A 72,089-nucleotide genomic window follows, 5' to 3' on the forward strand; every position below is an offset into this window, starting at 1 on the left:
AAAGTACTATTTAAATGTGTTCCTTCAAAATTTCTTTCAGAAATCCTTTGTTCCTTATTGAAAAAATTTTCAAATGTTGATAAAGTGCGCCTTGTTAACTTCTCTCGAAAAACTCTCGAAAAATCTTTATGTTTATTTATTAGCTTTTCGCTGATTCTTACAAGCTATACCTTTCTATTCGAATCAACATTTTTCATTTTTTTCATTTTTAAGTTTAAAAGTGTAAAAAAATTTTTTTCTACATTCCAAAAAAAATTTTACTAAATGATAAATAACTCTAAAATAATAAAACTTACTTCAATCAAATAATACCTTCTTTCGTCAGTTTCAATTTTCAGGAATGCAACAACAATTTTGACTTAGATTAAATAATTGTACATTTAGACAAACAGAAATGAACTGATAAGATGCGGAAGCGTAATGAAAAGATGAAGCCGGAATAAGTTATTTGTAGTGAAATTTTACTATACACATATTAATTACATGATTTCTCATTTATTTTTTATAGAAATATTTCGAAAAAAAAAAAATGCAATGCAAATAGTTTATTGCAATGCAAATAGATAGGCTAACGATCTAAATAATACTTATTACTTAGCTGACTAATAATTTAAGCAATATCACCTGATATGATTAACCTATTAATCAGTTTTCTTATCTTAATATTTCTTTAGCAATGTTCGTTGTGATTATAAATTAAATCATCCATCAAAGTGCATTATTAAAAGAAAATCTTTTCTTAAAAAAATTTCTTAAGTGCTAATATCTGTATGCAAAGCCCTATTAAACTAAGGTTCGATATATTAAAGATTGTTTACATTATGTTCAATCATTTCAAATATATTTCCATCAAACTAACTTGATGATTTCTTTTATCCAACCTGATATCACCGATATGTCACGAATTTGTCCTATTACAATAAAATATATATTACAATAAAATATCTTAATAGTTTTTAATGATTTGTAACATTTCAATCACAGCGCAAGAAAGATGTTGTTTATGTGTATAAAATCAATTTGATTACAAAGTTTTAATTTTAAAATATAGAAATTCAAAAAAAAATGAAATTTGATAGTTTAATAAATAATATATGTTATTAAAACTTCTAAATCTCTTAGTTTGAAAAGTTTTTATATTTGAATGTGTGCCTAAATCAAAAAATAGAAGAAATAGAAGAAATTTCAACACGTAGAAATTGTATCTTTTTATATTTTGGTATTCAAATTTATCAGATAATCAGAAACTTTGATAGAAAAATTTAATTCTAGTCAAGCAGATATAAATGAGTAAAATAAAATAATACAAAAGGAATACAAAATGCAAATTAAAAAAAGGAAAAAATTTAATTAGAAATCGATAAAAAATTTTTGAACTAATTGCGTGCCAAAACATTGAAGCAATTTATTTCTTTATTAAAATTTACAAGTTTGTTATTAAATAATTTAGAAGTCAACATTGCTTCATATCCATTCACAGAAAATTTTGAAAAAGATTTACCTGTAGAATAGTCTATAGAATAGAATCTTTTGTGTAATTTTGAAAACAAAATTTCATATTTATTAAGTGAATCATTTTTAATTTAACCATTTATAAGACAAAACCTGATCAGGTTTCAATAATTTATTTTCAGCTTTGCATAACAAATTTAAAATTCCATCTTCTCCTAAATTCTTTTTTCCCTCCCTTGTCACTTCATTAATTTCAATAATAATATAACTATCCATCATTTTGTACATTAATTGATCAACTAGCATGTTTCATCGTCCAAAGTGATATTTTCAGAATTTAAATGAAACCTGAAATGTTCTCGATAACTAACTTATCAGTCATTTCTCTACTTATTACAATTCAACTTCTGCTCATCTTCCATCATATTTATGTCTGTGAGTTTTGCAAAATTTTATCACTGGTAATTTCGGTATCATTTGGTACCTTTCTGAAAGTAGAAATTATTCTCACAATTATTTTTTGATAATATTTTTCACCAGCAGCTTTTACATTTTTTAGTAGGAGATGGTGAAGTAACTACGGTAACAGCACATGATGGACTAACTACAGAAACTCAACCGGATGGGTTAACAGCAGGAACTCAACCGGATGGACTAACGGCGGTAACTGAACAGGGTGCAGGAACTGATGAATCTATGCGTTTACTGCCTCTCATTCAAGAACATTCACCATCGAAAAAGATTGTGATGCAGCAATAACTGATCCGGCAGTAGCAACCGAATTAACTTCAGTAAATGAATTTCTATTACTGTTTTGCATAATCTTCAAATTTTGCTTTTATTTTTTTTATAGCAATTTATAAATTTATCTAACATTTGATGAATTTTAGATTTTCTTTTTAATTGATATATCTGCAAGATATTTTTATAAATTGTTTTAAAAATTACATATGTATATAAATAAAGATAACATTTTGAAATTTTTTTTTTCTATTAATAAAAAATTTGTGCAAAAATTTTTGTGCTGAAGTAATCAGGAAAATTTTTCAGAAACCATACACTGTTGATTCTGATAAAGCAGATGCAAATATTAGCAATTCATGTGAGGATATCAAACAACGTGGATTATATCCGGAAAATCCTGCAAGTGATGACGAGAAAGATTTTCCAATTGTTTTCATCCGAGTTGTTTACAGAGTAAGTTCATATGAATAATTTTTTTTTTACCGTAGAAAATAAAAATTTTCCACTAAATTTTAAAATTGTCATTACTATTTTATTTATATGTTTCCAATTTTCTTTCTTCAAATCGTCGTTTTTATTCAAATTTTCCTAAAGAATAGAAAATATACACAAAAAAAAAACAAACAAAGATTATACCATTCTTACTTTCATTTGTATTTCGAATTTAACAATTTGCAATTTAATGCACACTTACAAATAAATTATCATTGTTATCATCAAAATTTACAATGATAATTTGTACATTCGCTTAATATTTAATCAATCAAACATTTTTTTTTTTTTCTAAAAGATCGAAATATCATTTAAATAAAAAAAAAAAAGAGTTATTTTCTATTTGCCCTTGTATATGCTAACATTATTGCGAATTTGTAATGAATTTTAATTTAAATTAAAATTGATTGATAAATTAAAATAAAATTAAAAAATTTTTTAGGCCTATCACATCCAGGAATTGCTATTTAATTTGATGTATGCTCCACAGAATTTATATTGCTATGCGTTGGATAGTAAATCAAGTCCACTATTTCATGAACAAATGAGAAATTTGTCAAAATGTTTCCCAAATGTAATTTTAACTGAAAATGAATATGAAGTGGACAGTGCAGACATAATATGACTAAAAGTTATATGAAATGTTTGGAAACTGTATCAGAGAAACCTGCATGGAAATATGCTATCTTACTTCAGGTAAACAATAATTTATGACACATTTAGTAATTGCTTGAAAATTATAAAATTTAGCAAAAAAGTATTACAATTAATCTAACACACACACAAACACATATGCATGCACATGCACACACATGCAATACATGCACATACATGCATTCCATGCGCTGCTGCATAATTTATTAAAACAATTGTGCACAGTTTGAGAGAGCAATTTTTCAGCTAAAAATTCTTTTATATATATATATATATATATATATGTTTATTAAGTAAAGAAAAGAAGTCACTTCATTCAACTTAATTAATAACTTTTATTTTAATTAATAATTTTATTTTAATTAGTAATTTTATTCTAATTAAAGACATAACGAAAGATTCGCATAAAATGGAATGTATTTTTATAGAATGATGATTTCCCAATAAAAAGTAATTATGAATTGGTCAAAATATTGGATATACTTAATGGTAGTAATGCAATTAATGTTGGAAGACCATATCGTCATCGTGTACCGCAACATATCGATTGGAGTTATGCTGGTTTAAACCTTTTTAAAGGTTTGGTATAAATTTAATTTTGCAAAAATTTAAATTGAAATCTGATATTCTTCCCAAATTTTTACATTAATATTTTAAATTTTCTGCAAAAAGAAAAAAAAATAAAATACTATGGTAGTTGAATGAAATGATAATTTGATAATATTTTATCATTCCCATTGTCGTATTATGCATATAAATATAATTACAGATTCAAGCAAAAATGTTCCCGATTCACGTCTAAAACTTGCTAAAGGAAGTCCATCTGTTGCATTGTCGAGAGGTTTTGTAGAGTATGTAACGAATGAATTGAATTTAACAACACTTATTAACATTTTTGACTCGAAACCATTTGGAACTGATGAAATGATCTTCCAAAGTTTACATTCCGATGATGCTTTAGGTTAATTTTAATTTTAAACATAAAAGATTTCACAGAAAGACAGAAATTAGGGAAAAAAAGAACCATATAAGATGAAAATTATTCTTGAATTTAACAAAATATATTCAACAATGAAATGTTGCTTAGAATAAATGATCCAATTTCTAATATTAGACAAAATTTGAAATAAATAATTACTGCATTTACAGATGCTCCTGTGCTTTACAAGAAAATGCCTTGATGAACAAAGCGATTTTACCACTAGGTTAGTTCAAAAGTAATTTTAATCTAATATTTTCTACTATATCATCACAGAAATGATATCATTCAATAAAAGGAAGAATGTAATAATTTACAGATAGCATTGTTTGTAATCTCAAAATTTAATACTTTTATAATTTCTTATCCTTTTTTTTTCTCTTGTTTTATACAAAAAAAAAGTAAGTAAGTAAAGAAAAAGAATTATGAACTGATCATTAATTAGAATTAATTAATTGTAATATATAATAGATATGTATCGTGGTCCTGGTCAAATCGAACATGTAAAAGTGGCAATTATCGACATAGTGCATGCGTATTTGGTGTTGCTGATTTGAATCATTTGGAAAATATTCAGCATTTATTCGCTAATAAAATGTTATCAGAAAATGATTATGGAGCGATTGCTTGTTGGGCAATGCGTTTCTCTAAACGAATTGCAAGCAAATCAACTGTTGATTTCGAGAGTTACAAGCAAAGTCAAATTGTACGATTTAATCATGATAAAGAAATGTGGAGAAAAAATATATCAATGTTTGAGTGCTAAAAGATGAAATTAAAATGCTTATGTATTATTTTGAGGAAAAACTGAAGCAGTGATAAAATGTAAAGATAATGAATTATAAATTGCAAATGCATACTATTTAACAATTAGCACATCAATTAAACAAAACAAATGGGATATTATTGTAAGTCTTAACATCTTACTAACTAATCAATTTTGATAATGGCAAATTATAGCAAATATGAAAGAAGTTTTTAAATTGTCAGTATAAAAACTCGGTATCAACTATCAAATAAGACAAAATAGATTCAAGTATTCTTAATTAGTAATTTAAATAATCTTAACTCGATATCGACATTAAAATTTGATAGTAGCAGACACAAAGGAGTCAGAAGAAAAAAAAACATATTACAGCGATGAATAAAATATTTCTAAAAATATGAGAAGCGATGAAAATAAGGAAACCAAATGTAATGGTGACAGTATTTAATTAGAGTATTTGCAAAAGTCGATATTATAAAGAATACCTTGAATGAATGCGAAGAAAAAGAAATATATTTGTAAACATGTCCCAAACTGAAGAGTTATCGACCTTCATACAAGCAGTTCCTTTAAATAAAAAAACAAATCTTGATGCCCTAAATTCCATTGGGATTATTTGTAACTACAAAGACAAAACTTTCCTCATCTGTTAACAATTTGTTCTTGGGTGATATCACAAGAAATGATTGCTGACAACAAATTTGCGCCTCTTTTGTGCGCTAGGATTATCATGCTTTGTATCCGGTATGCATTTCATTCATCATTACTATGTTGTGTTTGAAATCGAATTTTTTATTTTGAAAATTAAAAATATAGCATAAAAAAAGGATACTATGAACAAAATAAAAGCAGCATATCATTTAGGTATATGATATAATCAAACAACATTTGGTTGAACATCAGTTCTTTACTGATTAGATCAATGACCAGAAACTCCACATGCAAATCTAAAACATTGTACATAGCTAAGTTCAGACTGCAGAAGTTTTTTGTCATCTACTCAACAAACCATTGTAGATGAGTGTTGTAGATGAGTGATATAAGGTCTCTCAAAAACAAAGCGATTAATATTTTATATAAAAAATCAGGCAAAAGTCAATAAAGTCTGATACGAGATCAGAGAATCAGAGATATGTGCAGAAGTAAACAAAATATGCATAGAAATTGAACAAGCGTCACTGGTGATATCTTTATACTCATAAAGTCTGAAATTTGAAATTCTCTCCCTTGGAAAAAGGAGTTCTGGAAAAAGTTTTCCCGTCAAACTTTAAAATGTCCACCTATTCAATGATAAAAAGATGAATAATTTACAGAGAAATATAAACAAGTCTACAAGTGTCTCTTGCCAGCAAAAATCAAAAGACACAACAAACAAACTATGAAAAATAATTCACAAGCAATGCCTGTCAATGACACTTCCTTTATACTTAATCATCATCATCCATAATAACATCTAACAACATTTTTTTTATTCCAGATTCATCTGAGGCAGTCGTGGAATTTGCAAGATCGGAAATTCCATCTCTCTGTGAAGCATTTCTTAGGATCTCTAGCATGGATGGATCATTATTTTGTCCACGTCCCGCTTTTCGTTTTTTCACTTCCTCATTCCTTTGCTGCTTGTTGGCTTTCCATATTTCCACTGCTTCCTTTACCTGCAGTTATTAAAATTAAAATAATATCCTGTGAACAGTATTAAGAAAGAAGACAAATGGATAAACGCCCGGTGATGAAAGATTGTGTTGGCTCACACATTCCTTTTTTATAGGCAAACTGGTCGGAGAGAAAACAAGAAAGGTCAAACGACAATCGTATTCCTTCTTTTATTCATTTCACCAGATCTATTTCTAGCAATCAGTAAATGCCAAAGACCTAATAAATATGAACTTTAATAAATGTGAACCGGTTTCTCCAACTCTTCACATTCCAAAACTCGCACCGCATTCAATACATCCAACGCAGTAACCGTCTTGCGTTTGTTAGATACTGCACATTCTTGAGCATACGTCGCAGCATGCAAAATGAAAACTGTTGCAGCACGAGCTATCGCTATTCGTGCATCCTACAATGTCAATAATTTTGATTCTATACTTCATAAGCTGTTTATTCATTGTTAAAATGGAAAAGGCTTCAAAAAGAAAAAAAAAAAAAGAACAAAACCAACAGCACAATGAATATTGATAAGAAAAAACAACAAAAAAGTCACAAAAACTCCATTCATCCTCTAAAATACTGCAAACCTTAGAAATGATAACACCAGGGGGTAATGCATCCTTCACTAAACGACCAATCACAGTTTGTGGCAGCCGCAAATCCTCAGCTACATCTCCGTCCGCCATTTCAGCAGTAACCTCTTTTTCTTAATAAAAAAAAAAAAAAAAGGAATCAAGACATTTTATTTAGTGTGGATAAATTGTAGCACAAATTTTAGTACATATTACTCCAAGAATGTATCACCACAAAAAGAAAGAAATATAAATCAGTTTTCAATCACTAATGAGAGACTAAAGAAATCGTATCTCATTGAAGTCAGTTTATGCAATATACAAACTGCGTATGTTACGTGATTACATCTCAACAGCAATCAAAAATGCATCATTTTAAAGACATCAGTCAAATTCTCTCTTCCAAATTAAAAATCCACATAATCCCATCCACTCACCTATTTCCATCTTCCCAAGTTGAATTCACTCAAAAAACTTTTCAAAAAAAACTTCCTATGCCGAATTTTAAGAATGTTAAAATTCGTAATATTAAAGTTCGCGCTTCCATTTGAAAAAATTATCCCACACTTTTTTTATCTTCTTTTTATGTGTGTGTGTGTTTTTCTGGCTTGTCTGTTATTGGATAATTTATCGTAATAATTTCAAAATGAAATTTCTATGATATATTTTTTTCTTCATATGGAATATTTTGAAAAAAATGAATAATTCGTTAGAAGATATTTTAATAGTTTATTTCCATTTTAATTGAACATTTAAATGATCACAAAGTAAAAATCAAAAGTTTTTACTATCATTTTGTGGACTATTCATTATACTAAACCATATGAATAAAAATTTAAAAAAAGAAAAAGGAAAACAGAAAAATTATTCTTCTTAAAAAAAAGTGGATTACTGAAGATTATTCGTAAAACCGGATTTCATCAATTTAAAAATTGTGCAGTGAAAGCGATAGTTCTTTCCTCTTTTTTCGTCCATTTTCTTTTCATTTAAAATTTTTTGGTGTAATAAAAGAATTCTTTCTGAAAAATGTGGAAACACGATACAGAGATCAAAGGTGAAATGAGATGCATAAGATATCACTCTCGAATGTTTTACAATATCAAACAAGTTTTCTTCGCAAATCTTACAGTGTAAAAATCATCTCAATCAATTTCTGATTAAAAATTTTTGAATTTAGTAAAGCAATTCTAAAAATACAGCTCAGAAAAAAAAATAAAACTAAAAAGATGAAGAATTCATTTGAAAATAATTGCAGATGTGTAACATCTGCAATTAATAATAAATTAATAATTTCTTAACTAAAGAAATTAATAATAATTTCTTTAATTTAAATTTGGGACGAAAATGAGCTAATAAATGTTATATGCATATAATAATGATAACTATTCAATTTTTTCATAAAACTAAAATTTAAACTCTCAAATTAGTCATCAAAGATCATTTAGTTAAGGTATAAGTAATAACAAAAATATTAGAGGTATGCTTGGAGATAATTCTGTCATACTGTGTTTTTTTTTTTCCTTTTTTTTTCATTTTGAAATTTATTCATAGCGTTAAATTTGAGTAGTTTAGTAAAAAGTTTCTTTTTGTGCTCTCCCATATCTATCATTTGTTACTTTTATAAATTCTTAAATTGTGACTCTTCTAAAGTTGCAAAGATTATTTTTAAGAATGGAAAATAGTTTATATTATTTTTTTTGTCTTTTTTGCTGCAAAAAAAAAAAAAAAAGAATGTTGGAAATCAGGATTGACCTTAGATAGATAAAAGTAAAATTAATTTAATAATTCCAACCCATTCATTTTAATTTGAAAGCTACCAATTTTCCGTTGCGTTTAATTTCAAACAAATAATTGAGGACGATCGAAGAAATTCTTGTTAACGATATTTGTATTTTATTCAATTTATTTATTTACAAGTGAAATATGATTGTAAAATTGTTTCCGACAATTCAGAATGATAAAACTTTGATAATGTTCATTTTTAATTATTTATTCAAATCAAATAAAAATTTTCATTGTCAAAAATTGCTTCACACTAATTTTTTTGTCTTTCTTACAATGGCTTTCTTTTTTTTTCTTTTTTTTTTCATCATGCAACATTGACTTAATTTTCAAGTCTTATAACCGGTTTAAAAAAAAGAGAAAAGGAAAAGAAGCAACAAAGGAAATTTTGAATTTATTCTCTGATAATAATATAAAGGTGTACCATTTGTCCATACATGAATCAGTTAAAAAAATTTTTTTTTCTTTTTTTAAATTTCTTCCTTTTTGATACATATAATGGAGTGATAATAGCATAGCAATTAGTGTTAATTAATAATAATATTAATTAATTTTTCTTATTAAAAATTAAAAACATCGTTCATAATGTTATGGAAATAAGACTTACAATACTAATTTCAAGTTTAAATCAAAAAAAAAAATCCTTTTTTTTTATTATCATTAACATTTCAATTATTCAAAAGTTACTTTATCCTTTACAGAATTCAATTGCTTTATTCGATTGAATTTTCAAATAAGAAAAAAGAAAAAAAAAAGGGAAAGACATTTTTCAAACAATGACAATTAATGATGATAATGAATGAAAAGACGGATATTATTGGTCAGTGTAAGGACAGAAATGAGGTGGAGTTGATGGTGAATCGAAATATATGATTAAACCGGTTACAATTGCTATTCAAAAGAGCCCATCGTTTCATTCTTTCTGGTTGTATTAAATTAACCAATCTGATCTCATCTAATCTAGTTCCTGGTTAACTTTTCATCTATTTCAATCTGGTTCTGTTAAACTTTTTAGCTATTTACTAATCTAATTCTCGAAAATATTTGTTCAAGACTTAAACCATTCATCTAAATATTTACTTCAAACTATCTATATTCAAGCTATCAATATTTCTAATCATATTCATTATGATATTACAAATTTCTATTCAAACAATCTATCATCAAGTATATTGTTGCAGTTATCTGAATTAAACTATTATATTATCTGAATTAAACTATTATTGAGAGAGAGAATTATCACTAAAATTTATTTATTTATTTACATCATTTCCATCATTCATATATTTGCTCAAAATAATGTGTGAATAGGAAAAGTGCTTCTTCTAACAAATGTATTCAGTGGTGACAATTATTGTACTTCTAACAGGACAAACAAATGGTCAATACGGTGAAATAGCATCACTAATTGGTGATTCTCTTACACCAGGACTTTTCGGCAGTGCAGCTAGCGGTTTAGCTGGAGCTGCTTCAGGTTTTCTCGGCAAAATTGGAACATGTTTGTTTTATTTCTCACAATAATGAAAATGTTTCATCTTGTTAGATAAATTTCACTTCAACAAAATATCTCAAAGATGAATTCGAGCATTATTTTTTTGACTAGTAATAGTTTATAAAATTATTTTTTACTTACCAATGAATGTAGTAAATTTGTCATAAAATTTTTGACATATTTAATTGATATTTAAAAGAGTACTCTTAAATTGTTATGCATAATTTAGGTTAAATATGATTTATTTTGTTTTGATACGAATGATTATCTTAGAGTAATAATCATGATAAACACATAAAACAGAAATAATCTGTTACAATGTTCGTTTCTTCCTTTTTTTTCAGTGTATCAAATTGCTCAAGGTGCATTACAATTAACAGGTACCGATGTTGGTATCCTGAATCAGGCTGCAGAAGGAAAATGGTTTAATAAAGTTGTTGAAGAAGCTAGAAATGTAAGTTCATTTCTAATTTTCTCATTTTGTAAAAAGGGTGCAAGAAATGAAAAAGTATTTCACAGTAACTGTAAATACTACTAATTAGCAAAAAAATATTTCTTTGATTTATTGAATTTTTAAAAAATTTGCATAAAAATGTCAGTGAGACTAAAAATGAAATTTTTAAATTAAAATTGAAATGTAAAAAGTCCAAAATTAGCAAAAAAGAAAAGCATTTAAACACAATTTTGCATAATAATAAAATATGAAAATAGGAAAAAGTCAAAGAAAAAAACAATTTTTTTTTGATTTTTTTTTTTAATTTTTGGTTGACCTTTTAAATTAAGATACTTTGAACATCCATTAATTAATTCTTAAAGAGAGCTCTTTCATATTCAGGTATATTTACTTAAAATAAAGAAGAAATAAATGTCATCCATTATATTTTGCATTCATGTATACCAAAAAGTTATGATAAAGTTAATTTATACCAGTGAGTATGCTAATGTATAACGATAAGTAAAGTCTAACCTTATCATGTCCTCTCTTTTAAAGTTTTATTGTTTTTTTCTCGTAATAATCAAAAATTTTATACAGTGTTTTCCTCTCTAACAGTAGCTGCTACAATTTCAATCAATAATTTTCCACTGAAATAATTTGAAAATTATTCAGAAAATTTTTTTAAAATACATTTTATTTCAATTTCCGACTTTAAAAAAGGTGCCATTAAATGTATGAAAGTGGCGGAAAACTATAATCCGTCTTTCATGTCGTAGAATTTGTTGTTAGTCTTTTCAAAAAAAAGAAAAAAAAAAACTCTTGCAAAAGTGGATCTTTTATGAGAAATTATATTCTAGGCTAATCGGGAAATTCAAGACACAACACTGATTGGTGCGTACATTACTTCAATTTTTATTTAGTTATTTCCATTTCCAATTTAAATACTTTTTAATTGTACCAAAGTAAAGTAATAATATTTGTTTGCTCTGAAACAAAAATTGGTGACCTTTTTCTTTAAGACTTATAATTAATTTATATTAACTCTAGTCACTTGAAATTTGTTGGCCGGAAATAGAAATCAGCCGGTTCGTTTGTTAGTAACACTTATCTTGGCCACTATCGATGTTTTGATGGCCTCTAAAATAACGAAAATAGCAAAAAGGCTAAATTACAGTTTTCCGTTTTTTTTCCATTTCGATTTTTTAAATTTTAACTGGAACAAAAAGCAAATATGTTAATGATGAATATATTAATATCCATAATGATAGTTAAATCACGAACACATGTTGGAGAAATATAACAGAATTTTCTGAAATTTCCATAAGTAGTAGGAAAATTAGTTCTCGGTGAAAATTAGGTGTCAAATTCATTATATCGTGTGAGAGGCGTAAAACTCATTCATCATTTAAAATGATAAAAAGATTTGAGAAATAAAGAATGAAAAAATAAAAAGGAGAGTAGATGGTAATACATTATTGCTCCATAACCTGTTCCGAAATTGTCAGTTTCGGGTTTTCACAAATTTTTAATCCTATTGTGACAATGTCAAAGTCCTAAACATCAAACTGTTCGAGCAAAAAATGATGAACGTGGAAAAAATTAAAATTGCAAATAAATTGAAGTTGAGGTTCCAATAATTCTACTTGATTCGAAAAAAAAAAATTAATTTTGGTAGCTAAATAAATGCACTTGCCTTTCAACATTTAGGTGATTTTGAAGACGAAAGAAATGTAAACCATTCCAGGAAATAGACTGCAACCCGATTACTCTCAGTTTGGCATTAATTTTCCGGCACCGGCACTAGTGACTATGACTAGTGATCATAATACATAATAAAATTCATGTCAAAATTTATTTTAATTATTATTTACTTAGAAAGAGACGAATAATTTAAACGGAAAAGAAAACCGAAATACTGTGAATGTAATTAGCGTCAATGAAAACGGAGAAGAGATTAATCATACTGAAAATAGAGAAAACACTGAAGCGGTTAGCATGAATAAAATTTTAACAGTAATAATCATGAACATGAAAGGACGATTTTAGTACTAAAAACAAATTTTAGTAAAATTTTCAAAAATCAAATTAACTCAATTTCTATGTGATCTCTCTAATCTTCTGCAAAGTTCTAAAAAAAAAAAAAAACAGGCAGTAAACAATCTTCGAAGACTTAAAAAAAATTATGAAAAAATATGTTTCATAAAATCATTTATTAAAATTACAAAATACAATGAATTGCAGATATTTTCAGGATAAAAAATTAGAGTTCACTGAAGAGAAATTAGCAAAATTACAACGATTTATTACATTGTTACATGAAAGTAACATAACAGGAAATGACTTAAGTGAGTTGACACAAATGCTCGAAGAAGAAAGAATGAAAATCAGTCAAATCAACAACAACCGAATCTCGAACTGTTTTCACTAATGCTACTTCAGCAGATATCACTACAACTTCAACACTTCAACAAATATACAACGAGACAAGGTGGTTAATTTATTTGCAATTCTCTCAATTTTCAAATTCTTTATCGCTTCTCCAATTCTTGAAGTATTTATTGACATTTAAAGAGTTTTCGAGGATTCATTTCAGTATTCCAAATGTTTCTTCATCAGTAAAAAAAAAAATGTCAGTGTTGTCTTTTTGACATTGTCTTCGATATTTAGAGAGTTTTGAAGACTTAGCAAGTATATCAATATTATGTTGCAATATCAAATTTTAATTTTAAAATTAAACTAGAATTGTTTACAGCAAAACTTTCATCACCGCTCCGCCAATAACCTTTCAACATACAGAAACAGGTGATGTTATTGATAACGAAGATAATGATCTACTTCCATTTTCTACTTCAAGATCAAGAGCAGTAATCACTGATTTATTTATATTTACAAAGTAGCAAATTTATTACTCAGTGGGAATTTAAAATTTTTGAATGACAAGAAATACTTCAGATAATTGTTTTATTTACTAAAGAGCAGCTATGATCAAATATCAAAGTAGACAACCTACAATCAATTCAGTATTGGCAACTATTTATCGTCCCAGGAAATATCCTCGTCGTATAGCATATCAAGCACTATTACCGTTTGTCACCAGTGCTACTCATACTGCAGCTAACATAGAGAAGCCAAAGCAGTTAGAAGTAAAGATGAATGAAAGAGCAATTCAACAACTTCACTTAACAAGTATTTCTTGACAAAAATTCATATTTAATTTATTTCTGTTATTTATTAATTGCAATTATTATGAAAGTGTATGATTCCTTGAAACTGAAACTGTTAGTTAATCTGTCTGAGAGAAAATAGCTTTTGATTTGAAACCAGTAAGTACAATTTTCTCTTTTGTTCAAGAATTCTTAAAAATTTCTTACAGTAATGAATTGAGTAATGTTCATACAAAAGCTGATAAAAATTATTCGCAACCTATAAATGTCATTAAATCCTACCCTCCACACATGTCCTCTTTAGAAGGTCATAATACTAATAATGGGTTATAGACCCATCAGAATCCTAAATATATTCTTGGAGAGCCGAATTCATATTTTAATTCAAACGCTGATCCATTCATCTTACCTTTTTAAATCGAAATCCATCATGAAATTTGCTAATTGGCTTTGATATTTTATTATTGGCTCATTATAAAATTATTTGTAAAAAGTTGTGCATTTGTTAGGTGTATACGTGTTACCAATCCGTTCATTGTTTTTCAAAATGAATTATAAATATAGAAATTTTAAATTTATCAATTTTAAAAATGAACATTGTGGCAGATTAATAATGAAAATTAGCACTATGAAAGTAATATTTAATGGTTTCAACAGTTTTAGCAACGAAACAAGATAACCGTCTAGACAAGAATAACAGAGAAAAAAACTAGAGTCTATTTGCCAATTTTTGATAAAATAACTGCTGGTAAAAGTATGGCTATAGCGAATTCTTTAAAGAAAATCGAGAGAGACTGAGATCGATAGTAGATGTATAAAAAATGCTGGATTTTAACTGAAAATGAAATGTACCTAAGCCATACCTGATTCTAAATCTGACCTTTAAATCTAAAAGAACAAAGACATTAAGCAATAGTGTATTATTATGAATTATTAGAGTAATAAATGAAGTAATTAAGGTTCTGATCACTTCATCTTTTCTTTGGTCTGTTCCCTTCATATTAGCACCGTTACACAATCTCATGTTTTTAAATCTTAGCTGTCATCGAATATACAAACAAAAGTTGCATTAATTATTCATTAAGTGAAATGAAAAGGGACTGAAACGAATTTCCTAATAGCAAGTATGGAAGAATGCTTGAAGCTAAGCATCAGCGTCACAAAAAGGCTTAGAAGATTGAGTCGATCACAGCTTCTCAACAATTATCTCTTTCATAATTATCTATTTTACTACTATCTTTAAGAGATGAGACAATCTTACCAGACATTAACAATTTCACCTTTCTTTTCTTATCTTTATCTTTCTATTCACTCCTACGAATGACATTCTTTCTTTCCAAGTCTACTTGTCAACCACTTATGACTCAACACTTTCCACATTTCAAAACGATTAATGTTTAAACTATTTTCAATAATCTTTTAAACTATCTTAAGTTATTTATAAATTGATATTACACAACTTTTTGTACCTTTATCCAATCAGTCATCCAGTTTCCCTTGTAAATAAGTATTAGTCAATATAACTGATAAGCAAAACTTTCTGTGGTATTTTAAAAACTTATTTACAGGAAAAGAAAAAATGAAACATTTGTACTAGAACTGCTGTTAGATATAATAAAAGTTAGGTAGAATTTATTGTTGTTAACCAAAATAAAAGCTCAAATACCTTGCGTATTTTCAATTGCATTTACAAAACATAATTATTGTTAATATCTTCCATATTCAAATTATATAAATGAATATGCAATATAAATGTTGCGTCTGTAATGTTCTGCAGTTATTACATGATGTATTGATTTGTATCTGATAAAAATCTAATAACAATGACAACTCTTCGAGTTGCAATGAAATTGATTTAATCATAAAATCATAATCTTTTAACTGATTACATATTCATGTATCCTATTTTAATAATCTTTTTTTAAATAGTTAACTTCAATTTGTAATGTAAATTGAAGTTTAAAAATTATTGCCTAAATTCTGGTTTTCGATTCAACCACTGATGAATCATTGAAAAATGAAAAAGGAATAAGTGTTGAGAAAAGATGTTTGTTGAGTAGCTCAAGAAATATCGGATTAGAATATGACACACTTATCATAAATGACCCGATTTCAACACATCCCTCACAATTATCAATAAAAATTGCTCTCAACATTTTTCACCTCCACAGCTAGTCATTTTCTTCTGTTTCTATTTTATTTGTTATTTGTATTTAAGATTCTCTTTCTCGCTATTCTTTCCTGTTTTGATCAGTTAAAAAAGAAACCGGACATAATGAATGGTTAGAGCTCAAAACCTACGGAAGATATAATGCATCGAAATATGTACTCATCTACTATTTACTACTTCTTAATAAATCTCAGGTATCTGTAAAGTATCTTTTGAATGATTGCTTCAAAATCAGAAAAAAATTAATACAAACTAAAGATGTCAATGCAGATTTCTGTTACTCTAAGCTTATTAATTTGCCTGAAAAAAATCATCAGTATAACAGCTTTAGATTTTGTCTTTTAATAGTTACACTTACAATATTCATTTTATTAGCACATTCAATTGATTTCGAACAGATAACTGACTAACACTATACATAAATTAATCATAAACAACAAATTGCAAAGTTGTAATATCTATTTTCGAAAGATTCTAGAGAAACGAAGAATTTTTTTTCTTTTAAAAGACATTATCGGACTTTTAGTAAAAGAAGCAAATCTAATCTCTCATATCCTTCTCCTTCTTCATTATTTGATAGAATTTCTATTAACATCACTTCATGCCACTATAATAAAGTCTCGAAAACTATTTCCATCTGCACATCTCAGAATTCACCTGAAATTATTCCTTAACTCAGACAAAACTGAATTAAGTGATCAGAACAGACCAAGAGATAGAATAAAAACAGAATAAATTAAGCGTTTAAATTTCAAAAAAAAAAAAGAAAGAAGGAAAAAGTAATTGGGTAGTTCTATAATTATTTATCTGGAATTATTTTATTTGATGTTACAACTCTATTAAATTGTATGACTTCAAATTTAAAATTTGATTTAAAAGTTTTTCACTTATAGCCAATTTTATTTTTCATCATTAAAAAAAGAAAAAAAAGACTGCTTGTTCTCCTTAGGCACTCTCCTTGTGCTCTTCATTCAGCCTACCAGAATTCCCGCGGTCAAAACGAGGTCAGATTTGAAATCACTACTTCCACTCAATAATTGCTGACTGTTGCAGCTCTAAGAGAGTTTTACAAGTAGCTTCAATGGTAATTGTATCATTAATGACTAACCTTTTTACCTGTCCAGAACTTACCTTTTACTGGTAGTTCCCTGCAAAATAATCTAATCATATCTTAAAAGAAATCTAAAAATCTAAAAAAATCTAATTTTAAAACCTAATCATTACTTTTACACATAACTATACATCACGATTACGTCTTCTCAATCACTTTTTTCTTTCTTCATACAGTTATTCTGAATTATTATTATTAGCTATCGTGTATATCTTTATGAGATAACGAATAACATCCTTTTTGTTTTTTAGAAAATTTATAACTTCAATTTTTTGTTTCATCAGTTATTACGACCATAATTTCGTGTTATCATCATTGCTATGTCCTACTCTTTGTTATCATTGCTATGTTATCCTTTTTTTCAGATTTACATCTCAACAAATTCAAGTATTAAATCGTTGAATTGGTTGTGAGATTAGTTTATATCAATTATTAATGGGAGACATCAATTTCGGATCTACAGATATCCACTGAAATATTTGGTTTTGGTCTAACAAAGTGTAAATACATTTTTTTTTCGATGTGTTGTGTTGAGAAGTGTAACCACATTATGATTAGAAGGATTACATCTAAAATACGAAATGAATATTTGATTCAGTGCAAAATTCGTAGCTTTTGAGTATTTACGTAATGTAGTAAATCTCATTATTTCCTAAAAAAATTAAAGCCACCACCCTTCTCATAACCATTTTTTTATAGTTACGGTTATTTGAAGGAGTTTCTATCTTCTGTTGCAGAAATGAGATGTGAACTCTCAACATCTACAGGTCAGAATTCACCTGCTTGTTCAGCGCAGAGTTCACCATATTCCTCTAACATTAGTGAATCGGAAATTGATATTTCATCATTATCAAGGCATTCGTCGTAAGTTTTTCGGACAGAACAAAAAAACGTTCACCGTTAAATTTTGGGCAAACATTTTGCGGAATTCGTTTTGCATATTTGAATATTTACATACTTGAATATTTTGTTCAAATTTATTAGTAGATTAGTGCTGATTTCAGGTGTTCATCATTAAATCAACAAAATGCATTGTCGCTGCCAACAGTAACAACAAATGCTATTTCTCCTAACCTACTTTTAAATGGAGGATGTCGAAGTGTCTCAAGAACCGATAATAATGGAAGGGTCGAACAAGATGGTGCAGCACGCATTCGCCTATCTTGTGCTCCCGATAGTGCAAGTGATGACGATGTAACTGCAGAAGATAGTAGTAGTAGGAGGTAAACATTAAATTGGGGCCTGGTTGAATTGCGGAAAATTTTTTTTTCAAAATTTTTCAAATTGAAGATTTTGTATTCAGAATTTCATGTTTTGTATTACATGAAAATATGTAATTCTTTTTCTTGGCTTAGTTTTGATGGACATTTTCGTTTTGAACGACAAAGCATTATTGAATTAAGCGGAATTAAATGGCGTTCACTCAATGGTATTACTGGAAGTGGGAATGAACCAGAACGAAAAACTTCTCTGCCACGTACTGTAAGCATTCAATTACTTACAAATTAAGAATTGAAAATGCATTATTGTGTTATGCTAATTGTCATAAAATTGTGAGTTATTGTCAGTATTAACTAAAATTATTGTATGAATGATATTTAACCTTCTTAAAAAAACTCTTAAATTACTTCACAAGTCGTTGCATTTCTTCTATTATAAATATAATACAAAATATATTACTATTACAAATATATGGCAATTGTATTATCAGTTTTTCCCAATTTATGTATTTTTTTTACAACTGATAAAATTATTTTTGGCTGCTTATAGTTCACACCATCGCCCAGCGTTTCGGGACGATCATCACCAGCATGTCATCCGGTACCTTCGCATTCACGTGTTGCAAATATACGTCGAGAAAGCAATTGCTCAATTGAAAGCGAACTTGCCCATGAAAGACTAATGCAATTCGCTCAGCAGGTAGAGATGTTAGATCATTGAACGAATATTGTTTTATTATATATGTATATGCTCATCCATATTTCTTCTAACCTTTGGTTTAGGTGTCTTTGGGATTCGATGATTTCAGTATCGGTGGTAGTGGAGAACGAAAGAGAACACATTCCCTGTCGGAACCAATTTCTGTTTTAACGAATGCTTTTATCCCGCACAGTTGCTCACCGTCACCGACACGATCAGTTGATATACAGAAGGTTTAGTTTGAAAATTTTAAGTATATCAAGACTATAAAATTTTGTTGCAAGGAAATAACTAGTGGAGGAGCAGAAGATATCTTTAAAGCTTGATTTAATTGAGTCGTCGCTATATCACATTTGAGACCATAGTTCTGAATTTGGATCATATACATGATTTATTTCTTATTAGGTTTCTTATGAGAACAGTTATCCTGTCATGTGATTGCGTGATTGTGGAGTCATTTTATTGTTCTCATAGGATGAATTTTGAAGTTACATTACGTTTTTATTTTGCACTGAAGAGCATGCAGAGTTAAAGTTCTTTCTTCAGCAGTGTTATTCGCCCTCCACGCAACAGGTTGTTCGCAACAACATCACTTATTCTCCTAGTCCAAGTCCAACACCGAGTCCTACACGACATACAATGCGGTATACATATTGGTTCTATTTAAAAAGTTAATGTAAAATTTTCATGTTTTGTTTTTATTTCTTTTAACAGCGAAGTACATATAACTTTGGACTGACTATATACTTTCATTATTTCTAGAAGTCTGAGTCCAATAGCCGTCCGTCAAGTAATAAAACGTCGATATACCAGTTCAGCTGATTGTGAATTGGATTCTGATCAACGGTAAGCGCGGTACCTTTCTTTCGCTTTTATTCATTTAAATTATAACAAAGAAAATTGTTTAAAAAAATATTATTTATCATGAAAAAAAATTATTTAAGAATGAAAAAGAACTGTTAAAAACATTATTTAATTTGCAGAGTAGCGAAACGACTTTGTCATCAGCCTCACATTATAAGTCGTGGTTGTGTTTCTCCACTTGCATTGGAAAATTCGGCAAATTCCTTGGAATCAGCAGTGTAAGAAGTCAATTATATTTTGAAATGTATTTTTAAAGTTGTATTAATCTTTTGCTAACCTTAGCAGAACTTCAGCATACTATATCTAGATTTTATTTTTTATCAAATTTAATTCGTTTTTTAATAAATTACACAAAGCGATTGGTTTTCTAACAGAAGATTAGTAGATGCATGATTTTTCTGTAGAGAAAGATATCCATCTTGCATTATAAGTGATTTGTGATGAATATAGCAAATCATTTGAAGTATATCTCCGGAATTGGCGAATCCATTTTCCTTTCGTTTTTCCTCTCGTCTTCTTGTTGATCCAGCAATTGAAGCCAAAATGCCTCCTCCTTCTATGGAACTGGACGAAGATGGCGATTCAGTCAGTGAACAGAGAACGGGTTCAGAGGTACTGTTGATTTTAAAAATGAATTATTTTTTCTGTGGACTATAAATTTAGATTAGAGATGTTTTTTTTTTTTTTGTTTTTTGTTTTTCATTTTTGTGGATTTAATCTTAATCTCAATTTTTGAGGAATTGAGTGAAGCGGGTAAAGCTGCACAGACGAAAAAAACGAGTAACTGAATTAATGAAATTGATTGGATACTAATGCACATGTTGCAGATTTCTTTCACCTTTTTTTTTTTTTGCTCTTTATTTGCTCATTTTTCTTAGCGGGCGTTCTTTTTCCAAATTGTTCTAATTTTAATTTTATAATCGATGTTTTCAAATTACTTTCCATATTATAATAGATTTCCTCTCTCTTTTTTTGGGTTACTGTCCTATTTCAGTTTTATTCTTATTTCACTTCATCTCTCTCTCTCTCTCTCTGCAAAGCTGAAACAATGTTTCACGTTTCACTTACATATCGCTTCTCTTTTTAGAATTCATTTCTGATTCATTCCAGAACTTCTTAGTTCTTGCCTGCAATTTTATTATCATATTAATTTAAAGAAAATTGTATATGTATTTTCCTTGACTTGCTCAAAAGTTTGTTTATTTCATATTGGTACTACATATTCTGTTGTATGGTTGTCTATTGTATTTTGATTCTTTTGTACACCACTGGAATTCCTGTAGCAAATCGCTGTTATTATTGGAATGCCTTTTCTTGTCTTTCTGATAAATTTCTAAAGCATTCATCAATTGCTAAAGTAAGGTATACTGTGCAATGCAGAAAAGTTGTATTTCAAATTAGAATACCATAGTATTGCTTCAAAACTAATGATAAAAATGTTCGTAGCGTTTAGGTACAAGACATCATACTGATTATTCAAAATACTCTGAAATCGGTTGGGAATACATCTTTTCTGAGTTTTCAGCTTTTCGGTAATTCCGACATAATTTGCAATATTTTATCATTGTTTCTTTGAACTGCTTAATAATATCTGTCTAATTCATTTAATAACTAATATTTTGTGCTCTTATTTATTCGAAAGCTTGTAACCTTAGAACCATAAAATTGATTCTGACTTGTTCGTTTCCCAAGTTACTACAGTTCTATTACAAAGTTGTACTGTATTTTCAATGAATAGATCGGAACATTTCAGAAAAATGAAAAAAAAAAATGGTATTAGCCATTCTTCAGTTTTCCGTGAACTTTTCAAAATTTAATGGTATTGTTTGGGGCAATTCATTCCTTGCTTCTATTCATCGTCAGAAAAGGTTCCATTGGTTAAGAAATCTATAAATATAATGCCAGATGTTTGTTGGGACAAGTTTTATTGCTTGAATCACAATTTAAGCATACTTAGATAAAGTTGTTTGATCCAATTACATACATTTTATCCGCTTAGTTTTTATTGAAAAGTTAGAGAAGGTCGTTTTGTTATTCGTAAAAGCGTTTGAGATGGAGTACAATGCCCTTTTTGATAGATTATTTATTAATCACTGAATTACGTTGAAGGAAGTTTCCTTTTAAAGGTTTCCTTCCATTTGATCGATTTTCATGTAAAGTCCAGAGTTGATGAAAAGAATTTTTTAATGAAAGTTATTGGTACGATGAAATTGACGATTGAGATCTATGAAGAGTTCCCTTACAGCAACGACTCTGGCAAGAGGAGGGCATGAACGTTGTTGAATTAAACTGTTCTTAATTTAGAACGACAGTATTACTGAATCGATTATTAAACTTAAGTGATGAATTATCTCTTCACTTCTATATCTGATAAAAGAAAGGCGTTGGAAAGAAAGGAACTGTTAATTAATTTCGAATGTGTGAATTTAAGTTGTTTTCAGCATATTTCACATTATCACCAAATTGTTTGTATTACAAATGCGATTTTTGTCGTATTTATTGCTGGTGATGATGGCAGAGGTTGTTTTGACTAAGGTAAGATTTGTTGGTTTAGTCGTTAGAGGTGTTTGGAAGTTATCTTTCTCACTGAGGATGGTTTAAATCATGTATCAACAGTAATATTGTATCTTTGATCCCTATATTGCTTTCGACGTGCAGTCACTAAGCAAATAGCCAGACGGTTCGAATGATCTTTCTTAATTGAAAGAAATTCATTTCAAAAGTGCTATTGCATTATTACCTTTGAAAATTAGGAAGGAGTAATTGCTGGTGGTGACAACACATTGAACAACTCTGGCACTACAGCAAACATTCGACAATTGCAGTTACCCGAGTTCACAGATCCTGTTATTATCGTTGGTGTGGTTTGGCTGGTCTCTCTGCTACACTTGAGGCAATACACGACGGCGCAAATGTTGTTCTTGTTGAAGGTGAAAAGGATTTGGGTGGTAACAGCGAAAAGGTAACCGTTAAGCGCATGATAATGGTAGTATCCGATAGCTTTACTTATAAAATATATTTAGAATATGAAGTATGGAGAATTGGAACTTTCACTTTATATATAATTTATTTCTATATTGTTACACACTGTACGAAACGAGCAAACAAGATAACCGTACAGTGCATACCTTACAAGCTAGTATCTTACATCATGGTTCATAGTGCTATCAACTACGATGAATTGGATTCTGTATTCTGTGACCAAACAATAATAATATTTTCTCCATCTCCTCCTGATGTTTATCTTTATTTTGATATTATTCAATCATTGTCACAGTTCTCTAGTTCTCTAGTTGAATTTCAAACTTGTTATTTCCGAGAAATGTTCAGAAAAATGTCCCTCATTAAAAAATGTTTTTCGTAGGCATCAAGCGGAATAGCAGCTTGTAATACGGAAGCACAATGTGTTAGGCAAATACATGACTCATCAGAACTGTTTTATTCCGATCCGATGTCAGCCAGATTGGTAATATTTATTATTCAACTTTAAATTAAAATGTTTTGGTTTAATTTTTCTTTTTGTCCGCTGAAGTGTAGCTGAATTCAAATGTTGAAAGAATAGTTCATGTAAGCAATTAGAAAATTGGCATCTCAGCAGTTGCTTTGATTAACATAACGCTGTAATAAAAAATACGACTGATAAGTTAACAGTTAATTAATTAATGTAAGTCTAAATTAATAGTTGCTTAACAGGAACAATCTTTTGAGACTACTGTGAAGTTTATTATTAAAGAATAATGAGTAGAGTTTCTATCATGTTTGGAATAAAATGAGTGATTTTTACTTTATTGTAGCGTTATATTATGTATTTTTAATGATAAGTGTAATAGTATTGTTAATTCGAATCTATCTTCAATTGCTAAAAAGAATAAGATTGCATAGAGAAGTTCATAATTGAGTAGCGTAACGAATATTAACAGAGTAACGTTATTTAGAGACTGATGAATTCAACGTGAAAGTATCATATTCCTCAGTGTAACAAATTAGGAGGATGAGAAATATTATTGTTGAATTGTTGATTATGACACCGAGTAATGAAGAACATCAGTTACAAATTTGTCACTTCTTTCACTGTCTGTTCGCATGGTATCACTCTTTTTGTCCTGTCTATTATGTGAAATTTTTTTATTATTGGTTGAGCATGTAAGTTTTGCTTTTTGTTGCTTATAGAACGATAAGTGTTTTGTTTATTTCTCCTTGTCATTTCTTACATTTCTTTCCATTGATGGCCATAACTAGGTGATGAATGCAGGAAGCTATTACCAGAAAGTCTATAAACATTTATATTTATGCTCATATCTTCGACCATATGAATTTATTCATTTGCTATTTGGCTGATCTGACTAGTCCTGTAATTGCTGATTATTTTTTGTGATTATGTCGCCAACATGGAAATGTATCTTTTGTGATAAGCTTAAAATGAGTCTTTCAAATTTTAGTGGTTACATGAATGACGGCAGTAAAGAATATGATATTGATTTTTTTTTCGAAAAAAAATATTACTTTGAAAATTTTATGGTCATCATCTTCCATAAAAATAATAATTGGTGGTCGTAGTTGGTGTGATAAGCTCGTGGATGGTAGTGATACATGTTACCATCACTTCGATATAGGCATATTAGATTATTTCGGAAACTGTAACTTACCGTACCTTCACTGATATGGAGTTGTACAACGTTTGGAAGTAGGGCGCTCTGCAACTTTTAAATCATTACGATGATAATTTTATTGAATGAGACTAACCAATTAACTTGACTTCCTTGTTTATTTTGTTTTATTACAATTGGGTAGTATTTAAAAAGATGTGGAAGTTTTATTAGAATATTAGGAATGAAATATTCACAATTTGTTTTTTTTTTTGTCATTTTGAAGACTGATGAAGCTTCCACAATAGCAACAGCTAATTTTCCATTGACATTTATATACAAGATCATTTTACAAGTTAATCTTCCTGAATTGTTTCTCTTCCCTTCTTCATTCATCTTACTTTCATCTTCCTTGGTAATCTTTCGGCAACTACTTAAATTTGCTTTCTTTTTTTGAGATAATGATATGCTGATCTGAAGGTTATTCAAAGGTAGTTTTACAATTAATGGGATGGAATGAAATTTAGTTTGGTAGTTAGGAATTTTGGTTATTTCATAAAAATAAGTCAGTATGTAAAACATTTACGGCTAACGCATCTTTAAGCATGCTATTTAAAAACTACTTTAATAATAGACTTGCCAGTTTTACACCAAATCTGTTCACTTGATTTCATGGTATCTTGTAATAAAAATAGGCGGCGATAAGTGCTACTATTTCTTCAATTTCTTGATACATAGTTTTCTAATAATCTGAATTTTGCTTATCATTAACTTCAAATTTTGAAATGAAAATCTAAGTAAAATTCTAGCACTGATGTCATAATATTGCAGATGCTACGCTGCAGCTTTATAACGAGTGTATTATGTAAGAGAAATGGTTTTTCCTAACAGAACTCAGTAAACGAAGCTAACTGTAACTGAGCGAATTTCTAATACTGGCAAAATTTTTATAACTGATTTATTTATATTTAGTAATAACAACTCAATAAATGCAAATTTTCAGATGAAATATCTGGGAAAATGGTTGTTTTGGCCACTGATGGTTTCAGTTGCGATTATTCCAAAGAGGATTCAGTATTGCAAGAATTCGGTCCAGAAAAAGCTGATTTTCCCACAACTAACAGTCCATGGGCTATAGGACGAGGAGTTAAAATGGCTCGTACTATGGACGCGGTTCTAGTAGACATGCATAATGTCCAGGTAAAACGGATTCTTACTATGTTTATATATTTAACATTCATAGCTTTTACGATAACACTTCTTGTAACTAATGGCTATTAGATTAATATTAATATGTTTAAAATTATTTTGCAAAAAATCGGGGAAGTTATTTTCACCGCTATTCTTCTACATTTCATCCAGTATTGAGAAAACCTACCCTACTGTTTAATGGAATCAAGTCTTTAGTTTTTGATAGTTGTTTACATAACTTTTTATAATTTAGTAACTATGTTATATAATAATCTCAAATACACAGTTATAAATAAAATTTAGATCCATCCTACAGCATTTGTCCGAAAGATCCAGCAGCAGCGACGAAATTTCTTGCCGCGGAAGTTCTCAGAGGAAAGGGTGCCATTTGGTGCATTTTTTTTGTTTATCGAAAAATTGATTTAGATAACTGAATAAGTATGTTGTTTTTTTACTTCAAAAAGAATTTTAAAAAAATATAGCTAAACAACAAAGGATTGGGGCGTTGGATCACATTACCGATAAAATTTTGAAGTTCTGCGCTAAAAACGAGAAAGCTGGCGCTCATACTGCTTTCATGGTGATGGATGATCAGGTAGTTGAAGATTTTGGCTTTGTTTGGTTTCTATGCTAAAATTAAATGTTTTTTTAAGGTAGAAGGTGTAGCTTGATTATTAGCATCTCTTTCATCGTTCTTTTTCAATGATTGTTTTATTACTAAACAGTAGCTAACCGGTTTTCAAAAACCTATGTCATGGTCAGCACTGATCCGGTTTTTGCGAATTTTTTAATTTTTGTGTTGAATCTAATATGGATAAGTTTTGTATTGTAAAATGTAAATTAGTGAGAAAATTTCATCTATTACAGCAATTCGACATTTTCGACGAAGTGCCGAATTATATGGGAATACAATCGTCAAAACTGAAAGAAGTCTTGGATAAGATAACGAATATACTAAATTATTTTTGTCTAAGGTAACAGTATACTTCGTTTTTTCACTTAATTTGAACTTACTTGAAGTACTAAGTGTAAGAGTTTTGGAGATTTTTATGAAATCTCACATTTTGAATATTTATTTCAGGAAAATAAATTTGGAAAGAAGGTTTTTCCGGTCTTTGAAACATCTCCCGTATTATGTCGCCGTGAAACATTCTTAATATTTTTTTTGTAATTTCAAAACGTTTAAACTTTTTAATGAAGAATGAGTTTATTGATGTAGTTATTTTTAGTAATTTTTCTTATATTTCTTACGTTGATGTATTATTTTTGGGCACTGTATACAATGAATTTTCGGAAAACCATTTAAAGGGTTGTTGGCTACGAGAGAAGTTACAGGAGGTGTACATGGACGTAATAGATTAGCTGGGAATTCATGGTTTGAATGCGTTGTTTATGGACGCATAACTGGACGCAATGCAGCAAACATACATTATTCAACTTCTGACGCAACACTAACACGTACTGATTTATAAAACGTTCGTTAGATCATTTTTTCTCCTTCTATGTATGAGGTTGTGAAAACTCAGCAATTTTAATTACTCATTTTAATTTTAATATGAATTATTTGTGATATCACATTTTCTGGATCATCTTATTATAGATATTGCACCAGGTAGTTCTTCCTATTTTTATTTCAAACTGTGCAGTCTGACTTTATTACATTTTCACGTTTTAATTTTTCATTGTACATTCTATACCATTTCAAAATATATAGAATCATCCATGAAAGAGCAAACTAGCGCTTCGCCACTGATTGAGTCACGATTTTTTATGTATCATTATAATGCATGTATGATCTTATTGAATAGCACGCTTCTTTATCCTTTACGTTGCATATTTTGTAATGGTTGTTTTGTTGCGTGAGTTTACGTTATGTAAGCCGATTGATTCACATAAGAATTGTTCTCAGTACAATTAGAGAATGGAGGAATTATTTGTTTGAGTTTTTTTTATATCGAAAGTTGTTTCAAAGTTAATTTTCGAGATTTTGTAGACTTCATGTGCAATGATCATTTTTATCCAAATAAATTTATGATTCTTAGGGAAATAAATGATTCTTTCTTATTAGACTTCTACCTAACTGTACCTTAAGATGTTGCACTGGTGACATGGTTGACTCGTTCCCTTAAGAGTATTATTAGAGTGTGATCTAATTGGTTATATGTTTACTGCTTCTAAGTGATTTATGTGGTAAATGTCTAAACAAAGATGTTAGAAATGACTGTCTCCAATAATTCCACAACCACTTTCCCAACAAGAAGCGCAAAGCTCCCTGAATCCCCTCAATTCAAATAGGCGGCTTTCTACCACTCAATTCGTTCATCGTGTCTTTATAACAATCTGGTTGGAATGGCTTACTATGCATACGCGTACGTAATGAATGGATGGTCACGCGCGGCGGTGATTGTATATTTCGTATCACTGTGAGTGGGGGTGGAGGAGGTATTAGTAGTGGAGATGTTTTGTTATTTGTGGTTATGATTTGGTACCGAGAGATCTGGGTATATCTATTTTGTTGCAATTGTCAACACACACACAACAACTGTAATCCTGTGTTGATTTGCCAAGTGAGTTTCAAACCGAAAAGCTCACATACATCGCTATGGTGTACAACATTTTGGCAGTGATAAAATTGAATGATCAGATGGTCATTAATAAACTCTGATTTAGTAAGCCTGATACATAGTTACTGGTTTGCTTGTCACCGGTTTTGGTATCATTCCAGATCGGGGCTGTTTGGAAAGATTCTGTGTCATACAATTTTTTTTTTCGTCAGGCAGTAGTTTGAATTCCATTGATGGCTGTTGTCGCGGCATGTCTACAGGCATAATCTCAACCGACGCTATTCAGGACGCATTGCAACGCGCTAAAGAGGTATGCTAATTTCGTATTCTCAAAAATTGAGATCACATTAATGAAGTGCAGTGTTATGCATTCTGGAGTATACCGTATAAAGTTTTTCGGTATTTATTACTGTTATTATTTTGATTAATTCCCTGCAGAAGTTTTCGTGATATTTTTTTTCATCTAGATCAACCTTTCTGTGTCCGCTTATTTTGGGAAATGACTAGGCAAAACTGAGTTCGAAAATCACTGCATCACTTACCGTTATTGCCATCATATAGTACTGTTAGCGATGAAATTGAAATATTTGCACATTTAACAAATGCATTGTTACAAACGTTTTGTTTTGTTGGATGAAAATATAATAATACATTTGAATAGGCCAAGTTGAAAACTTTTCGTCTCCTTATATTCTGTAAAATATGGGACTGTGGTTATCAGTTCAAGGATGTTATTGCTTAGGTTTAGGAACAGAGGAATGATTGTGTTGTTTCGTAGTTTATATCACTTTTTGCATTCAATCTACAGGACCAATGATTTTTCTCAAATTTTATAGACTATATTGCTATATTTTCACGTATTTGCTTGAAATTGATTTTGAGACGAATGCGAAATCACCGCTAGATTCTGTTTGTTAATCAGAGTAGTGAATTATATACATATATTTATTTATTTATTATATGCTTTGCAAATCGCCACCCTTCTATGGACAGGAAAAATTGTAGCTTTTCGAAAAAACGAATGTAAAACTTTGTTCTCATTTCATTTTGGGTTGCTTCGGAAAATTTCCCATTCGGAGATGTAGTGTAAAAAATTCCATGGTTTTACAATGTGGTACGGTTATGTTGACCCACTATGAAAAGATTAACATCCAAAGTTATGACATCAAATTGGACTGAATGCCTTCATAATGATGATGATAATGATGATGCCATTTGGTTTTGGAAATTTGTTGTCTGGAATGAAATAAAAATATTTGCCATATGTGCAGTACTTCGATTTTTATCGTAAGTTTGATGTTACGTGACATTTTTTTAGAATAAGAGGATGCTTATTATGTTTTTATTCATGATATCATAAGTGATAATTGATTGTACATGCATTTATAGTATATGTTCATATTTTGCTTGTTATGTTTAGCTCGCTGCTTCTTCACATTCGAATCCGCAGAAACGACCGAATTCGGACGATTCATCTAACCGTACGTACCAGTGATTCACTTGTTATTTTGCATACATTGATGCGTTAAACAGTCACACTTTCATATTAGGAACTTATTGCGTTGAGACGTTCCGTTTTTGACGGTGTAATACGCGTTTATACGGTATTTCATTGCAATTTATGAAATTTTTTAAAGTGAAGTCTTCAATTTTCATAAATAGGTACATAAATCGATTACGTTTTCTCTATGGATTTTGGTTGTTGATGTGAATTATTTCGATTAATTTGAAACGGCTGATTTTCAACTTGTCAATTTTATCAGTGCAATTGTGCATATTATTTAAAATCTATATTTGCAGTGCGTATATTATATTCTTGGTGTTTTGCGTGATGGTATACAAATAAAATAGCTGAAATTTAATATGCAATTTTGCGTTTTTGGAATGGAGAATTCGTTTGCATTTTTTTTAGTGTATCCAACCAAAAGGTTAATATCACTGGAAACACAATGGACATGGGCGGGAGCATGCAAATCTCAACACTTGGAGGTCCGGGTCACGTTGCTGCAGGCGGTATGCCGCCAGTTGGAGGTGTTGGAGAAGTTGTTATGGAAACAATGGAGGTTCCGGACCACTGTGTTGGCCTTGGAATGGTAGATGTTTTCTGTAGTCTGTGCTTATTTACTTTTTTTTTTTTTTTTTTCGCTTGACAAATTTTGAATTTATCTTTAATTACAAACAATAATGTGATGTTATTTCTTATAGTGATTGGCCGTGGTGGTGAACAAATATCACAGATTCAGTCACAGACCAACTGCCGCGTACAAATGTCACCTGAATCAGATGGGAACAATGTGCGCCAATGTACTTTACAAGGCAGTAAAATGTCCGTAGATCGCGCAAGGGCAATGATAAATGAGGTTGATTCTTGCTTCGTTATGTTTCTTTTCTTTTGCGTTTCATATTAGTAGTAGGAAATGTATTTAGCTAATGGTACGGTGTAGTTCTGCCAATTTTCTGTTATATTGAGTTGCATAATTTTCTGCAATTTTCCGCTTATAGAATTTAATCTTTTTAATTATTGCAGTCCGTTTCTCTCGGTGGTTTTGCCCTTTTGATTTTTCTAGATTATTGGTCAAGTCGCGTCATTTACTAATAGTTATCCCCTACTGTATAGTATTTTGCTTTTTTTATCGAACTTTGAAATTTAGCACTATGCAATACTAAAAAAAAGAAATGAAAAAAAAAAATGAAAAAACTTTAAAAAAAATTTTGCATGAAAATTTAGCATACTAAATTAGTCTACATTTTAATGCTGTTCTATGTTTTTTTTTTTTTTTTTTTCTTGAAGATTTTGAAAGTAGAAGGAGTTACAAGGTATTACATCAACATATTTATAACGTAGAATTATAATGATGTAATTTCTGTGCTTGCTTTCAGGTAATAGCTCGAGCAGGAAATCGTCCTCCGCCGAACCGAGCAGGCCATTTTGATGGTGGTATACCTGTTGGTACTGGCCGTCAAATAACTCAAGAGATGTTTATTCCTGGTGCAAAATGTGGCCTCGTAATTGGAAAAGGAGGAGAAACAATCAAAAATATTCAGGTGCGTCAATAGAAATGTTTGACATTGTCGATCTTGTAATCTTCGTGGACTACTTTCTATTTTTGCCACCTGTTATTATGTTTCAGGAGCAAACTGGTGTTAAAATGGTTATGATACAAGAAAACCAAGAAAGTGGAGGACAACCAAAACCTTTGCGTATTACTGGTGATCCTGAAAAAGTAGAGAATGCTCGGAGAATGGTTGAAGAAATTTTGCAGTCGCGTGAAGACCATCCGCCTGGACATTTCGGTTTCCCTGGATCATTCGGAATAAGCGGTGGACAGCGTTCGATTGGCGAAGTAAGATTTTTTATTTTCCGGCTGGCTTAATGGCAATTACATGAGTTTACAATGCGACAGCATCCACCTGTTTTACTGATAATACAACTATATTTTAGGTAATTGTTCCTCGTGCTTCGGTTGGAATGATTATTGGAAAAGGTGGAGAGACGATTAAGCGTCTTGCTGCTGAATCAGGAGCTAAAATCCAGTTTAAACCTGATAGTTTGTTTCTTAACTCTTGATTAGGGCAATAATGTATTATTTTCCTGATATTCAAATTTTTAATCTGTTCTCTGGAAAGCATTTTATATGAAGTGATAAAACGTATTCCATTTACTACTAAAGCAAAGGAAGATGAAAACTGGGAAGTTTTGCATATCGATTTATTGCAGATGATCAGACAGCGCAGGAACGATGTGCTGTCATTCAGGGCACTGCTGAACAGATTGCAAAAGCGACGCAGTTCATTTCCGAACTCGTCAAAAAGAGTGGTGCTGCAGGTGGTGCGGAGATGTTCTACATGCACGTTCCATCGAACAAAACGGGATTGGTAATTGGTAAAGGAGGAGAAACTATTAAACAGGTAATCTTTGTTCTTTTCGTAGTTTTTTTAATAGCAGATCATTTCTGTCTTTTCAATACCAATGCATCTATGCTTTTTCTTCTTTTCATTTTGCGTTCATCTTTCAAAGAAAAATGAATAATTTGGTTATGTTGTGATGATTGATGTATGTAATATGTTCAGTTGTTTTTTTTTTTTGTTTGGGACTCAGGTCTTTTTTAGTTATTTTCTCAGACACACTGCTAAATAAATTGTGGCGCTTGTGTGGTATGAATAATAAACTTATTTATAAATTTCATAGGTAACTGAATAACTGATTAACATCATAGACTTCCAGAACTCTTTTAAGATATGTGCGGAAAGTGGAGCACATGTTGAATTATCACGAGATCCGCCGCCGAATGCATCCGAGAAAGTTTTTATTATAAAAGGAACACCTTATCAAATCCATCATGCACAACATATTATTCGTATCAAGGTATTTCATTTCCAGAAATTTTTCTTAATCCTGCTACCTTTCTATGAAATTCATTATTTGGAAGGAGGATTGTCTTTAATCAGTGTAGCATGTGTATGACATTGGGTCATTTGAAGTCTGCCTGGGTCTTGCTGTATCATAGTTGAAGGGAAATTGCTCTAAAAAAAAAATGTTTTTTTAGGTTGGTGATATTGCTCCAGGAACGCCAGTACCACAGTTTCATGGACAGGGTGGTCCAGGAGCGGGTGGTGATGCATTTGGAGTTGGACATAACACTGTATCAAGTGCTCCTCAAGGATATGGTAATGGTAACGCACAATTTGCTGGCGCTGGCATTGGTGGGCAAGCAGGAGCGCAATGGAACACCACTTTTGGTTTGGATATGAAGAGATTTTGTTACTGGATAAAAAAGGTGCACGTAATACAATAATTGTATAACAATGATGCTGCGGTTTTAGGTCATCAGCAAAGTGATCCCGGACAAGCTGCTTGGAATCAGCAGTATTACGGACAACAAGGACAACAGCAACCTGGTTATCAGCAGGGGGCGTACGCTACCCAATATCAGCAACCAGCACAACTGCAACCACAACCAGCGCAGACAAGTGCAGCTCCAGCAGTAAATCCGCAAACAGGTATGCAATATGCGATAACAAAGAAAGGAATTTTTGGGTTTTTATGGGAGATTGGGTAGATATGGAAATGTCTCCTAATTGTAATAATTTTAGCAACATCTTTGTGATAGCACATTTGACTTATGCTATCTAATACACCCATTGTTAATTTCGTTCATAAATTTCAAAATTTTATGAGGATTATTGAAGCAGAGTACTAAGGATATTTTTCGTTATTTCGCTGTTCAAAGTATTTGAAAGTTTTAAGCTGTACATTTCATTACATCCATTATTTTTCAGGTCAACCTGATTATAGTGCACAGTGGGCAGAATATTATCGTAGCATGGGTATGCATGAACAGGCAGCCGTTATCGAAAATCAGCTGAAGCAAAATGCTGCTGCTGCTGCTGTTGCTGCGCAACAACCAGCTGCACAAGCAAGACCTCAACAACCGGTAAGTTTTCCAAATATTTTTTTCTGTGGTTCATGAAAGAAATATAGATTGCTACTTTTTTTGTAGGAAAATTCTTTGGAAACACTGTAAGTGGAATAAAAATGGGAATTTTTATCAACTGTATGTCATATTATAATTAAACCACATTGTTTGTAGGGATATGGTGTTTACGGTGCTCAACCAATTACAGCACAAAATCAGTTCAGTTACGGAACACCGCAAGCACAGCCTCAGGGTGGTTATCAATTCCAGCAACAATATTAAAACAGTAATGATGCAAATTGAAAATTGGCATTTTTATTACTTTTTTTTCTTTTCTTTTCCTTAAATTCTTCTTGTTTGACACTTTTAAACGGAACAGGTCATCAATTCTTCGAGAAGTACAACACAGTGTTTGCTATTGGATAATATATAATTTTAATGCGGTGTTCGCTTTGTAGTTCTTTTCATACCATTTCTTTAGTAGTATATGCCATTCATAATTAACAGACAGAAGTTTGGGCTCTTTTATGTTAGTTTTTGCATATAAGAATAGCTGTTTTGGATAGATTACTTAGACAATATTCAATTTTAGTTTGTAATAGAATTTAGGCCACTTCTGCTTTGTTTCTTTTGATTATCGTGGACACATGGTTACCCTTTTCATCAGTTGGTGGTTCGTTTTTTTTTTTTTTGTATTATTATTGTGGCTGAGGAAATATGTTTCGAATATTCAGGAGATCTCCCTATGCTTTTTTTTTCTTGAAAAAAATGCTATTGCTATACTGCTTTGTATTCAATAATTCTCGCGAAATGCGTTGTTCAAATTGTTTTTTATTTTTTCATCTCCCCATTGTTTTTTCTTTTAGATTATTTGGTGGATTTTACATAATAATTTTTTGTTTTGCGAAGCTAAAATTGCTTGTGCTCTGATAATGTATTTCCAATATATTATTATATTTGATGATTGTTGAGTTATTTTTTGAATTTTTCAATCATGATTTCAATAGCATTTTCACTGCCCGTATAGATGTCTTTTTGGATTTATGACGATAATAATGTTATCACCGGTATGTTGATTATTCAAATGATTGTTTTGACACTACGTTGTTAATTGCTGTTGCCTTCTGGTCATCCTCATACATCCGTTCATTTTACTTCACTATTTTCATCATTAATTGATGACTGTTGCTGATGATAATAATTCTATTGATAGGGAATCATGATTTTGGGTGTATTTTGTTTTGCTGACTTTTTTTGTCCTTTTTTTTCTCTCTGAGACATCTCCACAAGTACTATACATGAAGAATATCACTAGTAAAAGAGAATATGAAAAAGGATTTTTTCTTTCTGATGATTGACCTGTTCTGGTAAAATATATATATATATATATATATATATATATATATATATATATATATATATTATATGGCATACAACATGCTACTGATTGATGTATAACGATATCGTAATTATGATCAAAAATCCATTTTTCAAAGCTATACGGGTGTTGCTGTTATTTGCTCTTGTTTTCGTTCCCTCTATGCTTTTTTTTACACACAAATTTCTTTTTAACCATTTACTGATTACCATTTAATAGTGCAAAAAATTTTTTTTTCTTAAAAAATGCGAACGCCTATGTATGGTGGGGACATAATATATGTTATGTGTCTGATTGTTCATTTTCATTTGTGTTTTCTATTGGTTGGCTTATTTTGTTAATTTCATATGTACGACACTGTGTTGTTCACTTCTCGAAGAAGTCACTTTGTTCAATTTTTTAACATCATTTTTTTTCCTAGTAATTATCTCTAATTACAAATCCTTTTTTTCTTTTCTCTTTCTTTCAGTCTCACCTTAAATTATTTTTTTCTCATATCGCCGTAAATTCCTTTCACTTTTCTTTCCCTCTTTCCCTTCAGGTTTTATGCAATTCACAGGGAGCTCTCTGATTATTTATGCTATATCATTTGCATAAATATTTTTCTTCATGATAGCCTCCTTAAATGTTGAACTTTTTGACGATGTTTCTTTTATTTTTCTCCTAGTTATTTTTATATTCTTTGAGTTTTTTTTGGAAGTTTCATTTTCTGCATATTGTTAGGTGTTATCTTTTAATTAATTTATCCACTGCATACCTTTTATGTTCTTTTCCCTGCGTTTTTTCATTATATTTGATTTTTTTTCTGCTCTTCACTCGTTTGTTTCCGCCCTCCTCTCCCCAAACCGTGTTAAAATGTTTTTCCAATTTAATTGTAATTGTTCATGCTCCTTGTTGGTTGCAGTTTTTCCTTCCTTATTTTGAAGTGTTTTTCGTCCATGAACAATAATAAAAGAAATGAAATTGATGACGTGTCGAACGGTTTTCAGTTGCTAATCAATAGAAATATAAGTTATAATCTTTAAGCTCGTCGGAATGAAATGCTGGAATCCAATTGGTTTCAGTTAGAATAATCTCGGAGGAATTCTTGCAAAATACGAAATTAGTTAATGATTTAATTCTTAATACTTAAATTTTGAGCATTTCTTAAACTTCATAAGGCGCTTATAATATCATCGTCATCGTATTATCTCGAAATCAATTAGTGTTGTTACATGAAGAATACGGAAAGAACCACTAGTGATATTTTAATATTGATAATTTGATAAGAGATACACAAAAGCATTTCAATGATGCAAAGGTTAATTTGAGTTGTTGGTCGTATTGCTTGAACTTTTTCTGTTTAAAAACTTTCTTATTTGAAAATCTCCAGAAATCGGAACATGAAAGCAGTAAGGAACATTTTTGTTTTACATATATATAGCAGATTTTAAAATTCTTAGTTCTAATGTTTTCCGGTTTCCGAATCCCACAGATTCGGAAACCGAAACAACATAAAACACCTGAAAAAAGTAATATTACTACGTGTGTAAAAAGAGCACAAAAAAATAAATAATCAGTGAAAGGTTGTGAATAGCAATCGATCTTAAACTTAAAAAGCAAAAAATTTATTGGACTATTTTGTATGCATTATTTCAGGAATAGATGACAAAAATATCATAATTTTTAAATTAATTTTGTTCTACTATAGTGAAATTTAGAAGGAAAACTCTATGCTGCGTTTCTTTCTTTTCTTTTTTTTTTGCTACAACAATAATTACTGATTGTTTGGAAAAGTTAAAGTAACTTCTAAGCAAGAGATTTATTTGATAAAATTTATTTCATTATTCGATACGTAGCATTTACAATGAAATATGGAATAGTTTTTAGCGATCCAATTAAGTTCTAAAATTCTTTTTTATTTTTAAATATTTGAATTGAAGATATATTTCGTCATTATTTCTGTTTTCTAATATTGAGAAATGAAAAATCTAACATTGCCTAAATTGGAATTTTGGAATTTATATCAAAATTTTCTGTGTTAAATTTTTGGTTTCATTTTTTGTTCAACAAAGTTCTATATGGTTAGTTGTTCCATTCAAAAAAAAAATTTTTTTAAACACCTTTCACTTGATGGCTGATAATCTTCCCTTCCTAATTTCCGAAAATCCCACTTGAAGAACATACGATAGTGAATTTATTTTGAGTTACATTCAGGAAGATTTGATAATTTATAATAAATTGCATATTAGTTTGCAACTTTATAACTTGGAAATATCGCAGAAGGACTGATTATTTCACCAATTCTTTCCTAGACAAAGTAATCATTTACAAGGGGATAGTTTTAATGGAATTATCATATTTAAATAGTAATAGTAGAAGCAATGAAGAAATTTGTATAAACTGAATTAAGAAAGGCTTTTTTTTTGTGCAATTAAATATGTATTTATCATTTCATATCTTCTAAGAAGTTTTAGCGGGTGGTCATTTGTAATTTTCTTGTTTTGGTGCCATATTACTTCGATAATATCATATGCCATATTAATAATCGATTCTTTAAGGTCTGTAAATTCTATTCCAAGAATATCTTTTGCCTGTAGTTTAATCATCTTAGCAACTGTCAATTTTTATGCTATTATTGAGATATTATAACCTCGTATGCTGTAATCTGAAATCAATGAGATCATCAATTATTAGTATTATTGAGAGCCAGAAAAAAAGATAATTAATAAGATTATGATAAATTATAATTTACGAGAGAATTATCGAAATGTACTTCATTGCCAAAACGACTTAGTATTTACCGCTTTGTTTTGTTGCTGAACAATGAATAAAGCCATGCTATCGGATATGGCACTGTAATTCTTGGGATACTGTAACCTGAAATTAATGAGATTATCAATTTATTGAGACAATCATAAGTGATAGGTGGAATATCAATGGAAAATAAATCTATTTAAACCCTGCGATGAGAATTCATCACGTAGAACATTGGCAATATCCAGAAACCAGAAACTTGGTTGATAACTTAATAAAATTCGTAATCCATCACTACGTGGTTCTCGCATAGCACGTGCTTGTGCTTGTGCTATATCAGGTAGGTCTATTAAACCAAATTGAACTGCTGGTACTGCGGGAATTTCATTGTTCAAAAAACGACGTATTATCTAAAAAGAAAAAAAAAAGACTGAATTTATACTAATCAATTTTAGTGGAATAACATCGATATCACAAATGATCAAATATAATTTAATAACATTGTTTTGCTAGCAAAAGAAAAACTTAAGTCAATTTTCTTTTTTTTCTGTTGTTTTATAACTTTTTAGTAAGGATAAGTTTACATCGATACTCATTCCTTGTACATTATAAAGGAGAGGTCCAACAAGTGCCGAATTGATTACAGTTAACTTGAACTTAGTGTCTGGAATTTGAAAAGTAATTGGATGATTTTGAGTTTAAAAAAAAATATCTGAAAAAATTTAAAAACCATTATTTCATCAATGATTCGAATTCATTTGTTCCACAGTTTTATTTAACACAATAAACGACAAAGGATGGATTTTTTAAGTACAAATTGTAAATGAGTTATCAGAGAGGACAATTCAGATGTAGTAAAATTAATCTCTAGTAAAAAACAAAATCCCATGCAGCTTTTTCTGCAAGTGTTTTACTTTTCATATAATTATTTACATTTTCGAATCGATATTACTCCAATCATTTTCGTTGAATGTTCGCGTCATATCCGTGAGCTTCTACAATGTCAAATAATCTCAGTGCATTTGTTTAAGTTTTTTCCTCATTACGAAGTGATTTTCATTTCTTGTCGTTAATTTGTGAAGAGAGAGAGAGAAAAAAAAAAAAAGAAAACAACTCTTAAACATTTTTATTTTATTGTTGTTTATAATGTTTAAAATCAATTAAGACCGATCGATGTATGCACAATGACCTAATTGCTAATTTGTATTTTCCTTTCGCCATTTCATATGAAATAAAATTCGAATGGACTAATGACATTATTTAATTATTCAAATAATCAAAATTATTCTTGTTATTTTGTGCTACTTTTTTTTTCGAGAAATTAATTTTCAAAAATTTTACCATTAAGAGCAGCGCAAGAACTAGTAACAACAACTTTTTTTAGAGATGAATTTGATGCAGCAGCTCGTAATACTCGAAGAGTACCATCTACTGCAGTTGAAATGACTGATTCATGAGTGACAATTGGAAAAAGACTCGCAACATGCAAAACATAGGTGCAATTAGCTGTTGCTCTGAAAAGATTAAAAAACAGTGAAAATGAATGGAAAAAAAAAATGAAATGAACTTGAAACGAATGATTAAACATTCTTCAATGAAGTAGGCCAGGAAGAAAATTTAGAATTTTTAGCTCTCTCTCTCTCTTTTTCTAGAAAAGAAAAACTCTTTCTAGAAAAAGGGAAAAACAAAGAGAGAGAGAGAGAAAGGAATTGATAACAGGTTGATTAATTAATAAAAATGATAAAATAAATAAGAAATGTTGAAAGAACAGAACGAACTGAGACCATCCTTGATCATTTTCCAAATCTACTTCAACCAATTCCAAACATTCAGCTGCTCCTTCTAGTTGTTTCAGTGGATCAATTTTGAAATGATTATTAAGGTCACGTACAGTATAATTTTCCTTTAAAAGTTGATGAACACAACAAATGTAAAACCTGATGTTCCGGTAACAAGCACTCCTGTAATATTTATCATTCTTAATTTTTTAAATTAATCTTTATTCAACTTATTAGATTGAAAATGTCTAATTAACTTACTATTAATATTTTATTATCTCTTTTCAACAAAAAAAAAAAAAACACAGCATTCACTTCACAAAATTGGACCCGTCAATTTTATCACTTCGATACGACATCGAATGACTTAAGGACGTGAACAGCTACTGATAACATCCTTCCGTGAATTCACGATAACAGAACTTACACCAACTGATAATAGATGTCAACGCTGGGACATAAGTTTCACATAATGTTGCACTCGGTTTACTGCGCCTCAATTTTATCGGAAGGACTGGGGTTAGATTAGTTCCTCTCATCGTTGGGGTTAATTCTACCTTATTCGTCGCTGTTCTTATCATCCGTATCTATTTGTTCCTCTTGTTTAAATTCAAACTTTAAAAATGTCAATTCTCTGTTTTTTTTTTACCACAAGTACTCTACTTGCATGCAGAAATTAAACGCACTTTTTGCATCAGAGGTTTTTGTACGAAAACTTTGTTTTCTTCTATGTTTCTTTTCGTTCACAATTAAGAGTTGCTGAGTTTTTTTTTTTTTTTTTTCAAAATTTTATGCTTATATGAATTGTTTGTCTTCCATTCATTATGATGTTGCATTTCAGAATAATAAAATCGATGCAAGTGAAATTGATATGAAATATTGGTGTCAACTTTTACTTTTCGCAGCGTCCTGTATGCTGGTTTTTTTTTTTTGATTTTACTGTCATAGAAGTTGAAATTTCCTTTCGAACAGAGAAATTCTTGTCTCCATTTCAAACGAAGAAAACTCATATATATTGTAGGCAGAAGGGGAAGAGGTTCAATGTACCATTCATGGATTAGCGAAAGGTGAACATGGTGGTAAGGTTAGGTGTTGATATTGGATGTTTTAACTAGGAATATGACTGGAGAGAAATTCATTCAGTGAAAATCAGTTGTGGTGAACGACTATCGGATCAGATCTATCTAGATTTGATTGGTGGAAGATACAGTTGCTTTCGATTGTTGAATGGAACACATGAAATTGGGTGTGGTTGTAAGTACTTGTATTGTTTAAAAGGAGATAGGCGTTGCAAGAAATGATCAGAGTAATTACTTATGGAGCTCTGTATTTGGTACCATTTCAGCTGCAGAGGAAGGAAACGAAGGTGTTGTCGTTTATGCAAATAATGCTGATGAGTTAATCAATCTTATAGCAAGTCTTGATTCTGAAGATCGCATTATCACAGCTTTCGATATATTTCTTTTAAATGAGTAAGTTTCAGGCTGTATTTTTTAGTTTCTGTTTTTTTTTTACGAATAATACTTTTAAATAGGATACATACTGTTGCTGCTGCAGGGAAATAATCAGAGTATTGAAGGACGATAAAGTACGTGGTGTGCTTCTTTTACGCAATGAATCTTCTATCAGCGACATGAAACGACTTGATGTCGGATTTTCGGAAGATGCCGTTTGCCCTAACGAACAATTTGGTACAACTTTTTATTGTTTCGTATTTCCCACCCAGGTCTATAATTTATGGTCAGATGAAGTAACAACTGAGTAATAGTTAAGTTCTTGATAATTTTTCTATAGAACTGAATGAGCTCCACATTTTTCAGATATTAGTGGGAAATGTGAAAATCGTTGGAATGAACACGGTGCACTGTTGCCGGAAGGCTTTCGATTCATCAATTGGAAGAAACCAATTTTTGTTATTGAAAATTACACTGAAATTGACATCATCAGAAATTTCGTCAGTCGGTTTGCTATGCTGTATATTTACCATTTCTTCTGAAAACAGCTAAAATATGATTGAGTCATACGTTCATAGATCTCATGAATTTCAATATCTCTTCTACATCAGTCAACCAAAAAGTATTTATTGCAGTGTTATGAAGCATTCAACAAGAGGAATTTGAGAGAAGATGTACTTTGTTCAGCTCGCATGAAGCATTTCATGCGAGCAGCGGGAAATGCTCAAATATGTCTCCAACGCCAAAGGCTGTTTTACGGCTTTTCAGATTCATTGTTAGTATTCGGAAAAGTATTTTGATTTTGTTGCTTGGGCTTATACATTTCGCATTACTTGGTTTCAGGATCTCTTTATGTGACCCATTGGCAGACAAAAATTTGTTTGCAACAATTCCAGCACTTACGAAAAAGTTCAAGCCGAAAATCTTGATTCTCTCCGCCAGAGTATACTTTCTCATATTTGTTTTCTTTCATTTTATTTGATGAATCTCAAAAGATGGGATGACTACAGAGGCAGTGTTTGACGATGTTGTAGATGGATTCCTTCAGTTCGTTCACAGAAGCAGCTGTTGGTGAGGTGTCTGTTCTCACATCACTCGTTAGTCTTCTAGCGGTTGCTAAAACGATTGCAAATCATTCCACTGAATTTGAAGCTGTAGCACAACGCAATGGGAGGGCCGTCATGTTTGCATTTTTTCACGGAGTATGTTCTTGAATTTATAACTAGGAATGCTTCATTACTATTTTTTGAATTTAACTAGTATAATATGAGTTATGGTCATGTTAGTGTAACTAAAATTCTGCCATTTGTTAGTATAGTCATACCAGTATATTTTTGTCATAGAATGCAAGAGATTTTAATGCAAATAAATGATTTCAGGAATCGCTGGGTTATATCGGAAGTAGTGCCACAGTAAATGACATCATAAAAGGCGAATTTCCTCTAGATATCCGGTTAACAGATATCGATAGCTTTATTGAGGTGACTATAAAGATTGTGAACATGACAGCAGAACTGTTTTAATAAGGTTGACTAACAGACCATTATTATACATGCACAGCAAATTCAACAAGCAGTAATAGGTCAAAAAAATCTAGCATTAAAGTTTACCTTACATTGTATTACTTTCACTTGTGATTATTTTGCAGGTGCAGCAGCTTGATGGTTCAGAACCAGTGTTTTCTGCTCACATCGATTCAAAGGCTTACGATACTCCTGAAAACAAACTGAAAGTGTGTGGAACAGCAAATTCTTAGAGAAATATGTTTATTCCCATCTCTGATGGGGCTAAAATCCATTTTTTCATGCTATTTTACATCCAGTGAGTAGGATCCGATTAGGTTGTCCTAAGTTAAGCGATGACTTTGTGGTATATATTTTTTTAAATGTTAGTTGGGTTGCGTAATTATGAGAATTATGTAGTCCTTCATTTTCATTTTGTTAGATGGATGTTACTCTAATCATTTCAGGTGCAAACTTTGCTAGACGCAGCTAAATCGTCCTTTAAGCAAAGTAAAATAAATATCGAGAGGAGGACTGGATTACCACCCTCTTCTTATCAATCATTTTTGAAGGGAAAACGTGACATAGCTGGTTTTGTTCTTCGGCCGTTTAGTCAACAATATATTTATAAGTTAGTAGGAATTGTTCAGCTGTGATAGCCTAATAAAAATGTGCACTTGCGAAAAATAAAAATTATTTATTAATATAGTTAGTAACTTATATTGTCGATCTAAAACTGAATAAAAAAAAAAAAAAAAAACCAACATACTATCAGTAATCGTTAGTAATCGTTATATATTTTCATCGTTATAATTCATTGGAGGATCAAAATGTGTTCAAAAATGGAATTACCAAACTACAAACTCAAGTTGTTGCTGCTGCGAGTGTTGTTATAGGGGTTGTAACACGATTTCTCACTGGTGGTAATGAAACAGAAACTGTTTTATTCAATCAATATGATATAGATGAACTATATGTAAGCAAAGATTACTTATCAGATTTATTCAGTTTCTTCTATATAGCACATCATAGCACTAATAACGAATATTTTATTATAGGTAGCTGTTCTTCTGAATTGTTTCTTGAAATATTCTGATTGACATACGTGTAACTTTTTCAAAAGTATCACGAAAGGCGACAGTCGGTTTAAACATTTTATTCAATCCAATCTTTTTTTGTAGTTTTTGCTTCCATTACGACTTCATCTTTTATATAATAGTTGTTTACAGATGTAAACTCAGTTGGAAAATTACCATTTTATTGACTTGGCTAAATTCTCCAATCTTTTTGAAACTTTACAACGAAAGAAACGTATATATCGGTAGGAAGGATTTTTTACTCATTAATTCGCACTCTTATGACTATGTTAATTGTTAATGTTCTTGGATCCAAGAATGCTGTTAATGTTCCCACAAAATTCTGTGTGGCCGTGTTCTTCACTACATAATAACCAAATGATTTTTGACAAGAATTTTTCAGATAAGAGAAAGTATATTTGTCATTACCCCGGATGACGGAAAATTACAAAGAATATGTAATACATAAGAAAACGCACGGTCAGCCCTTCACCTATTAATGCAAAGTGCCCGGTTGTGGGAGGACATTCCACTACTATTCATCATTTCGCAGTCACAAACAGACGCATGAACTTAATCCTCAGTGCGAGGGCTGTGGCAAATTCTTCGCCACCAGGAATACACTGCAATATCATAAGAGGATCTGCCAAACAGAATCTCGTTAGTTTGCAAATTTAGCAAAATTTTAAACACATATGTGAGCCTGAAATGGAGTGCCTGTGAAATGTACTATGGAGCACCTGTGACCGCTGGACAATGATAGTTGATACAACGGAAAATTCACAATTACATTTTGTTGCAAGGCTGTTAAAAGGACTTAAATTTATACTGCCGTTTATATCCACCTCTTTCACAGATACCATACCTTCTAGCAGAAATTCCTTCAGTTTTTCCTTGAGAAAATTAGTCGTGAACTTTGTTGTATATCTGGGACATTGTAACTCTTTCCACAGTTAAGGCACTGCATCGTAATGGTTTCATGTGTATGCGTAATTATTATTCCAAATAAATCTTCCTTCCCTTGAGCAATAAAACTTACATCAGCAATTAATAGCTCAATACTTGGCATAATTTCATCTGATACCAAGGTCCACTTGCCTCGGTAGGCTAACATTCATCTCAATCCTGTTCACCACTCCAAGTGCAAGAAACAAAAATTCGTTTTTCATTAATTTTAAATTATTAAAATAGAGGGTAGCAAAACTTCGGCTTTAAATAAAGGAGTTTGTTACTTTTAATAACTCTAAGGAGAAAAAGAAATCCCCATGATTTTAGCTACTCTATTTACCAAAACTTATATCCAATGCAAGATCGATACATATATATGCTCAAAAATAATTAAGCAATTTCTTGTGATCCAAATTATTTGAAATGGAATGTATTTCATTGATTATTTCACTGAAATAATATTTTTATGGTTTATTAGATTACTTAATTAGCTGCCAAACACCATAATAAAATACCAATTGCAAAAACAAATATCTTAAATGTTTTTTAGACAAACGAAGCTATGAATGCCTCTATCCTGGGTGTGCTGTGATCGCGAAAAGTTACATCGAATATATAACACATAGGAAGACACATGGTCAACCTTTTATCTATGAATGCAGAGTACCCGGTTGTGGGCGAACATTCGACTACGGACCATCATTTTGCAATCACAAGCAAACGCATGAACCTCATCCTCAATGCGAGGATTGTGACAAATTCTTCACCACCAGGAATGCACTGCAACATCACAAGATGATCTGCCGAACAAAATCTCGTTAGTTTGCAAATTTAGCAAAATTTTAAACACATATATTAGCCTAAAATAGCATTGCGTGTGAAATGTGTTGCGAAACATTTGTAACCACTGAGTTGACAATACAAAGTTTATTTAACGCATTCATACTGTATATTTATTTCTTTTCATATCGTGCACTTAATGCGTAGCAGCTGCCCATGACCTAAGAACGAACTGTTTAAAAATATGTTGACAATGGTGACAATAACGCTTTAAGATACATCAACAAACATCGAAAATATCAACAGAGAAAGAAATAAAAAAAAAAAAAAAACACTTTTAGTCAAATTATTTTGTTTTCCTTAAACGAAAAACATGCAGAAAAGCATATCAATCCCCCACAAAGCCAAATACTATTAATCATTGTTTTAGCGCTATAAAACAACTAAAAATTTTCATTCTAGAAAATGAGACACAATTTGGGCATTCTTCACAAGCATGAGAAAAGGCGTGTAACAATCAGACGTTTTCGAGACATCAGAATGCAGTGACCGATTAATGATTTATTTTTTTTCTCCATTTAATATTCCATGAATATCGCAGAAACGCATAAACAACAAACTGACAGTAAAATTCGAATTCACAGCAAACGAGTTATCATGCCAAAAGATAATAAAAAATACGTAAGTGAGAAGAAAGTATTCTCTCAATAATATGTAACAAAAGTGGGCGAATACGAGGTGAGAAGTGGTATTATAAAAAAAAAAAAAGCTAAGATAGATTTGTAGCATATTTTTATAATTGTTGATTATTAATTAACTGACTTAAGTTCAATATGCAAAAAACTGTTGAACTTTATTTTATTTGCATTATACTTGCTTTGCTCACATTCTGTTGAGGATATTTGACAATTTATGCAAAAAAAAAAAAAGTTTAATAAATTCATTCTGGAGCAACCTTACAATGTAAAAGTTAACAATATTTGTAATTAGCAATGATTTCAGCTTATTTTTGACGATAAAATTAATTTTAATCACAAATTTCGGTATGGATCTCTAGAAAATTTTGACAACTTCTAAGAGTTTTTGTGAATTTAATACTGAAAAAAATTTTAATTTTTTTTAAATTCCATTTTAATTAAGTGAAAAACAGTACTGGAAAAATACAAATCATTTAAAAATAAATATAATTTGAACTTAATTGATTACATTTATTTGCATTGCCCTTGATGCGCATACATTATGTCGGGGATATTTGACAATTTATGCATAAAAGAAAGTTTTAAAAAATAACTTTGGAGAAATCATTCAATGTAGAAATTGATAAAATTTGCAATTAATGATGATTTTAATTTTTTTTTCTGACATTAAAATTAATTTTATTTACAAATTTAATGTTCGATTAGTTTGCACAATAAATTTAATAATTTTATGGTTCTTGAATAGTAGCAAAATCGAAATTTCATTGAATTATGGAAGAATTATGGATTTTTTATGCATTTTGCTTAAAAATCGACATGATCTTCTAGTTTTTGGGAAGTTTTTTACCCCAATATAATTATAAAAACAATTAAATATCAATTATAAATGATTAAACGGTAAATAAATCATAAAATACAATGTTTATTAACCTAAATCAAGAGAAAATTAGATGGAACAATACATATTTCAATCAAAAAAAGAAAAAAAAAATGAATTTGACTATTAATTTTAACTATTACAATGTATGATAGTAAAATTACATCAGCACAAGCACTTTAAAAAAACATACTTGTGTTCATGATTTAACCGTTCTTGTAAAACAACACGGTATTTATTGTTTAATAGTTGGCCATATAACTAAGGACAGATAAATAGCAGGACCAAAAAGTTTAGAAGATATGGTGGACGTAATGCTTACTATATTTTGAGAGTGAAAACAGCAATCATTGCCATATTTTGCATGTTATAAAAATAGATTTGGTTTTACAAATGAAGTGGTATTTTGAAATGTCTGAAGCTGGATTATTATCTATTGAAATCCATCATCATTATTTGGTAACAGGTAATGCTGACGATAGAGAAGTTGTTGACAATGCTGCATTTGTAGGAATTGAGGATTCCAGACCGGTTTTGATGGAAGTTCAAGTGTTAACAACGGAATAAACGTGGAAAATCCAAGAAGAGCAGTAATTGGATGAAATATCAACCGATTGGCTATTTTCATTGCAGTGCTAAATGCTCGTTGCAAAATGTCTTTGCATGAAAAAGAAATGTATCTGAACATTGGATGAGGGTTGAAAATACAAGAACCATCGGTTGATCTCTCTCTTATTTCAAGCATAGTAAGTTTACCGCTGTCAACTTCAGTAGCATTCACGTGAAATTGCACTTTTAGGTAAGATTAGACATATCTCATATGCTAATCTGAGGATAAAGAAGGAAAAAAAAAAGGATTTAAAAAAGCAATTATGCCTCAAAATAGCAATTACTCTCCTCACATATCGAAATAATTAAGCTTGGCCACATAAAAGAATTAAAGGAGATCTTTAATCACAGCTGAATAACGCTTTAGCAAATTCTTTATTAGTGAACTCTCTCAGGTCCTCTATACTCTCACCAATTCCTATAGCGCGTAAATTTATAAGTTTCTACAAGTCCAATCAACACACCTCCCAGCACCATCTAGCTTTGTTATAATAATTAATCCTGTAACACTAACTAACCATTTTAGCAAATGCCTCTAATTATGTATTTTGACCGGCAGTCGCATCAAGAACCAAAATACCATCATGAGGAGCAATGCCATCCAATTTCTTTATCTTTCTTTATATCTTTGATAAGTCCTCTATAACGTTAACATCATTTTGTAGCCTGCGTGCTTACTAAACAAATTCAAGGGAATGCTCGTTTTAAAATTACAATATATAGAATGGTATGCACTACGTGTATTTATAAAGTTAAATACAACGTTTTACGTGCAATTTTAAAGTGAAATGCATTTAATTTCCAATCTAAATATGTTATAAAATAGGATGTTGATTTACAGGTAATCTCATGAGTTATAGTGAGAAGAGTTTGGACCATTATGAACCTCAATTTTGTCACAATACCACATCTAAAAACTCATTTATATCTCATTATCAACAACATCATAGATGCACAACAAACCAGACCATCATCAGATATCCCCTCCCTCCTCCAATGTACATGTACATACCTGCATACTTCTTTACAGCATCATGACCTCTTAGGATTTTTATTGCATCAGCGTTATAGTTGCTACTTTCCACACAACCGTTCTATTTATAAATGTTAATATTATACATTAATATATAATTTAATAACCAACCCTAGAAAATCATCTTCTAACTTTTACACCACCACCAACCTTAATACGGCTAGGATAGAAGGACCCGAGCCCCTGCAAAACCACTTGGCTACACCCACCTCAACTCTCCTCACATCAACAACACACTATTAACCCAATTAGTATGATTTATTTCCTTTATAGGTATTATCACAATACTGGTTGATGCATTTCCTCAGCTTATTCTACAATTTTATCAACTTGATCGCTTCTGCTTTTCATAATTGCTATTACTTAGTTTTTTCATGAAGATATGCAACATATTACTTTGTGTATAGGAATTGTTCATTTAACTTTTTACAGAGGATGTCGCGGATTTTAATATCGCGATCTAAAAATATGAGTTGCAAATTGTAGTAAAGATATCTACGTAATTTCCGCAAATAATGCTTATACTTCGGACTCTTTGTTTCCAAATTTATGCTTCTACATATTGAAACAATTTACATCGTTCTTTGTTAGCAATCCTTACAATCATGAGGATATCTACATTGTTCTTTGTTAGCTATCATAATCATGCGGTTATCTAATAAGCTCTTTATTAGCAACTGGTGCCCATGCAAGCACCTCCTCTCCTTTGTTTCGATCATTGTCTAACATCAATGTAGATTTATAACCATACTATTGTCAATTAGGTCAGTTTTAAAATCATCCAATCCTCCGAATCAGTTTTACTCAATTGTTGCCCAAATATTTAGCTGGCATCCAACACATCTCCCTGACATCAAACTTCTCCCCCGAATAACAATTTAACCAAATCATAAAGGTTTGTTTCCAAAAACATTTTTTTGCTTCCACTACAATTTTGGTGCCACGAGCCGGGACATGTCCGACAGTATAAGAAAAGGAAGCGAATTATCGAAGTCGAGAACTCTAGAACTTCTTAAAGAAGCAAGTGAACTCGATCTGACCTCCCCGTCTCAAACACTATCACGAGGGGAACTTCAGCATCAATACGAAATTAAATTGCGAATCGTCAAGGAGAAGATCGCACATCTCGAATATTATGCTGGGTTACTCGAAACAGCTAATCAAAATTGGCTGGATAATATTCAGAGCTTGACAATAGCAACGAGGAGAAAGGAAGAGGAGACGAAATACGCCAATATGGTTGACGATCCACAAGGTATTTTAAGTTTAATCACTAGAACAAGAGAAACTATTATTACCCTTAAAATACATACTGATGAATATTGCTCGGTACTACAACATTTAAAACAAGAAGAGGTCAAAGAATCATTTCCAAAGAATAGTATGATTCACACAAATCAAGCAGAAATAAAACTTCCTCAATTACCACTAATAACGTTTAGTGGGATCCAAAATTGTGGAGGCAATTTTGGTGTAGTTTCAAGGCAGCAGTCCATGAGCAAAGCATCCCAGATATTCAAAAGTTAAACTATCTGATATCATGTCTTAAAGGAGATGCTTTGTTATCTGTAAGAGGTTATGATATAGCGCCAGAAAACTACGATGTTATAATAGGTTTACTAAAGGAGAAATATGGTAAACCTTTCCTTATAAAGAAATCACTCTACAACGAGTTGAATACCATCAAAAAAAATGACCGAGAGTGGAAAGCAACCATAGAAGCCATGGAGAGAACATTTCGACAACTGGAAGCTATAGGTGAAAATTTAGAGCATTCAAGCATCGAAATTACAATTGAAAATAAACTACCAGCGTGGATAATTGATAAATTATACCAATTGAAAGAGGATTCGACGAGTTGGTCAGTTAAGGATATCCGGCAGTACCTGACAAAACTAGTTCTAAGAAATGAAGAAGTTGCTAGAAGTCAAGCAGACACAAGGGAGAAGAAAACAAACAAAAATAATGTTAGAGGCGAAACGTCAGCTTTCGCCACAATCAACCAAACAAAGGGAGATAATACAATCAAATCAAAAAAGGTTCCAGGAAAAATTTCTATAAATGGGAAAAGGAAACCATGCGTATTTTGCAATAAGGACCACTGGAACAATGAATGTAACATCTATCCCACTCTCAAACTCCGGATGGAACGTTTGAGAGAAATCACTGCATGTTTCAAATGTTTACGAAAAGGACATGCAACAAGTGATTGTAAAAAAGGGAAACCTTTGTGTTTCCATTGTAAAAGTCCACACAATACAGCACTGTGTCCCAACAACTACAAGGAACTCACGCAAGCAGTGGATTCCAACAAAGAAAGGTTGGGTTCAGTCACAATCGCTAACTCCATTACCGAAAAAGGAAATCAATGGAAAAAGCGAACCTTACTGTTATGTAAGGAAATAAATGTAACCAATCCAAATCGCCCAAAAATCCAACAAAAGGCTTTAATTCTATTCGATATTGGTTCTCAATTATCGTTCATATCAAAGGATTTGGCTTATCGATTGAATCTACAAGAAACTAACGAGATGGAAATAAAAATTGCTTCATTTGGTGATAAGACGCCAAAAACGTGTATCACTACTAAAACTGAAATCGGAGTAAAAATTGGAAATAAATCCGATTAGATGTAATAACAGTTAACCACTTGACGAATGAATTGCAAGTAGTTAATCTAAACAAAAAGGAATTGTTGATGATAGACAAACGAAATCAGTTTAGTAATTTCAAAAACAAATGGAAACAACCGGACATACTCATAGGTGCGGATCACTTCTTCAAGTTTATCCAGTTTGACCAAGCAGAGAACTTAAAATCAGGATTTTCATTGATCCATACAAAGGTTGGACCTATAATAGCTGGAAGTGGGTATATAAATGAAATACACGACAGTATTTCAGAAACCACATCAGTAAGTCCGATTTCTCAAGTCAATGCCGTCAATATTCCAGACTTAGATCACTTTTGGAAACTGGAATTAATGGGTATACAAGACAAAATAAACTCTGACAATGATGAAAAAGCATTGCAGCAATTTAAACAAACTATCACTAGGGACAAGGGAAGATATCAAGTTTGTTGGCCTTGGAAAGATTCAAAGAACAAACTAAGCGATAATTTCGGACTTTGCCTTGGAAGATTAAAGTCGTTAATTAGGAGGCTTCAAATGAAACCTCAATTACTAAGTCGATACAATCAAACTATTGAAGAACAACTCAATTCCAATATAATTGAGAAAGTGTCATCGGAAATGAATGAAGTTGGTATTATTCATTATCTGCCTCATCACGAAGTAATAACACCAAATAAAACCACGACAAATCTGAGGATAGTTTATGATGCATCAGCTCATTGTAAAGGAATGAAAAGTTTAAATGATGTTTTATATCGGGGACCAATAACACTCCCTGATTTGGTTGGAGTTTTGCTACGTTTCCGTACAATGAAAAATGTAATAATAGCAGACGTAGAAAAGGCGTTCTTGCAAATAGAATTGCATCCAACAGATAGAAACTGCACTCGATTTCTTTGGTTGAAAGACATTCGAAGTCCAGTTAACGAAGAAAACGTAAGTTGTTACCGTTTCCAACGAGTTCCATTTGGAATTGTATCATCTCCATTTTTATTGTCCGCTACACTCAATTATCATTTGGAAACTTGTAAAAGCAAAATCGCACTCGAGTTAAGGAAAAATCTCTATGTCGATAACATTATAATACCAACCAAAGGAACCAACGAAGCTCTTTCCAATTATAAGGAAATTAAAATTATATTCAATGAAGCATCAATGAATGTACGGGAATTTCTCTCTAACGACCAAGAAGTCAATGAAAAACTTCCGGTACAAGATCGAGCAGAGGTAAGTTCAATTAAAAAAATTCTAGGTCTCAATTGGTACCACAAACAAGATATCATTCAAGTAACGTTAAAACCATGGTTTGGTAAGAAATTAACTAAAAGAATTATATTGCAATTCGTAGCCTCACAATATGACCCACTAGGATTCATAGTTCCTATACTGATAAGATTCAAATTGTTTCTCCAAACTTTGTGGAAAAAGAACCTTTCATGGGATCAAACTATAAGTGAGGAAGATGAAACCACGTGGAAATTACTCACGAACGAATGGCCAAAGAAACTAAAGGATCTACCAAGATTCACAACAAATTGTTCCAAGCAAGTACAATTTCATGTTTTTACTGACGCATCAACTGCTGCATACTCAGCAGCTTTATACATTCGAACTCAAGAAAGAGAAGTATTCTTAGTGTTTGCTAAATCCCGAATTGCGCCAATTAAAGGAATGTCAATACCTCGATTAGAATTACTGGCAATACTCATCGGAGTGAGAATGGTACAATTCGTATTAAAACAAAAAGAGCTTGAGGACGTGATAACAATTTTATGGTCCGATTCTCAATGTGCGCTTCATTGGGTTCACAATAGTTCCCGTTTACTACCAACGTTCATACAAAATAGGGTAGAAGAAATACGAAAGGCGAAAATCCATTTTAGATATATCCAAGTGAACAAAACCCAGCTGATATAGCTACAAAAGGAATCTCTCCGAATAAACTAAAAGGATATGATCTTTGGTGGAAAGGACCAAAGTGGTTAACAGAAAACGAATCAAAATGGCCACAGTGGAAATACAATTACAATGAGGATTACCAGGATGAAGAAATTGTGGCCCACATCACAGAACCAATTATCATAAACAAACATTTCGGAATCTTAGATGCTAGTCGTTTTAGCAAATGGTCAAGATTAATAAGAACAACTGGTTGGGTTCTGAAATTCATAAGATTAACAATGAAAAGGGAAATTCCTTGGCTAAAGATGGCAACGAAAGAAAAGAATATATTGACAACACAGGATTACGAGTTGTCAGAAATTGTGCTATTCAAACAAGCACAGTCAGAAGGAGTTACCAAAGATGAAATAATCAAATGGAATTTGTTCTATGATAACGAACTATGGAGATACAAAAGCCGCGTAGTTAACTCTGAAATGAAAGAGAGTAACTTACACCCAATATATCTCCCGAGACACAACACCATAACTGAACTCTTTATTCAGCAACGACATGAACAACTGTATCATGCTGGAATTGCTCATACACTCTCAAATCTGAGATCGACGATATGGATCCCAAAAGGTAGAACGGAAGTCAAACGAATCTTGAATAAGTGCATGAAGTGCAGACGCTGGACAACTAAACCATTCAAATTACCAACTATGGCTGATCTTCCAGCATCTCGGACCACAAGATCAAGACCCTTTGCGCGAGTAGGACTAGACTATTTAGGTCCTGTGAATATCAGGAGTGATAATGGGCTAACAAAAAGATGGGTAGCACTATTCACATGTTTCACAACAAGAGCTGTACATCTAGAAGTAGTAGAAACTCTTTCAGCCGAAAGCTTTTTACATGTTTTCAGAAGATTTACAGCAAGACGAGGCTTTCCAGAATTAATCTTAAGCGACAACGCTGGTCAATTCCAGTTAATTTTTAAAATCATTGTGAAACAACAATTAAATGAATTCCTAGCGGAAAGGAAAATGATCTGGAAAAATATAATACCAAAGGCGCCTTGGAACGGAGGAGTATATGAGCGACTTATTGGGTTAACAAAAAGGGCAATGAAAAGAGCCATCGGCAGAAAGTTATTATGGGAACGGGAATTGATTACGCTAGTAGCGGAAGTGGAAAGTATTTTGAATACTCGACCACTAACTTACGTAAATTTTGATGATTGTATCATATTGCGTCCAATTGACTTTATACTACCGAATGCGCATCTAATCATGCCTGCTAAAAACAAGAATGAAATGGATGATTTTATCCCTCATAAATTGGATTCGAGAGAAAAACTCATTCAATACTGGTCAAATACACTAAAGGCCCTCGATGCCTTCTGGGAAATATGGAAAGAGGAATATTTAAATACTCTTAAAGAAAGAGCACAAAGGGAACACTCTTCTCCGAGAGATGTAGTAAAAAGAACTCCCCACGAGGGAGAGATTGTGTTACTAAATGAACCAGAAATTCCCCGTGGCATGTGGAAACTAGCCAGAATAAGAGAAATCAAAACAGGAAAGGATGGAGAAGTGAGAAGTGTCTCGATAGAATTACCGAAAGGAAAAATACTCAACAGACCGGTGAATATGTTATACCCACTGGAAGTCAAAGGTGAGGAAATTGACCCTCAACCAACAATGTTTAACAAATCAGTGCAAAATGTCAATGAACAAGAACCAATTGCTCTACGAACTAGAAGCGCTATAAGGCGAAGCAATCAACCAAAGCTGTCCAACGAACTAAAGCATTTAGCTCCTTCGGTCGGGAGTGTCGCGGATTTTAATATCGCGATCTAAAAATATGAGTTGCAAATTGTAGTAAAGATATCTACGTAATTTCCGCAAATAATGCTTATACTTCGGACTCTTTGTTTCCAAATTTATGCTTCTACATATTGAAACAATTTACATCGTTCTTTGTTAGCAATCCTTACAATCATGAGGATATCTACATTGTTCTTTGTTAGCTATCATAATCATGCGGTTATCTAATAAGCTCTTTATTAGCAACTGGTGCCCATGCAAGCACCTCCTCTCCTTTGTTTCGATCATTGTCTAACATCAATGTAGATTTATAACCATACTATTGTCAATTAGGTCAGTTTTAAAATCATCCAATCCTCCGAATCAGTTTTACTCAATTGTTGCCCAAATATTTAGCTGGCATCCAACACATCTCCCTGACATCAAACTTCTCCCCCGAATAACAATTTAACCAAATCATAAAGGTTTGTTTCCAAAAACATTTTTTTGCTTCCACTACAGAGGATATTATTTGCTCTCTTCCTCTCTCTTCTAATCTCTGATAGATCTCAATCTTATATCTTCATATTATGCGTGTTGTATCATTTGTTTGTAGAAAAAAAAGTATTTTTTTGCTCAATCTTTTCTTTTTAATGATGCGAATATCTAATATACACCATTTTGAATAATTCAATGATCTTTCTTAAGCAAACCTTTCAATTTATATTTCATTGTAAGTTTGATGTGTTTATGCCATTACGGAAGCAATCCTAAATCACATTATCACAACGAAATTTACCATTTGCTTACTGTATTATGATGACGGTGATATCAGCAATGCGGAATAAATCCTAAATTTATTTTTTTTTAATACTTTTAGCATCCCTTGAAATTAAATTTTGATAATAGCAGGACTTCTTTCCTAGTTTAACATGCAAATACCCGTACAAATTATCGGATTTTTACAAATGTAATAAGCCTAAGCCTAAGCCTAAGCCTACGTTTATGCCTAAACCTAAGCCCAAGCCAAAATCCAAGCCAAAGCCTAAGCCTACGCCTAAGCCTAACGCCTAAGCCTAAGCCTACGTTTATGCCTAAGCCTAATGCCTAAGCTTAAGCCTAAGCCTAAGCATTATTATATTGTTTAAGATGTCAAATGACCACAATGTATGTGACCAGTCCCGCACTATGCGTATATAATAATGAATTTTTTTTTTATTAAATGATATTTTTTAATACTTTTAGCATCCCTTGAAATTAAATTTTGATAATGGCAGGACTTCTTACCTAGTTTAATATGCAAATACCTGTACAAATTATCGGATTTTTATAAAAGTATTAATATATAAGTTAATATATAAATGAAAATATATAAAATGTATAAAATAATATATAAAATATATAATATATAAAATAATATAAAATGAAATATAAAATATATAAAATATATGAAATACATAAAAATATATGAAAATATATAAAATAATATATAAAATGAAATATAAATTAATTTTAATTGTAAGAATGAATTAAAATTGTGAAAAATTAAAATTTAATTAATTTTGCTTATTAAATATTGATTAAAACTTAATTATTAAAGTTTATTTTATTATTCATGCTGATCAATTGACCAACTGTGAATGATTAGTACTCATGCAATGTATATAAATTAATCATTTAAGCTCAAAATATCTAACTTTTTCTAATGAATATATGTTTTTTAACAGTTTTAACATTAAATTAAAGTAAAATTTGATATTACTAGAAATTATAGAAAAAAATCTAATATACAAAAAAGGTTTTGATTCATTGCAAATCACAAAACTTTCATAAAATTCTATCTTACGATTTCAAACAAAAATTAATTTTAGCTGCAGAAATGAATTAAATCTACGATAAATTAAAAATCTTATTAATTTTGCTTCTCAAATATTAAACAAAGCTTAGTTATTGAAGTTTATTTTCTTGTTTATGTCAATTGACCACACCGTAACTGACCGTCACCCATGCAATGCATAAATTTAATCAATTCACTTCAAAATAACTAATTTTTTTTTAATAAATTGATATTTTTTAATAGTTTTAACATTTAATTAAAATCAAAATTGATAAGACTAGAAATTATTTCCCCGTTTAATATACAAAAACTCTTGCAAATTATAAAACTTATAAAACAAAATCAATTTTTAGATTAGAAATAAAGCTTAAGCCTAAGCCTAAGTATACCTAAGCCTATGTCTAAGCCTAAGCCTAAGTATACCTAAGCCTATGTCTAAGCCTAAGTCTAAGCTTGAGCCTAAGCCAAAGACTAAGTTTAAGTATAAGCCTAAGACTAAACCTAAGTCTAAACCTAAGCATAAGCCTAAGCCTAAGCCTGAGCCTGAGCTTAAGCTTAAGCCTAAGTCTAAGTATCATACGCACATGAATTGTTAATCACGATTGTATACACCTGAACATCATACATCCATGAATTGTGAATATCGGCTTGAGTGTTATACCTGCATGTATTGTTAATTTCATAATTACAAAAATATATGCAACAAAGATGTGGAAATTCTTTAAAATAAATTCCTTTTTAAAATGCTATCCTAGAGGAAAGAAATGTTCATGAATTATTTATTTTAACTATACGATAAATCCGACCAAGATGAAAATTTTTTGCGTAAAAGAAATAATACACTCGATTCTTTCACAGCTGCAGAAAAGTCAAAATTAAAGACTTCAGAACTTTAAAAAAATATGAAAAGCAAGTAAATGTAAAGGAAAAAAAGCAAAAAAATTCTCCCTCGTAATGTTGCACATTTCTTGGTTCTATTTACTGTATCTATCATCTGATTACGTAAAATATTGTTAACGTATTGTTGACATCCAAAAGTATCTATTCCTTCATTATATCGCTTTCTTCGCCAGTGTGATAAAACATTGAGAAATCTTAGTTAGCAATCTAATTAGAGTAAAGAAAAAAGAGGTTAGGTACAAAATAATTACATAATCACATTGAGGATTGAAATAGTTATGTGTGAGATTTTGTTTTTTGATTGCATAAACTAAATAAAGATATATAAAATGTAAGAGAGGTAAACAAAAATATAGAATACAATTCAAGAAATATAGATGACAATAGGCTAATTGATTGGTAACTTTTGAAAGTATTCAAAAATGTTTAAAACTTGAAAGAATGGACAAAACGCAATAATTACGATGTCCGACATCATGCAAAATTACTCACTATTATCTGACAAATGATTTTAATTCCGCGAAATGAAAGATCACTAGAAGTAAATATAATTTTTATAGAATAAATTAGAATTCTAAATTGATAACTTGCATTTCAATTGATTCAACTTCATCACCATAGGCAGAATTAATTTTCCAACAATTTTATAAATATCTCCCGGAACCGATATGTAAGCTATCGTTTTTGATCACACATTTCACTGATCACTTATCCATTCATTTATTAAATGAATTAATAAACCATTCGTCCATCCATTCAAATCAATCAACCAATTGACTGACCAGGCAGTTACAAAAAAAAGCAAAAAAAAAAGCAAAGACTTAAATATCAATTTGATGAATTTTACAATACTGGTCTTAATTTCATCACCAATAAGAGAAACAACTGGCTTAAATTCTGGCTTAAATTTATTAATCTACGGAATGCAGAACATGAAAAGAAGAAATTAATTAATTGAAAACGAAAAATTGTCCCACAATCTTATAGTTCTTCAGCTTTTTTTTTTGAATATATAACGTAATGAAAATACAAAAAATGAAACAAATATTTTACTTTCTTCAATATTTAATTGACGATTTGAACTTAACGATGTAGTAAGTGATATAGATTGAACGAAGTGTTGATGATAAATTACATATGAATATTTCATTTTACAAATAAAGGAAATGAAGAAAATTGTCGAGCAACCGAGATTTTATCATAAAATATTAATGTGAATAATAACAATTTAAGGCATTATAAATAGGGACATTTGAAACGATAAAATATCGACAAAATCAATTTTATTCAAATATTTCAAAAAATATGTCTCGGAAAACAAAACCGGTCTTTCCTTTTTTTTTGCTTCAATCATTTAAAACAAAACTGTGGTCGAAGATCAAGCTTTTATGTTCACACAAAATCAATCAGTCAACTGATAAGAGAAATCATCACTGAAAAGAAGAGAAAGGAAAACGAAGAAACGAGAAGTTTTAGTAATTATACCTGCCCTCTTGGTACAAAATTTCACCATTTAACATTTCTTTACATCTGGATTTTACATAACTGGATTTATTTCGTGAAATGTTTCGAACTATTTGATCTATCCATGAAATATTTTATTCATTCAGTTAAAAACTCATTTAGTTCAGCTTTATTCTTTCTGTCGATTTCTCTTTCGTTTTTTGCATCTAAAATCATTTTTTCATTTAGTAATACCAATTTCTTACTTATTAAATTTGCATTTCATGCATATCTAATAATGATAAGAATTCTTCAACACGAATACATAGAGTAAAAATGAAGTACCAATGAAGGAATATTTGTGTATTTTTCTTTTGGTATAGGAAATTGAAGAAATCCATTTTATTGCTACAACAAATCCATCCATTTTATTGGCAGCATCAAAACTTGATGATTATAAGCGTTTTCTGAAAGAAAGCATTGCATAGGCGAAAAAATTCGGTTCATCATTAAATCGTGAAGAACCAAAAACAGTTTTAGGTATTTTCTGAATTTGTGACATAACTATAAAGTTTATAGATCATTATAACATAGTTTTCTCTCCATATATTTAATAGGAAGAACAACGGATTGTGTAATATTTTTCAGATGATATAATATGACTGCATGAACCGTTGAACACTTTTCCTTCTTATTTTTTAGAAAAGATCTTAACCATGAAATTCATCTATATGTTTGAAAGAGTAGATTCTATCAAAATTAGTTATTCTTATCCATGATTTTTTTTCCAAAACTTTTACAGTTGCATGCTTTAGCTATGCAAAATTCTTTTAAATTGATGCTAAGTGAAAATGTTACCATAACCATCCATCCTTTCTCAACATAAAGATATTTTTAGTAAATTTTATTTGTTTTTTTTTTTTTTTTTTTTTTTTTTTTTTTAGGCTGAATTTTAATAAAAATGCACAAATTGCAAAAGCACTGACGATTATAAAGATATGCGAAGAAGAAACATTTACACAAGAATATGTATCAATAAAATTCAATAAAATTATCCTCAACTTGGGAAGGCATTCAAGCTGCTTGATTATTTCATTATATCAAACATTGTATTATTATTCATGACTTCATTATCAATTTCTGAAGAGACTTTTTGGTTATTTAAGTACAATTAATTGGTCTATTTCAGTGGACAGATAGAATTTTCTAACGGTTGTATGATTGCATCTGAACATTGTATTTTAGATCTTTTAGAATTTCATTTAATATGTCAATGTTTTTCTGCTCATTACATATTTTTTATTTTTGATAGCTTTTTTATAGGTAAATGAGTTATGCAATATGTTATTAGTTTTTTGAAAATATATTCAGATTCACCTACCGTTACCCGTTACCATTCCCAGTTATGATCAGATTTCTATTTTTTTTTCTTTTAAATTTATTTCTTTTTTATATTAACGAATTTCTCAGTGTTAGTATACTTGAGAGTAAGCATGGTGTAATATGACGTTACTATTCAACATTTATCAAGCTATCGCATGTGCCGAAGCGAATGCAACACTAATCTCTCCATTTGTTGGCCGAATTCGTGATTGGTATTTAAAAAATACAAATTCGAAAGATTATAATATCTAATTTTGTTTGAGTTAAATTTGAAACTTGTTATTAGAAATTAAATATGCAAAACGGAAAAACGATATAGATTTTGACCAGTTGATTTTGGAATATTCTTTATCTTTAGAATGTCCGAAAAATCTGTTGTTATTACAAAATATATGACTCTAAAACAGAAGTTATGGCAGCATCATTTCGTAACATAGATGAAATCTTAAGTTGCGATTTGGTGACGATCAGATAAGAAACACTGTACTTTTTTTTTTTGTGAACGTAAAGTTCTAAAAATACAATATTTTGTCTTTAAGAGATCTATCTTATCAAATTGTAAAATTTATTTCTTTGCAATGGCATTGCTCAAAGATTTATCAGTTGACAATGAATATGTCTCTGTAATTTTACATCCAGGAAAGGATATATTTATACATTTTATATATACATGAATTTCTCTATGGAAAATTGTGTTTTGTTTTTGATTTCTTTAAAAAGAAATATGTTATCATTTTTGTCAATGATAATCATTGGTATAAATATAATATATTTAAAAAAAGAAAAAAAAAAACGAACTCTTTAAAATGCAAAAGTTTTACTTGGCGAACTAATGTTTCGGTATGAAATGAATGATGATAAAATGGCAGCGGATTTTTTGGCTGATTGAATATGTCGTTTTGCAGCAGATGCTCGAGCAATAGAAAATTTAACTGATAAACTTTATCATTCTTTTTCGGATGATTTATTCTTGCTTACAAGTTTATCATATTTTTTTGCATTATTAGAATGAGAAAGATGGTTTTTCTTTTTTTTTAGAAATTAGCAAAAAATACAGCTAGCACGCAGTATATTAAACGACAGCACGTCAATCAAATAGTATAAGTATAAATGGATTTCTGATCGTATCCTTTTTTTATCAAAAATCTCTTTAAATGTGGTTTGATTGATCTGACTTAACTCATTGAACGAATAAGTTTGGCACAAAAATGTCCTATACAGTATTTCTGATGAAATGTCTTTGTTCTTTTAATTTTTAATTGATAAAATCCAATCTTTTCTATTCTTTTTCTGAAAACTTATGATTTTTTTTTCAAATTTTAGTAATTTCGTACGTAATCCAAATTAACCATACCAGTTTCAATGCTTCATCAGTGTGATAATTTATCATTTCCAAAAGTATCATTTTCTTACTTCAATACCAATTCAAATTACAGTTTGAATTATAGCTCATGAAATTTTACATTACTTTCCTTTTTATTTGATCAGTGGTATATAAATTTTGCTAATCTTTGCTTTTTTTTTATATTATAATTGATTAAAAAAATGTTTTATGGAAAATTTTTGTATCCTAAACATAATAGAATTTCATTATTATTTCTATTTATCATTTCTGTGCTTTTTTTCTAACTTTCATTTATTAATTCTATAATTTTAAAGATAAGTTATTTGAGATGTTTGGTTTATTTTAATACATCTTCGCAAATTATCTTGCTATTTTATAAAATTAATTTGTGTAATTATAGTATATATCATAGCATAATATTGCTTCGTTTTTTATCTGAAGTAAAGACGAGTAGATATCATAACTATTGATAAAATGATTGACAGATATTTTTTTCAAAAATTTTTCAAATTTTTTCAAAAAGGGAAGCTTTTTTTATATCTTTTCATGACAAAAAAATTTCCTTGGCAAACATTTTATTGTTCGAGGAAGTTTAATTATTGTTGAACGCCGGATTGAAATTTATTAGTGTTTAAAACGTAGAATATTTATGTATGAAATGATGAATAATTTCATGAAAATTGATCGAATTTCAATCATTTCATTGCTTTTTTATTAACACCAGAATCAATAAAGCGTATTGCGCGTTGTTTATTAATATAATGCCAAATACGCATAGCAATATTCATCAAGCCACCAATTAATGTTGATATAATTAAAAGTGTTACAACTAAACAATTTTAAAGCTGGTAGAAATGGATTCTAAAAAGATTTTTACTACTTTTTAATTGTTGATATATTTATTTATTTAGAAGCAAAATAAATTTTTGATATTTTTTAATTTTTGATATATATATTTAAAAGCAAAATGGACTATAGTTTTATTCCGTAATTAAATTTTGCTACTCTTTAATTATTGATATATCTATTTATTTATCTAGGAGCAAAATTTTACTAATAATTTTTCCTATGACTTTATTATTAATGTATCATGCTTAGAAATAAGATAAAATGATTTATTGAAATAAAATTTATAAAAATTTATCATAAATTATGAATATTCTGTGCAATTAAAATGATAAATATTCATTTTGATAATCAAAAAAGCGGAAAAAAAATCAAAAAAAGGGAAAACGCTATGATTAGAATAAAAAAATAAAAATATCATCTTAACTTATTGTTAAATAATTCTAATATTGTAAACATACACTTACGTATACGTGCTATATCAGGTGAGCGTGGTGGTAAACCAACCACGAAAATTCGATCAAAAAATTCTCTTTCAATAGTTAATGTTATCATATACCACAAGCATATAGATAAGCAAATTACCGATGATGTTTCAACAATATTCTAAAATTAGATATTGTATACATTTAGATATACCAATAATATTTAATTACTATTTTATTAATACTAAACTTATTAGCAAGTTTTTTTTAAATATTTAGTTACTTATTATCAATCCTATCATATTAAAGTATTTATTTATCCATCAATAAAATTTCCAAATTGATCAGTTTTTTGTTGAAATGAATCATTTAAGAATATTATTTATGAGCTGTTGCGAATCACAATTGATATCATTAGAAAAAAAATTAAATTTGGAATTTTATGCTTTTCCAGATAAATTTTTCTAATAAAATCTTCTAAGTTTTATGCTTTTCCTAATTTCTAATGCATCGGCAATTTCATTATTTTGCTCAATTTTTAATCTTTATTCATTATTTTTATATTAATTTTATACTTTAATATTTCATTGTATTAATAAATATGATTAAAAAAAAGTAATTTTTTGACTATGAGCAACTTTTTTCTTACATTTTATTAACAATGCCTAGCTTATAATATAAACTAATGTATTTTGGCTAAAAAATTCTACATTTAATAACTTTGTTAGTAAAAATATTCTTCATTTAATTTTTATTTCATTGTATGTTTTTTAAATTTATTTTGCCACGCAAACTTATAAGAAAAAAACTTTTTTGAACTGATTTTATTTAACAAAATTTTATTGCAAACAACTGAACAGCTATTGCAAATTGCAGGCTTGAATATATTTTAAAAATATGAATGTATTATAATTTCATATGTATAAAAAGCTCACATATGTAGATGGAATCTAAGAGTTCGCTATGTTTTTAAAGCTTTTGAACTTGGTAAAAAAAGAAAATAGCATTTGTTTTTCTTAAATTCATTTTAAAAATTATGAAAAGTAAAAAATAATCTTTTGAAAAAAGAGAAAGATATTTTGTTTTTTTGCATATATTTTGTTTTTTTGTTTTTTTTTTTTTTTGCATCAAGCTAAAATTAAGCCATTTATCATTAAACAATAGCTTAGTCCAACTAATTTTGCAATAATTAGAGAAGATTTGAAAACTTCAAATTCATCCCTAAGCAAAACTGGATAGTTTAATTAAATTTCCTCAAATTCACTTACATATTTGAAATACTTGAAAGAAGTATTGAAATTTCAATATTTACTTCATCAATTTCATTTTCTACTAACAAGATATTGAATTTCAATAGTTGCTTAATTATTACTGGTATCATTAATTACTAATATTAACTAGTATCATTAGTCATCAATTGCTATTACCGATGTCAGTTTTGATAATTCATTAAAAAGTTATTTGTTTCAACTGTTATCAATGTAGCAAATTTATTACATTTCTTATCAAATCATTTTAATTTAGATCTTGTCAAAAATTTGGAAAAAATATCATGCTCATGGAAATTACAATTGAAAAAATCTCTCAATTCAGATCATCATCATTAATTAATTTATATATTCATATGTAAATATTTCAATCTGTTCGCTTTTCATTTTTTTTTTCAAAATCTTTTCTCTTAAATCAAAGTTAAACAAAAATAATTCCCATTAAATAATAAGTAAAATTTATGACAAATGTGAGCATGAGAAAAATTTAGGAAAAAATTTTGTCATTTATTTCTGAAAATTTTTTTCCAACTGAAGATTAAAGATAAAAACATTTAAAAAAAAAAAAAATCATTGTTTTAATTTCTAAAATTAAAGCGAGAAAAAAAGCTGAAAATGATCAAAGATTCAACCGTCATTTCAATTTGTGGTTTTTGCCACTTCCATATTGGTTGTAAGATATTTCCGGATTTTGAATATTTTTCTTGGCAAATTTCACATCGATCATTATTGTTTGATCGAAGTAACCATTCATTTAAGCAATGCTCGTGAATATCGCCCATCTGGCAATTAGCATTTCTTTTTTCACTTACTTTATTTCTTTTTATTTTTTAATAAATAATAATTTTCTTTTAAATAAAAAGTTTTTTATTACAATTGGAAATAAAAATGAGTTATAAAAATTAATAATATAAATCGTTATTAAAAAATACGTTTGAATCAATTAAATGATAGTTTATTAATATTTGATTATATAGACTGAAGAAAAGTTTGATAAAATTATCATTAATTAAATAATCAAATAGAATGCAATGTTTAATGAATTATGTAATGGAATAATATTTCATACGTTTAACATTTAAGTTTTATACGCTCTACATGTTTATATTGTTTTCAAAGCCATAAATTATAAAAAATAATGCAAAAAATGAAACACTAATTAAGCTTTAAAAAATACTAAATCTATTAATTTATTATTCGTTTGATATAAAATAGCTATAAAATTGGATTTTCGTTTATTTTAACTTGGATAATTAAATATATCGAATTGAACATTTAAATGATGATCTTTTAATTAAATACATTAATTAAGCATATCAAGTACGTCGAATTAAACCAACTAATTACTTATATTAAATGTATCGAATTAAATATATTAAAACATCGAATTAATTGAAAATAAAATTAAAAAAACAAGTTTTGTTGAACATATAAATCAATTTAGTACTTTATAATTCATTTAAATTGTAAATTTTAGCTTCATTGAATGTAGTAATATAAAAAGAAATAAGCTGAAAATATTAATGTAATATGAAATTAATTACCGAGATATCAAATAATTTATTATGCATAATAGATATAGGAAAAGAATGGTAATCGAATTTGAAGATCTTACTGTTCCGGTACAGGCACATGGTCGAACAAGTTCACCGGTTTCCGATTGACATATACGGCATGCTCTTTTTTCCGTGTTAGATGAATCAGATGTGGTTTTCGGTGAGCTATAATTCTAATTTGCATTATGGAAAAACAGAATAAAAAATGATTTTCATTTAATGCACATTTTCTTTTTTTTCTCTAAAGGATTTGTTATTCATTCCAAGTAAAAATTTTTCTTTAATAATATAATCGTTTATTACCTCAGTTTTTAAAGATAAATTATTTCAATTTAAATAAAAAAATAATCGTTAAATGATGTTTTTCTTCTTTCAATCTTCTGTTTTTCCATTTATTACTTTGTTGAGTTTTCAATATGAGCCTTTTTTTTATTTTAAGTTATCGCTCCAGCGTTTTTTCTGACTTATCATTTAAAAAAGTTGGAAATATTTCCAATGTTTTCAGAAATAGATGAAACACATATGCTTTTTTATCATAATCTTTTCAAATGTTATGTTTCTAATAAAAAAATTGAAATTCTATCATTATTTAAAGAAATGTAAAATTTGAAATATGCTATTAAACAAAATATGAAGTTTGAAAATTATGAAAACATTTAAACAAAACAAAATAATTTGAACTGATCACATTAAAAAAATCAAATTGTATTTTAATTTTTATCTTTCATTCTTTTATTTAATAAGAGCTTGCAATTGACATTGTAACTTCCAAAACATATATTTTTTATTTGTTAAAATATACATGTATACATATGCTAATAAAATTTTCTATCTGTATCGAATATATATAAAATTTCTGCAGGTTATAATTTGACCTATTTTAGGTCTCCAGGAAAAAAGCGAAACTATATCTCTCTGTTGCATTAATTGGTTAGAATTTTTAAAATCATGTATTTGTATATCAACTTTAGTTATTTCATACATTTATTTCAAACATTTTTAATAGGACCCATTGGAGCTTTTTTTTTTTTTTTTCTTAATTTAATGCAAGAAAGTATAGAGAGAGAGAGAGATGGAAAAAAGAAAAAGGAACTAAAGTATTCGAGTGATACTTCTGATATTTTCAAGACATTATTATTTTAAATTTTCCCAAAAAAGGAGAAAAAAAAGCAGCAATAAAAACAGTAATATTGTAGCGGAATAGAAAGTTAACACTAAACGTGTCAAATAAAATTTCATAATATGCATAGGAAATAAAGTAAAATTCAAGTATTACTCGGAACCAAAATAATATAATTAAAAGCTCACTTTGGTATGTCAACACGAACTGATTCTTGAAAATGTATAACATGTGTAGATGATCCTTTTTTATTTCCGTGAAATATTTGAAAATTCTTTTCTGCTAATTTTTTTCGATTTGATTGCATTTGGATGTTGCATCATTCATTTCTGTCATTTCATCACATTTTTCTAAACAGTTATTATCCTCATCAATTGATCCATCTGAAATAGATATATCGATTCGTTTATTCCTTTTTTTCGTTCAAAAATTTTAAATGATTAATCAATCTTTTATTTGATTTAAAAATTTCTTTTTATATTTACTTATATTTACTTTAAAAAATAACTGCAAAAGGGAAATGAAATAATTTATTAATTGATACATAAAATAATCAGCAAAAAAATGCAAAGAAGGCACCGAAGATTATCCAATAGAAATTTTATTGTGTAAAAATCAATGGTATTTAAGCAAAAAACAAAAGAGTATACACCTACTTACTTGTAAGCGTATTTTCCATTTCATCCTGACCAATGACATCTCCATTACCATTTGCTTCAATTTTTGACATTTAATAATAACCACTGCTCTTCAAATAAGTTTTTATGAATCAATAAACAGAAATAACAATTGCAGCGATTAAATTGATGCAATAAAAAATTTTTTTCCCATATATAAATTAAATATGCAAATCGTGCAAATAATAATTACATGCTAAATTATTGTTATTATTATTGTAATTATAAATTTTATCGTCGAATCAATAATATATGAATCATTTTTATAAAACATAAAAGAAAGTTTTGAGATCTTCAATTTCACAGGAACAAAATCACTTTCTTACTCAGATAAAAAAATTACGAACGAAAATATTTAGAAAGATATTGTTTTGGTTTTTAGAATTTTTTTAGAAAAAGAAATTTTTGTATGCATTGCAAAAATCTACTAAGCAATTTCTATTATATATCACAACCAAAAAAAAGTTTTTTTGAAAAAAAAAAAAAAGATTTTTTTTGCTAAACGTCTGGCTTTTTTCTCCAATGTTTACATCTCCTCCTTTTTTCTTTTTCTCTCGTTTGTTCTGTTCTCATCGAATCGATCGTCTAGTAGTATTATACATATTGTACGCAATTAAATTTATTTTGTGGGAGTCTATTTCAGAATACAAGCATCTATTGATTAACGAAAATCTATAATAATAATCTAACAATAAAACTAAATTAACAAAAAACGCGTATTAAGAAGTTACAGATCAAAATAGTAACAATACCTCATCAGAATCGGACCTGATGAATTATGCTCATGATCTTTCCGTTGCTTTTTCTTTTTTCGTTCTTGCTATTATATTCATGTTCATGTTTTCTTTTTCTCTTATGTTCATTTTATGTCCTGGTTATTATTTTTTGGTTTTTGAAAATTTCAGTTTTTTTCTCAGTTAAAATCTGGTTCTGTTCCTTTTCATTTTTGATTGTTTACTATTTTGTCTGATATAAAGGGGTAGTCTATTATATGGTTTTTGACTTTGCAGAAGTTACCATATTTTGTTATTTCGTTAAATTTTTGTAAAGATTTTTTCTTTATTTTTTGGTATATTTTTTTGTTATTTCCAATTTTTTTATTACATAATTTTTTAGATATAGTTGTTGTAGTTCTACTGAATCTTTTAATTGTTTATTATTATTGGGAATATTTTCTTATAATGAAGTTTTTATTCTATTTTTTTATTTTGTTTTGTTTTTGGTTATTTCTTATAATTATAATGTCAATTTTATTAGTTCAGAGATTTTTTTAATGTCCCTTTGAGATTAAAAATTTTGTTGTTGTTTGGTACTTTTAATTTAATTGGTTTTTTTTTTATTACTATCTATATGTTTGATATCTTTAGGTGTTAGTTATTTGGTTTTTTATCTTTCTATAATTAGTTTTAATTTTTTTTTTGAAATATTATGATTATTTTGTTCATTTGTTATTTTATGTTGGTTTATTATCTGTTTTTTGCTGTTTTAGTTTAATTTTTTTAATTTCTAATTTGTAATTAGAAGATAGCTTCAGTTTATGTTTGTTTTTTTATTGTTTTGTTCTTTTTTTAGTCCTTTTTTATTTTTTGTTTTTTTTTTCTTTATCTGTTTTAATAGGTTTTTTTTGATTCTTTTAATTTTGTTTTTTTATCTTTTATAAGTGTTTTTATTTTAGGTTTTATTTGTGTTTCTGAAGTTTTGGGTGGTTTAGTTTTTTATTGCTATCTTACCGTTTTTTCTAGTGTTTGTTTTTTTATTCTGGTAGTTTTTTAATTTTATATATTTTTTATGAATTAGCTGTATTGGCAATCTTATTTTGTTTACTTGGTTATGGTCGTCAAGTTTTTAAAAGTTAGTGCTTGTTATTATTTGGTTTTTTATACTTTATTTTTTGATATACTTTTTTTGTTTTTTTAGTCATGTTTTTAATTTCTTTAACTTTTATTATGTTTATTAAGAATTTTTATATCTTATGAGTTAATTTTTTTGTTGAGTTTATGTTTTTTGGTTAAGTTCCCTGTTTATTTTTTGCATGTATGGTTACCTAAGGTTCATGTGGAGGCTCCTACTAGTACTAGAATAGTTTTAGCTGGAGTTATATTGAAGTTATAGGTGGGACTGGGCTTTATCGTATTGGTAAGTCCTTGAATTTTTTTGGTTTTGAGCTATTAATTTTTTTCTTTGGTTAGAATAGTTTTTTGTTCTTTTAATTGTATGTTTCAAAGTGATTGTAAGTCTTTGGCTGCATATTCTTCTATTTGTCATATGGGTTTTGTTTTATTATCTGAGATTAGCATATTGTATTATGGTAAACCTACAGCTTTAATTATGATATTTAATTATGATATTACCTCATGGATATATTTCTATTTTGATATTTTATTTCACTGGTGAATTTTATCATATTGCTAGAAGTCGTTAGTTTATTATTATGAGGATATTTTAATATTAGTATGTTATTTTGTTTGATTTTTGTTTAACTATGGTTTCTGATTTTGGCTTTCCTAGTCCTATTTCTTTTTTTCTGAGTATTTAATATTAAATTGATTTAGTTCTGTTTTTTTATTTTAGTATTTTTTTTTCTTTTTGTGTATTTAGTTTCTTTTTATTACTCTATTTATGTTATGGTTTGTTTATAGTTGGTAATAAGGTTAGTTATATTTGTGATAGTCGGGCTATTATTTGTTTACCTTTGGTCTTTATAGTTTATATTTTTTTTGGTTTATTTATGTTATTTAATATGAATATTTTTTTGTGGTATGTATGACTTTTAATGTGTTGAAGCAGAGGATTAATAATATCGTTAATCATAAAACTATTGGTACTTATTATATTATTTTAGGTTTTTGAGCTGGTTTGGGTGGGTCTTTGTTATCTATGATTAATCGTTTTGAGCTAGTCCTGGTGGTTATTTATTTTTTGGCAATGGTCAAGTTTATAATTCTGTTTTGACTATACATGGTACTCTAATGATTTTTTTATGGTAATACCTATTTTAATTGTGTTTTGGTAATTGAATATTACCTGTTATATTAGATGCTCTTAGATGGCTTTTCCTCGAGTTAATGCTTTATCTTTTCGGTTTACTTTTGTAGCTTTATTAATGGTTTATCAGTCCTTTTTTATCGGTGGTGGTCGAGATAGTAGTTGAACTTTTTATCCTCCTTTGAGAGAAGTTTCTTTAGATGTTATAATTTAAGGATTACATACTGTGGGAATTGGTTCTTTATTGGGTGCTAATAATTTTATAGTTACTACCCAGAATATACGTTCTGTTGCTGTAACTTTAGATAAAACAAGTACATTTGTTTGAACTTCTTAATTAACTTCCTTTTTGTTAGTATTATCTGTGCCTGTATTAGCTGGTTCTTTATTATTTTTATTACTTGATCGTAATTTTAATACTTCTTTTTATGATACTAAATATGGAGGCAACCCTTTGTTGCATAAACATTTATTTTGATTTTTTGGTAATCCTGAAGTAAATTTAGAATTTATAGGTAAAAAATATAATTTTTTAAGTTGCATAAGCATCATAAAATGGAATTTAGTTATTATCCTATTATATTTGGATTAGGTATATTAGTAGTGGATGTTGGATTAGTTTTATTTATAAATATAACTATTAGTTTTATAAATATATCCATGAATTGTGAATAACAGCCTGAGTATCATAACTATATGGATTGTGAATCACGATTGTATATGTCTGAGCATCATACATCCATGAATGGTGAATAACGGTCTGAGTAACATATATCCATGAACTGTGAATGACGATTTGAGTATCACAAATCCATGAAATGTGAGTCATGATTGCATATGTCTGAGTATCATACATCCAATAATTGTGAATAACGATCTGAGTATCATAAATTTATGAAATGACAAATTACGATTGCACATGTCTGAGTATCATGCATCCATGTATTGTGACTTACGGTCTGAGTATCATACATCCATCAATTGTGAATGACGGTCTGAGAATCATACCTAATGAATCGTTAATCAGGATTTTATATGTCTGACTATCACTAGAAGACATTTTGATTATTTCATGCCACTTCTCTGCAAATGCAACAAT

At 29.6% G+C, this 72,089-nt stretch overlaps 11 protein-coding genes and 1 pseudogene across 13 annotated transcripts; 8 read left to right on the forward strand and 4 right to left on the reverse strand.

The window, feature by feature from the left end:
- Positions 1 to 1,793: 1,793 nt before the first annotated feature.
- On the forward strand, positions 1,794 to 4,308 carry Bm5268 (Core-2/I-Branching enzyme family protein; the record flags this gene model as incomplete). Its single annotated transcript, XM_043082817.1, has 8 exons — positions 1,794 to 1,887; positions 2,012 to 2,128; positions 2,206 to 2,243; positions 2,503 to 2,649; positions 3,131 to 3,165; positions 3,303 to 3,384; positions 3,771 to 3,921; positions 4,112 to 4,308. The coding sequence occupies 8 exons, from the start codon at positions 1,794 to 1,796 to the stop codon at positions 4,306 to 4,308; spliced, it is 861 nt and encodes a 286-aa protein (XP_042938751.1).
- A 183-nt stretch (positions 4,309 to 4,491) lies between these two features.
- Positions 4,492 to 5,087, forward strand: Bm18131 (Uncharacterized protein; the record flags this gene model as incomplete). The annotated part of the gene is made up of 2 exons (XM_043082818.1): positions 4,492 to 4,547; positions 4,793 to 5,087. The coding sequence occupies 2 exons, from the start codon at positions 4,492 to 4,494 to the stop codon at positions 5,085 to 5,087; spliced, it is 351 nt and encodes a 116-aa protein (XP_042938752.1).
- Positions 5,088 to 6,514: 1,427 nt separating this feature from the next.
- On the reverse strand, positions 6,515 to 7,426 carry Bm9269 (DNA polymerase epsilon p17 subunit, putative; the record flags this gene model as incomplete). Its single annotated transcript, XM_001892891.1, has 3 exons — positions 6,515 to 6,742; positions 6,991 to 7,149; positions 7,328 to 7,426. 3 exons carry the CDS (start codon positions 7,424 to 7,426, stop codon positions 6,515 to 6,517), a joined length of 486 nt encoding a protein of 161 aa, XP_001892926.1.
- A 3,000-nt stretch (positions 7,427 to 10,426) lies between these two features.
- Bma-abu-12.2 (Prion-like-, putative) lies at positions 10,427 to 11,942 on the forward strand (the record flags this gene model as incomplete). Its single annotated transcript, XM_043082819.1, has 3 exons — positions 10,427 to 10,592; positions 10,931 to 11,040; positions 11,880 to 11,942. The coding sequence occupies 3 exons, from the start codon at positions 10,427 to 10,429 to the stop codon at positions 11,940 to 11,942; spliced, it is 339 nt and encodes a 112-aa protein (XP_042938753.1).
- A 1,507-nt stretch (positions 11,943 to 13,449) lies between these two features.
- Positions 13,450 to 14,219, forward strand: Bm17121 (Uncharacterized protein; the record flags this gene model as incomplete). The annotated part of the gene is made up of 2 exons (XM_043082820.1): positions 13,450 to 13,513; positions 14,044 to 14,219. The coding sequence occupies 2 exons, from the start codon at positions 13,450 to 13,452 to the stop codon at positions 14,217 to 14,219; spliced, it is 240 nt and encodes a 79-aa protein (XP_042938754.1).
- Positions 14,220 to 18,206: 3,987 nt separating this feature from the next.
- On the forward strand, positions 18,207 to 21,039 carry Bm4165 (MGC80520 protein, putative; the record flags this gene model as incomplete). Its single annotated transcript, XM_001892893.1, has 10 exons — positions 18,207 to 18,331; positions 18,472 to 18,690; positions 18,823 to 18,949; positions 19,238 to 19,387; positions 19,471 to 19,620; positions 19,934 to 20,031; positions 20,150 to 20,233; positions 20,371 to 20,469; positions 20,716 to 20,863; positions 20,989 to 21,039. The coding sequence occupies 10 exons, from the start codon at positions 18,207 to 18,209 to the stop codon at positions 21,037 to 21,039; spliced, it is 1,251 nt and encodes a 416-aa protein (XP_001892928.1).
- Positions 21,040 to 22,729: 1,690 nt separating this feature from the next.
- Bm9271 (uncharacterized protein) lies at positions 22,730 to 23,631 on the forward strand (the record flags this gene model as incomplete). Its single annotated transcript, XM_043082821.1, has 3 exons — positions 22,730 to 22,786; positions 23,005 to 23,213; positions 23,616 to 23,631. The coding sequence occupies 3 exons, from the start codon at positions 22,730 to 22,732 to the stop codon at positions 23,629 to 23,631; spliced, it is 282 nt and encodes a 93-aa protein (XP_042938755.1).
- A 2,226-nt stretch (positions 23,632 to 25,857) lies between these two features.
- Positions 25,858 to 34,291, forward strand: Bm2631 (KH domain containing protein; the record flags this gene model as incomplete). The annotated part of the gene is made up of 17 exons (XM_043082822.1): positions 25,858 to 26,037; positions 26,332 to 26,419; positions 26,511 to 26,623; positions 26,896 to 27,002; positions 28,809 to 28,902; positions 30,013 to 30,077; positions 30,505 to 30,701; positions 30,798 to 30,952; positions 31,473 to 31,637; positions 31,724 to 31,936; positions 32,035 to 32,140; positions 32,311 to 32,501; positions 32,830 to 32,958; positions 33,140 to 33,332; positions 33,417 to 33,593; positions 33,873 to 34,027; positions 34,184 to 34,291. The coding sequence occupies 17 exons, from the start codon at positions 25,858 to 25,860 to the stop codon at positions 34,289 to 34,291; spliced, it is 2,436 nt and encodes an 811-aa protein (XP_042938756.1).
- A 3,875-nt stretch (positions 34,292 to 38,166) lies between these two features.
- Bm9272 (uncharacterized protein) lies at positions 38,167 to 40,260 on the reverse strand (the record flags this gene model as incomplete). Its single annotated transcript, XM_043082823.1, has 6 exons — positions 38,167 to 38,246; positions 38,329 to 38,533; positions 38,708 to 38,787; positions 39,465 to 39,637; positions 39,902 to 40,084; positions 40,217 to 40,260. The coding sequence occupies 6 exons, from the start codon at positions 40,258 to 40,260 to the stop codon at positions 38,167 to 38,169; spliced, it is 765 nt and encodes a 254-aa protein (XP_042938757.1).
- Positions 40,261 to 40,772: 512 nt separating this feature from the next.
- Positions 40,773 to 43,513, forward strand: Bma-aph-2.2 (Zinc finger, C2H2 type family protein; the record flags this gene model as incomplete). Of its 2 annotated transcripts, XM_043082824.1 has the most annotated exons (11): positions 40,773 to 40,812; positions 41,045 to 41,155; positions 41,247 to 41,373; positions 41,459 to 41,592; positions 41,722 to 41,855; positions 41,991 to 42,130; positions 42,199 to 42,298; positions 42,390 to 42,557; positions 42,735 to 42,836; positions 43,004 to 43,087; positions 43,325 to 43,513. In XM_043082824.1, the coding sequence occupies 11 exons, from the start codon at positions 40,773 to 40,775 to the stop codon at positions 43,511 to 43,513; spliced, it is 1,329 nt and encodes a 442-aa protein (XP_042938758.1). The 2 variants fall into 2 exon arrangements, with proteins under 2 accessions (XP_042938758.1, XP_001892932.2); XM_001892897.2 differs by lacking the exon at positions 40,773 to 40,812 and having other exon boundaries at positions 41,129 to 41,159.
- A 4,676-nt stretch (positions 43,514 to 48,189) lies between these two features.
- Bm18322 lies at positions 48,190 to 48,519 on the reverse strand (annotated as a pseudogene). Its single transcript has one exon. A coding segment is annotated over exon 1 (330 nt).
- Positions 48,520 to 62,808: 14,289 nt separating this feature from the next.
- On the reverse strand, positions 62,809 to 68,058 carry Bma-marc-1 (Uncharacterized protein; the record flags this gene model as incomplete). The annotated part of the gene is made up of 6 exons (XM_043082825.1): positions 62,809 to 62,942; positions 63,427 to 63,565; positions 65,285 to 65,434; positions 66,268 to 66,373; positions 67,517 to 67,607; positions 67,989 to 68,058. The coding sequence occupies 6 exons, from the start codon at positions 68,056 to 68,058 to the stop codon at positions 62,809 to 62,811; spliced, it is 690 nt and encodes a 229-aa protein (XP_042938759.1).
- Positions 68,059 to 72,089: the final 4,031 nt, after the last annotated feature.

This window comes from Brugia malayi (assembly GCF_000002995.4).
Source record: "Brugia malayi strain FR3 genome assembly, contig: Bm_012, whole genome shotgun sequence".
In the NCBI taxonomy this organism is placed as follows: domain Eukaryota; kingdom Metazoa; phylum Nematoda; class Chromadorea; order Rhabditida; family Onchocercidae; genus Brugia; species Brugia malayi.